Source organism: Lepus europaeus, chromosome 11 (assembly GCF_033115175.1).
Source record: "Lepus europaeus isolate LE1 chromosome 11, mLepTim1.pri, whole genome shotgun sequence".
NCBI classification, from domain to species: domain Eukaryota; kingdom Metazoa; phylum Chordata; class Mammalia; order Lagomorpha; family Leporidae; genus Lepus; species Lepus europaeus.
Window position 1 is genome coordinate 29,913,270 of NC_084837.1, and position 72,089 is coordinate 29,985,358.

Genomic DNA, 72,089 nt, shown 5'->3' on the forward strand with positions numbered 1-72,089 from the left:
TAGGCATTGGCCTGCGCCATGGCTCAACAGGCTAATTCTCCGCCTAGTGGCGCCGGCACACTAGGTTCTAGTCCCGGTCGGGGCGCCTGATTCTGTCCCGGTTGCCCCTCTTCCAGGCCAGCTCTCTGCTATGGCCCGGGAAGGCAGTGGAGGATGGCCCAAGTGCTTGGGCCCTGCACCCCATGGGAGACAGGAGAAGCACCTGGCTCCTGCCTTCGGATCAGCGCAGTGCGCCGACTGCAGCACGCCGGCCGCGCCAGCCATTGGAGGGTGAACCAACAGCAAAGAAAGACCTTTCTCTCTGTCTCTCTCTCACTGTCCACTCTGTCTGTCAAAAATAAAATAAAAAATTTAAAAAAAAGAATATTAGGCATTAAAACATTGATTCCAACTGAAAGGAATTTAGAAAATTGCATGGAACACATGAACATATTTTGGTACTTGACAAGGTAATTTTAGAGAAAACTCATACTGGAAGAACAGCCACTCTCTTGACATAATAAACAAAAGATGGGCCGGTGCCGTGGCTCACTTGGCTAATCCTCTGCCTGCAGCGCCAGCACTCCGGGTTCTAGTCCCGGTTGTGGCACCAGATTCTCTCCTGGTTGCTCTTCTTCCAGTCAAGCTCTCTGCTGTGGCCCGGGAAGGTAGTGGAGGATGGCCCAAGTGCTTGGGCCCTGCACCCGCATGGGAGACCGGGAGGAAGCACCTGGCTCCTGGCTTCAGATCTGTGCAGCGCACCAGCCGTAGCAGCCATTTAGGGTTGAAGCAATGGAAGGAAGACCTTTTCTCTGCTCTCTCACTCACTGTCTAACTCTGCCTGTCTAAATAAATAAATAAGTAAACAAAAGAAGATCATTAGTCCCTTAGAAAAGTACAGTTGGAGATTGATAACAATGATATGGATGGTATTCAAAGTTTCCACATTTAATAGATGCAAGTTACTATCACTCATTTGTGTGTTGGGGAGGGTAAGTCTTATTTATTTCATCATAAAACTTCAAGCTAAAAATATGTCTTCGATGGTCATAAATATATGTAAAGCAATAAATATATCCATCCTTCCTAAAAATTATAGTCAGAATCCTGACATCATTCTCAGTGATTACTTCGTAAGCAGGTTATATGCCACTGCACTGGAAAGTACTTTGGAAATATGTATTAGAGCCTCAAATGCTCATAAGTTTTGACCCATTAATTTTACTTCATGGTAAAAGATGCAGATATTTTAAAACAGTTAGAAAAGTATGGTTTCTTAATCCATTAAAATGTATTGGGTAGTGTGGAACATGGTATCAATCAGCACTATCTGTATTTTTTTAAGATTTTATTTATTTATTTGACAGGTAGAGTTACAGATAGTGAGAGAGAGAGACAAAGGTCTTCCTTCTATTGGTTCACTCCCCAAATGGCCACAATGGCCAGAGCTGCACTGATCCAAAGCCAGGAGCCAGGTGCTTCTTCCTGGTCTCCCATGTGAGTACGTGGGCCTAAGCACTTGGGCCATCCTCCACTGCCCTCCAGGGTCATAGCAGAGAGATGGACTGGAAGAGGAGCAACTGGGACAAGAACCCGGCCCATATGGGATGTTGGCACCGCAGGCGGAAGATTAACCCAGTGTGCCACGGCGCAGCCCCAGCACTATCAGTATTAGAGGAGATTATTATAAAGCATTGTCAGAGCAAAATAAGTCAGTACATTCAGAGTATAATATACTAGTAAGTACAACTCTCTGGAAAATCAGATGGAAAAAAGAAGACAGACTTCAGAAAATGTACATTGGTAAAAGCTTGTATAGAAGAGTCATCAGGGCCAGCACTGTGGCACAATAGGTTAATCCTGAGACTGCAGCACGGACACCCCATATGGGCACCAGTTCTATTCCCAGCTGTTCCACTTCTGATCCAGCTCTTTGCTATGGCCTGGGAAAGCAGTGGAAGATGGCCTAAGTCCTTGCGCCCCTGCACCCACATGGGAGACCCAGAAGAAGCTCCTGGCTCTTGAGTTTAGATCAACCCAGCTCCAGCCATTGCGGCCATTTGGGGAGTGAAGCAGCAAATGGAAGACCTTACTCTCTGTCTCTCCATCTCACTGTCTGTAACTCTACCTCTCAAAAAAACTAATAAAATCTTAAAAAAAAAAAAAGTAAAAGTCATCAAGACCTCTGCAGATGTTTAATCTAATAGTGCTGAGGTATCAGGAAAAAATTGAATACACACTTTTCCTGTTGTGCTATACCTAAGTCCTCTTCTTTGTGCTACCTGTTCTTTGAGAAAAAATATGAAAATAAAGTAATTGTGAACTAGAAGTAGAGCAACATGTTCTATTTCTAGTTGGGGAATAGTTTTCCATCTTAGGGAATGTCCTGGGAGGAACTCACAGAATTAATGAATTGAAAAAGTACTAAAAGACAAAGGGAATGAAAGTGGGGTTTTTCCTAACAAGGTCTCTACTGTGAATGGATATTTGGGACTGCCCTAGGTATGGCAGACCATTGTTCCTGTTGCTGACTTTGGCCATAATCTGTATTAATAAACAAAAGAGTTTTGTGCATTCATAAAGCATATTCTACCTATCTGCATCATTACCAGAAAGACACTTTCAGCCAGAATAAAGCAAAGCTCATTTTCCTGGCAGCTGGGCAAATTGGTTTGGGATTGGATCGATTGAAGCAGCCTCCTGTTTAAATTGCTGATCCTATTACTTATCAATACCCAGAAGGGTTGACTACTCTCAAAGTGGAACCAACAGAATATCATATGCAAGCATTAAAAATGTCCAAGAAGAATTTACAATAAAACTGGAAGATGTTTATTTTTAAAGAAGTACACATTTATATATTCAATAGCATTTCATAAATATTAAAAATTATGAATAGAGAAAAATATTAATAGTAGTTATGTTTTGGTAGTAGCAATATAAAGGATTTTTGTTTTCTTAGTGTATATTAGAAAATTTTTCTATAAGGAGCACATATTACTTTTAAAATTGCGAGTATGGAGAGTTTCTGGGGCTCAGAGGTAAGTAGGTAATAGCAAGTAAGCAGTTCCCTTCAACAAGGTTCATTTCTTTCTAACCATGCTTCATTACTGTTATTAAAAGACCAAATTAATCGAGGCATACAACAGAAAAAAACAATTAACAAGTTGGTAAATTGTGCTTCTGCTTATACTTCAATCCCCAAACGCCTAATCAACCCTATTAAAGGTAGCTTTTTTGTTAAAAGTAAGCAAAAAGCTAATATGCAAATTTTATTACTGTTCTTCCATGATAAAAAAAATGCTTCCTGTACCATAGGAAATGAAGCTGAAGTCCTTCCTAGTTCTCTTATCTGTATTTTCTCAGTGTAAACCTTGCATTTCAAATAGAATCCATGACATATGAGCACTCTAAAATTTCATTCAGAACATGAAACGATGTTGTCACCAGCCCTTTCCTATGTCCCACTGTCCACCCAGTCAATAAAAAAAACCAAAGGATAATCAAGCATTGACCTAAGTGACTAGAATGTTCTCCAGATTCTACCTCTAATGACTTGAAGAATACTTTTGTGATTTATATGTCCCTCAAGGATACAGTACCAAGAGATGTTTTAGAAAATAAGAAGTCAAAGATCCAGTTCACTTTTTATTTGAACCAGTGTTTTACAAGTAGGAACCATAGTGCATATTCTACTAACATGTCACTCCCCACATTACTAAATTTTAAAATTAACCTATATGTCTATCTCTTGATCTGGGCTATTCATTATCTGATTTCTTTTGCAACATCTTATAAATCATCTAATTAAAATAGCTTTCTGATACCATCAAATTGTCTCACTAGGTTCCTGAATTTATTGTAAAAACAGTTGTCACATATAAGTCCTGAAAAACTCCTTTTGCAGGGTCTAAGAACTTTCTTGATGAACTATTTCTCTTTGTGATCAAATCAAGACTTTTTTAGGAGCCATAGTATTGGTGAAGTCAAAGTTACTTTTTTAAAAAATTATGATTATTTACTAAAAACCCTCGAATCCTGTATCACATCCTTAGAATGATAGAATGTCAAAAAATTGTACAATATAAAAGATACCATGTTGATCTACAGAACTGGAATAAGACAGCTTCTGAGACACAATAAAATATGAATAAGAAGAAACTTAAATGTCTTCAGTTATGTCTAAAATTCTATAGAACCTATAATTGGGATTTAACATTATTTCTTAAAACAACTAAACATACCACATTTAGATAGTTTTGTGAAATAGTATCTTTACTGTTTCTTTGAAAAAAAAAAGTATTTCCAATAACAATTCCCTATAGCACTGCATAGTTTGTCCATATTCAGTTATCTAATTTAGCACCAAATCTTCCCTTGCTACTTTATGCTATTTCCTGGAGATAAAATGAAAATCTTGGAAGCTTTTACCCAACGTTGCAGATTTCAACATTCAGTAAGTCTCAGGAAGAGGAAATATAACGGAATAACTATCAGCCCACAGACACTGCAAGAGTGTCATTTTAAAAGAATTATTTGAGAGAAAGAGAAGCATATGGACAGAGAACTTCCATCTGCTGGTTCACATCCCATATGCCTGCAGTGGTGAAGGCTGGACCAGGCTGAAGCCAGGAGCTGGGAGCACAATGTGTGTCTCGAAACACAACCCAAGATGCTCACGTCATGGCAGGGATCCAACTACTTGAACCATCACCTACCACCTCTTAAGGCACACATTAGCAGGAATCGGAATCAGAAGCAGAGTGCAGACTTGCACTCAGGCACTCTGATATGTGATGAGTGCATCCCACCTGGCATTTTAACAACCAAGTCAAATACCCACCCAAGGGGTATCACATTTCATCAAGACCATACTTCCTTCATGTTCTTAGAACCTGGAAACCCTCATAGAAAATTAACCTTAAAGTGTTCTGCATTTCTTTCACATTTTTCTAGTTCACTGAGATTTTTCTTTTATCTCTGTTAATAAACCTGTCTTAAAGCTTTCCTTACTGGAAGACAACCATTGATTTAGGCAAAATAAAAGTATCAACTAATTTATGGGAAAGAATTTAGACTTTGCTTTACCCCAAGAAATTTTATTATCCTGTAAAACATTATCAAAGGCTTTAAAAGGACCTAAATCTACCTAATAATAAAGGATTATGTACTGGTACATTGTGGGAACCTTGTTTATCCCACAAATAAAACTATTTTGTGTGCTTTTGTTTCCCAGAATCTTATTAATTCATCTTGCACAGGAACATCTAACATAGTCTCTCCTGTTTTTTCTTTATAATTCATAATTATACTGTATAATGCCATTCAAATATCAATATCTGATATCTATCACATTTTGAAGTCTAAGGGAAATTTCAAAATATAAATATGGTCCCAGGAAATACCAAGAATATATATTCTCTCTTTCTTCTGTTGATCACTGTACTGTGCTACACAAGACAAAATATACTACATGTCCTCTGCCCTCAAGGAGCTTATATTATCACTCACACTTAAGGAGAAAAGACACACAAAAAAAGCTCTAAAGTTGATACTGTGGTCTATTATTTTGTAACTTGAGGAACAAAATGAGTCTATTAAATATCAGAGTATATATACTAGTTAGCTTTTTGTTATTATTAAGAAATACTTGTGGCAGACTATGAAGAAAAGGGGCTTATTTGACTCATGATTCTGGAAGTGCAAGGTATAAGACTTCATGTGATGATGGCCTTCTTTTTGGCAGAATCCCATGGTGGCACAAAGCTTCACACAGCAAGAGACAGGGAACATGCTTGTGTATGTGTGGTTTCTCTCTCTCTCTCCTCTTGTAAAACCATTAGTATTAACCATGGAGGCTCCACTCTAATGACCTTATCTAATCCTAATCACTTCCCAATGTCCTTATCTCTAAACACTATAGACAATTTAAGTTTCCATGCTCTTAACACCATTAACATATGACTTTGGAGATTAAACTGTTCTGTGAACTCAAGGGAACAAACCCATATTCAAACACAACAATCCATAAAGCAAGTTTCAAGAAAACATATGTACCAGGGGCCATCGCTGTGGTGCAGCAGGTTAAAGCCCTGGTCTGAAGCACTGGCATCCCATATGGGCTCTGGGTTCTAGTCCCGGCTGCTCCTCTTCCAATCCAGCTCTCTACTATAGCCTGGGAAAGCAGTAGAAGAGGGCCCAAGTCCTTGGGACCCTGCACCCAGGTGGGAGACCCTGAAGAAGCTCCTGGATCCTGGCTTCAGATTGGCGCAGCTCCGGCTGTTGTGGCCAGTTGGGGAGTAAACCAGCAGATGGAAGACCTCTCTCTCTGTCTCTACCTCTCTCTGTAACTCTGTCTTTCAAATAAATAAAATATATATAAAAAAAAAGAAAGAAAGAAAAACAGATGTGCCTCAGGATAGCTAATATGTGGATACGGTGGCTAAAAACAAAGGAACCAGTCTCAGAGAGGACCAATGTTGTATTTGTAGATGAGTGTGATTTCTCTACTCAGAACCAGATATACTGGGGAGCAAGTATTGGAGTTCCTTGAAACAGATAATACACAAATAGAAAGCATAGTACTCCCAATACAATACTATACATCAAATTACCCTAAAACACAGTGGCTTAAAACAACCGTTTTATTATGCTCATGGATTTGGAGTCAGAAATTTAGAAAGGATAAAGCAGTAATGGCTCATATCTTCTCCACAATGGCATGGGCCTCAGCTAGGAAGACTTGAAGGCTATAAATTGGGGTTATCTAAATGCTCATTCACTCACCTATATGAAAACTGGCATAACTTAAAGATAAGGACTGCTGATCAAAACACCTGCATATGACCTCTCCATATATACAGGTTTGTTACCTCACAACATGGCTGCCCCTGGTTAGTTAGAGCTCCAAATAGGAGTGTCTTAGGGAACAAAGCAAAAGCTACATTGTTTATTGACTCAATCATAGCATCACTTCCATCATTCTCTGTTGGTCACAGAAGCCACCCAGACTCAAGGGATGGTGTCATAGATGCCATCTCCGAGGGGAGAAGTGACAAAGAATTTTGAGGCCATATTTTATTAGCAACACATTTTCTGAATGAATATTTCCTTCCACATTTAAAATACGTCACAATTTCACAAATACCTGTGAATCTCATGAAAGAAGTAGAAACTTAGTGTCTGGGATGACCGTATGTTTCAGTTGTCCCAGGAAGAGTTCCGGTTTGTACGTGTTGTATCAATGTAATTATTACAGGTCCTCTTTCATGCTCAAATGTATCCTGTTGAATAAGTTACATATTCATTCTATTTGCTATTATGTTGTCCTAATTGAAAGACTCAACACAAAGTGAACTTCACATCTTCACTTCTCTCCTAAATAATTCACCTTAATCTAAATTATCCAAATTAATCAATTATATTAAATCTTCCAAACACATTTGCTTTTTGAACAACATTCCAATTACTTTCTAGTGTTTAAAGGTACCAATCAGTAGTGGATGGTAAGAATGTGGCAGTCCCAGGAGCACATGATTTCAAAGCTGTCTCCCCTAATTTAGGAAACAAAGCAGTAACAGGGTAGAATATAAATCTTTTATTTGTTTCTGTAAGGAATCACTATCTTCAATGTTCATCTTTGTAGCATTCTCAGAGTTGCAAAGTGGCAGCCTCTCCATGCTTACACAAATCTATTAAGTATCGAAACACCCAAAGCCGTAACACCTAAATCACATATTATACAGCTCAAAAGGAGATTATACTACTTCCCCTTGGTGAGTGGGCAGGTCAAGGAAGAGTCAACGATTTCTTTAAAAATAGTCTCTTACAGATAATAATATTCTATTTTGTGTGTGTGTGTGTGTATATATATATATATATATATAATATAAATTACATTTTCTTTGTTCATTCACCTGATAATGGACATCTTGTTTGTTACCATATTTTGGCTTTTGTGAACAGTGCTGCTATAAATATGGTGGTTCAGGTTTCTCTTTGATATAATGTGTTCATGTCTTTTAGGTCAAACTTTGTTTTAAATCTATCAAGCAAATTGCTAAGAATTATAAACTACTATAGTTTTAATGATCTATGACTATTTTAAAACTTACTCTAAATGTTGAGCATATTTGCATTTGACTTTTGTTTGTACCCCTTGTCTATATTGCTGCTGAAGTATGATCTTGTTAGTTTTTATTTATTGAACTCTGTTTACTGGAACATTAAACCTTTGACTATAATGTAAATTTAAGATGTATTATCTCAAAAATTTAAAAGAAGAAAATTATAAATAGTCGCTTAAAAGACTAAAATTTGGCATGGGCATTTGGCACAACAGGTAAGACTCCATTTGAGACACCTGCATCCCATATCAGAGTACCTGAGTTCAAGTCCCAGCTTCACTCCCAATTCTAGAAATTTCAGTTTCCTGGCCGGCGCCGTGGCTTAACAGGCTAATCCTCTGCCTTGCGGCGCCATCACACCGGGTTCTAGTCCCGGTTGGGGCGCCAGATTCTATCCTGGTTGCCCCTCTTCCAAGCCAGCTCTCTGCTATGGCCCAGGAAGGCAGTGGAGGATGGCCCAAGTCCTTGGGCCCTGCACCCGCATGGGAGACCAGGAGAAGCACCTGGCTCCTGGCTTCGGATCAGCGCTATGTGCCGGTCGTAGCAGCCATTGGAGGGTGAACCAACGGCAAAAAGGAAGACCTTTCTCTCTGTCTCTCTCTCTCACTATCCACTCTGCCTGTCAAAAAAAAAATAAAGAAAGAAAGAAATTTCAGTTTCCTACTAGTGACTATCCTGAGAAGCAGTAGATGATGGCTCAAGTAACTGGATCTTTGCAGTCCATGTGGGAGACCCAGATTGTGTTCCTACTTCTAACCAGCCCAGCCATAGCTACTGCAGACAGGTGGGAAGTACACCAGCTGATGGGAGAACTCTCTCCCTCCGTCTTCCACAAAAAAATAAATAACAATTGTTTTAAAAAGACTGAATTTTTATTGTAATTTTTTAAAGCATGGGACTTGTTTCTCCAAATAGATACCTTATCCCTCTTGGATACTGATTGTACAAGCTAGACTACTTGCTAACACTGAATTCCAGGTATTTATCAGTCAATTAGCACTCTCTCTTAGATGTAATGCCATTTTGCTCCAATTTCTAACAGTTTGCTATCAATGAAATATTGTCATCAAAGAAGAGAAATGAAAGAAACTTGCTTTGCATTTAACTAGGAAATATTTATCATATTAATTCTGAATGTTTAATGTCAAGCCATAAAATTTTTGTCTTGCCAGCATATAAGGCCTTCTCTCCTTTTCTGTGTCTGCACTGCTAGAACTAGTTTTCCACAGAATGTCCACTTAGGGATTTTCCATGAACAAGTTACCCATTATTCTTCTAAAAGATTAAATTCACCAGATTCACAGTTTATGTTGGGAGTTTGAGAAAGAATATACGGGCCCCACCTTTCTTAGTCTGACTAGTCCAAATAAGTTAATTTCTGTGCCAGGTTGTGCAGGTTTAAATAGTAAAGAATGGGTCCAAAAACTCATCCATTGTTTAAATTCCCAAATGTACTACATCCCACATTATAACTCTCATTTCATCCTTAAAACTTTCCAGTTATGGTTCAATGCTTGGAGTCCCCAGTCCACCCCCAGATTCAGTAACTTGCAAGGCAGACTCATAGGACTCACAGTTATGATGTACTACAGCAAAGGATGCAAGGTAAAATCGGCAAAAGGAAAAGATGTATGGGGCAACAGAAAGACATTTTCAAGAGCTTTGTCCCTGTGGTAGCTTAATTTCTCTAGCACTGATTGTGACATATGAGAGATCTTCAAAGAGTTCATGGAAAATACATATTATAAAATGAATCTTTTATTTCCACCTTTCTGCAAACCTTTGGAAGGACTCTTGTATGTGAAATATTGACCACTAATAAATCTTATTAGAGCCTCAGTACCCAAGGTTTTTACTACAGACAGATTATACAGGCATCTCTGTCTGGCATATACCAAAATTCCAGGCTCTCCCAATAAAAGAAGGTGTTCAGAATTAGCCATGCTACTTTAGAAACAGTCTTGGCACAATAAACATCCTTGTCAATCAGGGAGTAGTGAAAACATTTCTGCCACCTAACTGCCCAAATGCCAGCAAATGGCTAATCTTGTAACCAGGATTTTCTAAAAATAGTCATAGCAAGCTATGTTAGCTTTTCTTACAGGGTCCCTGCCAAAAGAGATCTTAGATAAATTTGACTTGAATGTTTTTCCTGTCCCATGTCCCCTCCATGATTTAGCTCTTCTAACTCTTTGCAAAATCCTTGTGGCCTTTTCTTAAGATCTTCAGCTTGATTTTTCTTATCTTTTTTAAGATTTATTTATTTATTGGAAAGTCAGAGTTACACAGAGAGAGAAGGAGAGGCAAAGAGAGGGAAAGAGAAAGGTTTTCCAGGGCCGGCGCCATGGCTCACTTGGCTAATCCTCTACCTGTGGTGCAGGAATCCCATATGGGCGCTGGGTTCTAGTCCCGGTTGCTCCTCTTCCAGTCCACCTCTCTGCTGTGGCCCAGGAAGACAGTGGAGGGTGGCCCAAGTGCTTGGGCCCTGCACCCGCATGGGAGACCAGGAGGAGGCTCCTAGCTCCTGGCTCCAGATCAGCGCAGTGCACCGGCTGTGGTGGCCATTTGGGGGGTGAACCAACGGAAGGAAGACCTTTCTCTCTGTCTCTCCCTCTCACTGTCTGTAACTCTTCCTATCAAATAAATAAAATTTAAAAAATCTTTAAAAAAAGAGAGAGAGAGAGAGAAAGGTCTTCCATCTGCTGACTCACTCCTCAATTGTCTGCAATGGCCAGAGCTGTGATAACACAAAGCCAGGAGCCAGGAGCCTCCTCCAGGTCTCCCATGCTGGTGCAGGGGCCCAAGGAATTCTGCCATCCTCCACTGCTTTCCCAGGCCATAGCAGAGAGCTGGAGAGGAAATGGAGCATCCAGGACACAAACTGGCACCCATATGGGATGCCGGCACTGCAAGTGGTGGTTTAGTCCTTAGCTGGATCTTTCAGTTGTTTTCTTACTTCAGCTGCCTGCTCTCACCTATCTGATAATCAAAAACAAACTTGTGCTCCTTCTGATACCAATATTTAAGGTATAATGATGCCAGAGAGCCAATATAAAAGACCCTACCCACATTTGTGAGTCATGTTCATTTCCACTAGGTTGCTCTTTCCACTTTCTGCTCATACTTCTAGAATTATGTTTTTAATTAAAACAGAAACACCAGATCAGACAAAATGATTTTAAGATTCAAACCATGACCAAGCTATCCCTATCAGGGAAACAAAAGAACAGCATATATATTGATTTACTAATGCAATTCTCTAAAAAATATTTCTAAAACAAAGTGGTTGATTTGGCACCTATTTTGTGTTACTTAACAGGCCCTTATGTAATCTCCTTTCCTTATAAGTTCTGGTCAGCCATCCAGAAGGTGAGCAAAGATTGGAACATTTTAATATACTCTCCATAAAATTATTCTTCAGGGAATTTCCTACACACTCCTAAATTTGAAAGCAAAAAAAAAAAAAAAATGATCCTTTTGTAGAGCTCAGCACCTGCAGGAAAAAAACCTCTGGAGAAGGTTGTCTGCCCCTCGGGAGTCCCATTTGGCACCGTAATTTTGTCCCAGTCTAACATTCAGGAATAATGCAGTCATGTCTCTCAAAATCCCATCCTTACAATGTTACATCTTTGAAACACATCTCTGATTTCTCCCATTTCCATGAAACTCAAGTTGCACTTTAGAAATCATTTCTCTCATAGATCATTTTTAATTCAATTTAAATTAAGTAAATGCTCATTTGAGTAGCTAAAGTTCTCTTAAGAACACTTAAATTAACGATAATTATTTAAACATTCATATACACAAATGCAGTTCTCCTGATTTATCCTCCAATCAACATAATTCAAAATACTTCCATGGAGAGAGAGTTAATTCGTGTATTTTACAGGAGAAAAGGATTATTTTAAAAGACAATAAAATGAATAAAAATGACTTCTGAATTTACCACTCCATTCCATACAGTCACAAGGTAATCTAAGAAGCCTGGGGTAAAGTTTAAAAGCCCCAAACTCCTACTAAATTAAAAATAAGAATATAAAGTCTCTTGGTAAAGCCTAATGAATACTTCACTAAAGCCCTCAGATTTCCTTTTGAACTCTGTCTACACAATGTCAGAGCTTTACTGTTTTAATTTGTAGTCAATAACCATGAAGAATATCTATACAAGGTGTGAACATTTTGTAAACTTTAGATAGTGACACAGTCATCAGATTAATATTTCCCAAAAAGTCTAGAGTTAACAAATCTTCATGATCCTCTCAGGTTTTCATTAGCCTTATCAGCATCTTGTCTTAAAATGATAGACTTGTCTTACCTTTGCTAATAGAACATATCCCTTGAAGGCCAACTCATCCCTGTGGCTATCACAGCATCTAGCATGGTATCTTGCATAGTATAAGTGTCAAATCAGTACTAATTGAATTAACAGAAAAAAATCATGTGCTATTCACTCTCCACTAAGCAGATCTTTATGTTAAACCCTAACTACAGTATACAAATCAATGGTCTTTCAATGCAGTAAAATAAGGAAGGGGAAAACTGAGACAAGTCTTAAAGATTCATGTGAAACTCAAGGTAGGTATATGTAGGAGAGGAAGAAATCAGTAAAACAAAATGGTCATCTAGAATAAAAGGTAGTAAGAGGACTAGCAGCTGAGACCTGAAAAGCAAGTTGACTCCAAATAATACATAGGTGAATATATTTCTTTTCCTTTTTAATGAAAGTAACCATTACTATCAAGAAAAGGTTTACTTATAAGCTTCCTGAGTTAGCAGCAATTCATAAATTTGGCACACCTAGGATTTATAACAGATGATGAATGATGTTTGATTAGAGTGGGAAATAGGAAGCCAAGAGTAAAAACATTTGCAATTCATTCATAAGATACAAAATATAAGCTTGATATTTCTCATTAATCTGTCTTTCCCTCTTTCAGAAAAGTGGGCATTTCCTTCTTATACAGCAACTCTTCTTGTAAAATTGAAACAATGCGCATGGGATGGAAAGGTACTTTATCCTGCAAAGCACTGCATCTCATCCAGTTACAGCAAGTACATGGCAGCATCATTTAAAACACACTGACAGTGAGATAAAGCACAAAATAGAAAGTGGATTTTCTACCATCAGGTACTTATGTGGAATAAGGCAAGATCATGCTCCCCTCCTCCCAAATCCTATAGAATACAATGGATATATTGGCACAAAATAAATAACAGATATTATTCTTAACAAGTGACCAATAAAGAGGTAAACCCATGGAATTGCCCTGAAAAGACAAAATGGTGGGATATACTAGGAGAAGTCCTAGAAGATCAAGTCCACTTGTTGGCAAACATACTGTGGCCACCAAATGATTTTCAATGTATACCTCTTCATTTCTCTCTAGAATGCTCTCTAAAATATCTACTACTTTGTAAATCTGCTCAAACGCATATTGAAAGTCTTAACATGACTATCCTATATAAAATAACTTCATCCATTACCTACACCCTAATTTTATCATCATTTGGAAGGTCTCTCTCTCTCTCTCTCTCTCTGTCCCATCCTTTCTCTCTCTCACTCTCTCTCAGTCTCAGAAGCTACGTAAGAAGAATTTTTAGTGCTAGCATCCCAGGATCTAGAACATTGCTGAATATAGAATGTGCTTGATAAATTATTTTTATCTCTGTAAATATTTATTATGTTTCAAAATAACATAACAAAAATGTACTTATTATTTTTTGTTTTGCTTTTTCAACTTTCATTTAATAACTATAAATTTCCAAAGTACAACTTTTGAATTATAGCAGCTTTTCCCCCATAACCTCCCTCCCACCCACAACCATCCTGTCTCCCACTCCCTCTCCCATCCCATTTTTCATCAAGATTCATTTTCAATTATCTTTATATACAGAAGATCAACTTAGTATATACTAAGTAAAGATTTCAACAGACTGCACCTACACAGACACACAAAGTATAGAGTACTGTTTGAGTAGTAGTTTTACCATTAATTTGCATAGTAAAACACATTACAGACATAGATCCTACATGGGGAGTAGGTGCAGTGACTCCCAATGCTGATTTAACAAATTGACACTCTTATTTATGACATCAGTAATCACCCGAGGCTCTTGTCATGAGCTGCCAAGGCTATGGAAGCCTCTTGAGTTCATCAACTCCGATCTTATTTAGACAAGGCCATAGTCAAAGTGGAAGTTCGATCCTCCCTTCAGAGAAATCTACCTCCTTCTTCGATGGCCTATTCTTTCCACTGGGATCTCACTCACAGAGATCTTTCATTTAGGTCATTTATTTCCCCACAGTGTCTTGGCTTTCCATGCCTGCAAAACTCTCATGGGCTTTTTTTTTATCCCTTAGTCATTAAATAGTACCCCTCCTTGTCTCTCTTAACAGTTTTTGTGTTAAAGTTTATTTTTTCTGATACTAAGATGGCTACGCCAGCTCTTTTGTGGTTTCTTTTGGCATGGAATATATTTTTCCAATCTTTCACTTTCAGTCTGCATGCCTCTTTGTTGGAAAGATGTGTTTATTGTAAGCAGCAAATAGATGAGTCTTGTTTTTTTTTTTTTTTTAATTTTTTTTTAAGGGAAAGGGTTTATTGGGGAACACCCCACAGACCAGAGTGAAGGGGCAGCGAAGGTAAAAGAGAAGGAGACTGGCTGCTGTCTCCTGGGTGGGGAGCCGAGTATATTCCTGTAGCAGCATTTGGTTGACTGCCTGGTTGTTGAATGCCTTTGTTTGTTCCATTATAACTTGCTGTAAACACTTACATACTGTAGTGTAAAATACAGGGTTGAGAATAGTAACCAATGATCCCAAGAGCAGCATTCACCATTTCATAGAGGAGAGGAAATGGGGGGGGGGGGTCCTCTGGACCCTTGTGGGGGACAGTTTGATGGATTTGACTTAAAGCTGGTTCCAGCCAAGACTGGGAGAAAAGCCACTCAACTTTTGCAGGTAGAGGGGTTTGTCTGTAGAGAAATTCTGAACAATAATACAACATTAAGTGGGAAGAGGACCATAAGTACACACAGGTTGGGAGTAGAGCCATTTGTGGTAGAGTAGAGGTTATGGTTACAAAGGAATGAGGCCCAAGTGGGCTAGATAGAGGACAGAGTTGTTAGAGAACCCAAGAAAGATGCTATCTAAGCTACAACTAAGTTTTCTGATTGAGAGGCAAATAGAACCTGACAGAAGGGGCTTGATAATAGTCAGGTGGGCTTTGAGGCCTTGTAAATTATGAGGCCCAGACTCATCTATCTCTTCATATAGCCTACATCCTAAGGGAGGTGTGAACTTCCTGGGGGAAGGCACCCTGTTGACTTCCATTACCTAGCTGGCCTGGGAGAAGAGCTGGCCAGGTAAAGGCAGGTGGCATCTCTAACAGGAAATTTACAGCTCTGCCTGCAGTGTTGCTGAACCTACTTGGCCATTTCCTCAGTTGCAGTGGTCACTTTGGAAGCTGGGCTGAGTGAAGGGCTTTTCAGCTTAGAGCCAATAAGATCTGTGGCTCTGACCTGGGTGTCCTTCGATTCCAGGGCAGGTCCATTTCCAGTGATCCAACTCTTGGCTGGCAGAGCTGCCAGGGCTCTTCACAAGCTGACTTCTGCTGAAGCCCAGGCTTGCCACATTGAAAGCCACTGCAGTGGACTGGCCTGTTGGGTCTCCTTGAGGGCTGATCACTGTGCAGAGTAGCCTTTAAAAGGCCTGCCACCTATCTCTACATTTCTGATGCCTAGCTTTCTTTTCCTCCTGGTTTGTGTTAAAGCAGACGAGAGGATGCAAGTCAAGGGGGTGCTGAAGTCCCATCTCTAATCCTTGGTGGCCTAAACTACAAGTCTATAGTCACAGGCATGTTCTGTAGTAGTTTTTCTAAGGTAGACAATGCTCATGAGAAAAACTATATTTTCACTTTAAAACTTTCTTTCCCTTTGGTCTGAAAGGGAGGTCTTTTCTTTCCTGTTTACCTCACTGGTGGCGAAGTAAATCTAGCTAAGAAATTATAATTTAAGCTCTTATTTTGGCTATGCTATTACAGAAAAATGTTAGCCATCTCTTTTATAAGATCTAAAATCAAATTTTGCATCTTGGAGAGTCCTTCATAATAGAATTAGTTCCCGACCTTGAAGAGAATAGAGAGAGAACAAGTTGGGCTTAGAATAGAGAAATAAGGGTCGGCGCCGTGGCTCAACAGGCCAATCCTCCGCCTTGCGGCACCGGCACACTGGGTTCTAGTCCCGGTTGGGACGCCGGATTCTATCCTGGCTGCCCCTCTTCCAGGCCAGCTCTCCGCTATGGGCCGGGAAGGCAGTGGAGAATGGCCCAAGTGCCCGGGCCCTGCACCCGCATGGGAGACCAGGCTTTTTAATCCATTCAGCCAGTCTGTGTCTTCTAACTGGAGAGTTGAGGCCATTAACGTTCAATGTGACTATTGATAAGTAGTAACTTTGCCCTGCCATTTTCCCAAAGATATTTTTTAATATATGCTTTGAACTTCCTGTGATCTTTTACTGTGAGGCTTTCTTCCTTTACCTTCTTTCATATCGATGGCTGTGTTTCTGTGTTTCTGTGTGTAGCAAATCTTTAAGCATCTTTTGCAGGGCTGGAAGAGTGTTGACAAATTCTTTCAATTTCTGTTTGCTATGAAAGGTCTTTATGTCACCTTCATTCACAAATGAGTGTTTTGCAGGATACAATATTCTGGGATGGTAGTTTTTCTCTCTTAGTACTTGGGCTATATCTCACCATTCCCTCCTAGCCTCTAGGATTTCTGATGAGAAGTCTGCTGTGAGTCTAATTGGAGATCCTCTGAGAGTAATCTGACGTTTCTCTCTTGCACATTTTAGAATCTTTATGTTTCACTGTGTTGAGTTTGATTACAATGTGTCATGGTGAGGATCTCTTCTGGTCATGTTTATTGGGAGTTCTATGTGCTTCCTGTACGTGGATGTCTGTTTCTTTCTCCAAACCCGGAAAGTTTTCTGCTGGTATCTCACTAAAAAGGTCTTCTAATCCTTTCTCTCTATATGCCTTCAAGAACTCCTAGAATCTGAATGTTGAGTTTTTTAATAGTATCCTGTAGATTCCCAACAATATTTTTTAGATTTCTAATTTCCTCTTCTTTTCTTTGATTTGACTGTACACTTTCCTGTGCTCTGTCTTCTAAGTCCAATATTCTCTCTTCTGCCTCACTGATTCTGTTTTTAAGGCTCTCAAATGTGTTTTTTATTTGTTCTATTGAATTATTCATTTCATTTTTATTTCACTTCAATATCTCAATTTCTTTTTTTTAAGCTTTTATTTAATGAATATAAATTTCCAAAGTACAGCTTATGGATTACAATGCCACCCCCCCGATAACTTCCCTCCCACCCGCAACCCTCCCCTTTCCCGCTCACTCTCCCCTTCCATTCCCATCAAGATTCATTTTCAATTCTCTTTATATACAGAAGATCAGTTTAGTATATATAAAGTAAAGATTTCAACAGTTTTCCCCCACATAAAAACACAAAGTGAAAAATACTGGTTGAGTGCTAGTTATAGCATTAAATCACAATGTACAGCACATTAATGACAGAGATCCTACATGATATTTTTTTAAAAAGTTGATTAATTTTCTATGTAATTTCCAATTTAACACCAAGTTTTTTTTTTATTTTCAATTATCTTTATATACAGAAGATCGCTTCAGTATATACTAAGTAAAGATTTCATCAGTTTGCACCCACACAGAAACACAAAGTGTAAAAATACTGTTTCAGTACTAGCTATATCATTACTTCACCTTTGACAACCCATTAAGGACAGATCCCACATGAGATGTAAGTACACAGTGACTCTTGATGTTGATTTAACAATTTAACACTCTTGTTTATGGCATCAGTAATCTCCCTAGGCTCTAGTCATGAGTTGCCAAGGCTATGGAAGCCTTAGGGTTCACCAACTTCGATCTTATTCCGACAGGGTCATAGTCAAAGTGGAAGATCTCTCCTCCCTTCAGAGAAAGGTACCTCCTACTTTGATGGCCCCAGTCTTTCCACTGTGATCACACTCGCTGAGATCTTTCATTTAGGTCTTCTTCTTTTTTTTCCAGAGTGTCTTGGCTTTCCATGCCTAAAATACTCTCATAGGCTCTTCAATATCTCAATTTCATGTTCTACTAAATTCCTCATTTATTTTGATTCCTCCTTATGATTTCATTTTCACGAGAGAGATTTTCTGTCATGTCCTGCATGGTTTTCAGTAGTTCATGCATTTGTTTTTGATAACTTCTAAATGTTCTTAACATAAATTTTTAAGTTCTGTTTCTTGCATTTCTTCTATCTCATCATCTTCATAATCTTATATTGTAGTGTCATGTTCTTTTGGGAGCATCATGATGTATTCCTTGTTCTTGTTTCCTTGGTTTCTATGTTTGTTGTTCGGCATTGTGGAGATATTCTTTGGTCTCTTCCTCTCCCTCTCCCTCTCCCTCCTCCTCTCCCTCTCCCTCTCCTTCCCCTTCTTCTTCTTCTTCTGTGGTGGCTTTCCTCACTATACTATGACCCTAGATTAAGTGGACTGTCTGCTTTTGGTGAATCTCTAGAGGCTTGTGGTTGGTGTGGCCAGAGAGCTCTGTTCAGTTCTTCTGGGTTAAGGGTGTGTCAAAGGTGACACACCCAGGTTTGGCATGGTAAATCTTTCTCTCTCTCTCTCTTTTTTTTTTTTTATTCAGAAGGGAAGTAATTCTGCTCACCTGAGCTCTTCTCCTCAATTGCGATCAGGCCTGAGTGCTAGCCCCAGTGGGTATAATATTCATGTTCCGTCCCAAGGACCACACAAAGGATCTGTGCAGTCCTCAGTGTAAGTCACATTCCCCTGCAATGTCTCTCACCAGGTAGCCAAGGCAGCCTGAACTTGTGGCATCTTCCAATGAGACTACTCACGACTCAGCCATACCATGAGTTCTCCCACACACTCTCAGTTGTGTTTTTTTTTTTTTCCACAGTCCAGGTTCACAAGCTCCACACATTCACTACATCTTAGTGTCCTGTTATTACTCCCCACCAGAGTCAGGTTTTTCTGCTTGGTTGAGGGTGGGCACAGCCCCCAGCTGGAGCAGCTGTTACATATGTCCAAAATTGTGCCTGCTCTATTGTGTCACTCACCTTTGTAAGGTGAGTGCAGAGACAGAATTGTGTCTGTACCATCCTTTTTTTTTTTTTCTCTCCTCTAGTTAGGCTGCTATACTTTCCCCCACGGGACTTCAAGCCTCGTTCCCTCTAGACTCCTTCTGTCCCTTTTCTGCCAGTGTCTTGGATTACTACAATTTTGCCTCACCTCTCTTTCCAGTGCTGGTGCAGAGGAGACTTTCGGTAGCTTGGCTCCGAATCTGTGGGCACTCGTGCCCTCCATGTAGATCCACCATGTCCCTCTAATTCCGGAAGGGTTACCTCTGCCGTTTTGTTCTCTAACTCTTCCCTGAGACTACACTATCTCCACTTTTATTAAACTATCTTTTCCTGGACTATCAGTGAGCTCCCTCCCTATTCCACCATCTTGGAAGTGACCATACAACTACTTATTATTTTTAAGGTAACTAATGTATAGATAAATTAACTGACAAATTATATGAGAAATTCATATATAAGATAAATAGAAAACTATGAAAAGGTTTTTAAATGTTTATTTATTCATTTTTATTTATTATAAAGGCAAAGTGACAGAGACAAATCTTCCATCTGCTGTTCACTCCTCAAATGCCCACAACAACCATGGTTGGACCAGGCTATAGCCAAGAGGCCAGGAACTCCATCTAGGTCTCCTATGTCAAGTGGCAAAAACTCAAGTACTTGTGCCATTTTATGCTGCCTCCAAGTCACATTAGCAGGTTGCTGGATTGGAAGCAAAAGGGGGATTCAATCCCCGGCACCTCTATATGGGATGCAGGTTATCTCAATGGCAGTTAAACACACAGTTCCAAAATATTCACTGAATAAAAGGTTTTATCTTTATTTATTTTCTTAGTAACATCACAACTTCTATAACTGATAAATGCCTTGTGTGTCAAGCACTTTTTTCCCCAAAGTTCTTGTTTACCCTTCTGGAAAGTATAATAACATGCTCTTGTCTAAGAAATCACTGGATAACTAGTCTTTTCATCCTACCAAAGCACAGAACATAACTTCAGCATCTTTATATTATAAAAGAAATCAATGAACACTTAAGAAGAAAATCAGCTGTATTTAAAAAGTTCTGACATTCGGAGCAATATAATTACCATATTATATTTTCTTAAAAAAAGTTCTTTTTCAGCTTGTCATGAGATTTGTCTTACACATTTGATGCTTTCTTTTTTTTTTTTTTTTTTTTTTCAGAATATTTCCAATATTCCTGTATACTTTGTTGGTGTGGTACTCCAAACCCTCAAAACATACTGTTCTTTAACACTCTAGGAAACACTCCGTAAGACATTTCAAATCACAGATCTGGCAGATGCTGTCCAAAATATTGTCTGAGAGCTCCTGTCCTGTTGCTCTCTTTTTAAAGTTTTTTTTAATTAAAAAAAACTTAGTTGACATATAGTAATATATTCATTTATGAGAAACAGATGACATTTCAATACATGGATACTGTGTAATTATCAGATCAGAGTAACTGGCATATCTATCACCAAAGAAATTTATCATTTCTATGTGATGGGAACATTCAAAATCCGCTCTACTAGCTATTTTGAAATAGCTGATTAACTTTGTCAAACATAGTTATCCTACTGTTCCATAGAACATTAGAAGTTATTCCTCTAAACAACTGTGCCTGTACCCATTAACCAGCCTCTCTACATGGGATATTTTCTTTCTTTAAAAAAAAAAAAAACACTCCACTAACCTAACCTGGGCAAAGAGCTAAACTAAACATTTGAATGGTAATAGTAAAGTCTTCAAATGGGGTGATAAAATGGCAAATTACTTGAACTCATCTAAACTAATGTTCTCTCCTGCTGACAATTTCTCTCTGACATTTTTCAATAAACGTCTTTATTTGTAGTGTTATTAAAAGAGCCATTTTAAAGACTACTTTTCTCATGAAATGAGCATTTAGAAAACTGAACAAAGTCCATTTTGTGAACCTTCATTTATAAATTTTCCATAAATCTTCCATAAATTTCCCATAAATTATTTATAATGATGTTTCTTTTCACCTCTTTTTTCAAAGAAATCAATCTGAAAATTTGTATTTACTCAAGTTCTTTCACTGTTCCTGACAATCTGTTTCATTAGTCTTCATTGTCTTCACATCATCTTGTTTATTTATGATCTCTACAGCTTAAAAATATTCCTTTTTCTCAGTCATCACATTACCATCTGCATCAGCATTTTAAAATCAACATGAAACCCAGTATGGGGCTTGATGAGGATTCTAAGCAAGAAAAGATACCCAGTATAGGAAATTGGCTTTCTAAAGCCAAAATCTGTAGGACACACACATAAAAAGTTGATTTAAGACTCCTGCCTGTGTATCCACCATATCCTTTTCAATTTCTTGTTTAAAATTTTACACTCTATTTGCTAATGTCACATGAGATTCTTCCTTCATGGTCTAGTGAAAAAATGACATGAACCACGGCTTCAGAAGAAACAATTCCCTATCACTCCAGTCAACGTTCTTTTGTGCTGACAATGAGGTACTCTTTTAGTGGCAACAAGCAGCTCCAGTTCCTGCTGTCAAAGGCCCAGGGCCAAGCAAAGTGTCCACAGGACTCTCTTCAGATCCAGGAACTCCCATCTTTGCCAAAGTGCTACAGTACCATTACCTCCTAAGACATTAATAAATAACTTCTAATTAGTGAATTAATTCTTGCTTTTGGAATTATAAATAACATTCCAAGAAGTTGTTTCTCCTGTATGTAATAAGGTAGAAGGAGAGGTATTTCAATAAAGAGAAAAATATGGTCACTTCTCTCTAGAACAAAGTTATTCTACATTCATTATCTCCTGGCCTCTTTGTTCTACATGTCATTTCATTCATTTCATACAGCATCTAATGTGTGAATGGCACCTATGACATGAAGTGCCGTTCTTTTTTTTTTTTTTTTTTTTTTTTTTTTTGACAGGCAGAGTTAGACAGTGAGAGAGAGAGAGAGACAGAGAGAAAGGTCTTCCTTTTTCCGTTGGTTCACCCCCTAAGTGGCCACTACGGCCAGCGTGCTGCACCGATCCAAAGCCAGGAGCATGGTGCTTCCTCCTGGTCTCCCATGCGGGTGCAGGGCCCAAGGACCTGGGCCATCCTCCACTGAACTCCCGGGCCACAGCAGAGAGCTGGACTGTAAGAGGAGCAACTGGGACAGAATCCGGCGCCCCAACTGGGACTAGAACCCGGGGTGCCAGCGCCACAGGTGGAGGATTAGCCTAGTGAGCCACAGCACCGGCCATGAATCGCCTTTCATAAACACTCTGATTTAATGCTATCTCTTCCAAGATTTACATTGGTCCTCAATCAAATCACAAATGTCACTGCCCATTCTCTGGTTGCTAACAAATGCAAACAGAGAAGTCAAACAGTTTCACAAAATTATAAAGCAGGCCTATTTATCTTTAGTATTTCTCTACTTCCTCTATCAGGATACTTTTCCTCATCTATCATAATAACATGATCAACAAAGCTTACCTTGGTTATCTAAGACAGGTCAACATCTTAACCAAGCCTGATCAGGTTTCACAGAAGTCACCTATGCCCATAACATCAATAAATATTATACTCCATGAATTTTAGCATTCTTAAAATTACACCAGGAAGGAGTATATATAGCTCACCCTCCCCACGCAGTTCGCATAATACTGAGCCTGTCACAAAAAGATCTTTTCTCATTAAGCTTATCCAAGTACAGCACAAGTTTTCTGACTAAACCTGTTACTTAGAGTACTATAAAACAAGGATATATGAAATTATATTACCAACTTCTGATTAACCTCCATGCTGGTGATTCGCAACAACCATCATATTTCTCTAAGAGGAGATAATAATTTTTAAACGCTTATGACTGCTACTTTTATGCTGCAGTCTGTCTTGCAAATGAAACTTTCAACTTCAGTGAAACATTGTACATCATCTTTGACAATGCATAAACAATTCCATTTCAAATAGTCAAATATTAGAGAAGTAACATCAAATTGTAAGTTATCTAGAGCAAACACATGGACTCAATTCTCTTTGCAATTAATTTTTCCAATACAATTTTTAAATGCTAAGTAAATTCTTTAATATGATGAGGCAGTTTCCATTAAAACAAAATACTGAGCTAGCTGCAGTGGGAAAAAAACATAGGCATCCAACTTACAGAGGAAGAACGCTTTGCCCTAACATTTAACGATTATTGAGAAAATAAAAGCTCTTATACACACTAAGAAAAGAGTTTGTGTTTTGGTAAAGTTTTCCTATGCATTATAAACAAAGAAATAGAAAATGTTAAGGTGAAAGATAGTGGAGGAGTGGTTTAAACTATTGGGTATGGAACGGTATTAAAATTCATTTCTATATCATATGTTCTCCCTGATCAATGGCAACTAAACAAGCATCTAAAATGATACCCGTTGAAGTGAAATGGACACTATGAGAGACAATGACATGATCAGCCCTTGTCTAGACTGTTGAGGAACAACTTACTATTTTATTCCTTTTAGTATTTTTATTGTTGTTGTTGTTGCTCTGTTTGTTCTACTTAATACCACTGGTTGAACTCTGTAATCAATACACAATCATTCTTAAGCATTTAAAATTAACAGAAAAGTGATCTTTGTTAAACATAGGAGTGGGAATAAGAGCGGGAGGAGATATATAGGTTGGCACATGCTCACTCGGACTTACCTCCAATGGTGGAACTAGAAATGTGCAGGGATTTCAAATTTGAGGTACCAATGCTAGCGCACTTGGTAAAGTGATAAGTATAAGTACACAAACGATCAAAAACATAGGGTAAGTGTCAAAGAGATTTTACAAATAAGACCAGTGTAAGCAAATAATGAAGGATAGAATTAAAAGGGAGAGAATGATCCTGCGGGGGAAGCAGGGCACACAGCAGACTCATAGAATGGCAAACGCCCCAAACAGCATTCTGGCCTCAGAATCAATCCTAGGGGCATTCGGATCTGGCTAAAAGGCCCATGAGAGTCTCACAGGCATGGAAAGCCATGACACAGTAGCAAAAACAATCTAAATTAAAGATCCTGGTGAACAAGACCCCAACGGAAGGAACAGGCCATCAAGGAGGGAGGCGCCTTTCTCTGAAGGGAGGAAGGAACCTCCATTGTGATATGGCCTTGACTAAACAAGTTCAGAGTTGGTGAACTCAAGGGGCTTCCATAGCCTAGATAGCTCATGGCAAGAGCCTCAGGTGATTGCTGACGTCATAAATAAGAGTGCCAATTGTTAAATCAACAACGGGAGTCACTTGGTACATGCTCCCCACATAGGATCTCTGTCTTTAATGTGTTTTACTATGAAACTTAAAAACAACACTACTAGTCGAACAATACCCTATACCTTGTGTGGTTGTGTGAGTGCAGCCTGTTGAAATCCTTGCTTAGTATATGCTAATTTGATCTTCTGTATATGAAGGTAATTGAAAATGAAACTAGATGAAGGGCGGGATGGGAGAGGGAGTAGGAGAGGGCAGGGCTGCGGGAGGGAGAGAGGGAGGTGGGGGGGGGGAAGCTACAACAATACAAAAGTTGCACTTTGTAAATTCACATTTATTAAATAAAAAAAAGACTTACACAAACATAAAAAAATTCATTTCTAGGGGCCAATGCTGTGGCATAGCTGGTATAGCCTACAGTGCCAGCATCTCATATGGGTGCCAGTTGGAGTCCCCACTGCCCTACTTCCAATCCAGCTCCCTGCTACATGCCTGGGAAAGCAGCAGAAGATGGCCCAAGTCCTTGGGATCCTGCACCCATGTGGGAAACCCTAAAGAAACTCCTGTCTCCTGGCTCCTGGCTTCGGATTGGTCCAGCTCCAGCTGTTGTGGCCATTTGGGGAGTGAACCAGTGGATGGAAGATCTCTCTCTCTCTCTCTGTGCCTCTGCCTCTCTGTAACTCTGCCTTTCAAATAAACAAATAAATCTTTTAAAAAACTCTTTTCTAAAAGAACTGATTCTTGAAAGCATTAAAAATGGATAAGTTAGAAGCCCAAAATGTAAACTATAATTTTTAATAGCTGAGTTGCTTTACAAAAATACTGTATCCCAATAGATTAAGCTATAGATATTGAACATTGTTGCATAAAGTGTCACAAATCACCAAAAGAATAGAAAGGCAGAAAGAGATCCACTCAGTTAGCTCATTTGATAAACAAGGATATTTTAATTTCATTTGATAGTTTTGATAGTTAACCTCTGGAAGACTTAAAAGTTAGGGATCAAATCTGCATAGTTTTCTTTCCATAATAATGAATAAATTTAGTACCTGATTTATAAATACTTTCAATGCTGCTTTTCTTTTAGTATACAGTAATATGTCATAATAATGAAGTTTGTACATACTGTTCATGAATATTCTAGCTATGAGGACTAAAGGTGCCCTAATATATTCCTGCTTCATATAAAAGAATCCTAAAGAACTTTTTGTAATTCCTTCATTCCATCTACTCAATAAATAGTAATGGGTACCAGACTAGGTTCTGATCTTAGCTCTGCTACTTAGTAGCTACATATCATGACTCAAGTTACTTCTCTGTATTTCAGGTTCTTCATTTGCAAAGTAGGTGTATTAATATTATCTACTTAATAAGGTTGTTTACCACAACTAACCCTTCAAAGCACAGATGGCATTGTATACCAACAAGCCTCGGGAAATTCCAGGGATGAGGGGCCAGGGCTATGGCATAGGTTAAGCTTCCACCTATGGATGCTAGCATACCATATAGATGCCAGTTCAAGTTCTGTCTGCTCCATTTTCAAACCAGCACCCTGCTAATGGTGTGGGAAAGCAGTGGAAAACGGCCAAAGTGCTGGGCACCTGCACCTATGTGGGAGGCCTGGAAGATGCTTCTGGTTCCTGGCTTTGGATGGAGCTCTGGCTATTACGACCATATGGGGAATGAACTAGTGGTGGATGGAAGATCTCTCTCTCTCTCTGTCTCTTCCTCTGTCTGTCTGAAACTCTGCCTCTCAAATTAAAAAAATAAATCTTTAAAAAAAAAGAAAGATCCATGAACTCACTCAAAAAGCAAAATATGGTACCAGAAATCAATCATTTAGGAACTGAAATTTCCAAATGCTCATTTAGACAAAGATTTTAAAATAGTTCTTTTAAAGCTCATTGAAATTTAAGGCACCACAGAGATGTGATTCAATATTATAACAGAGAGATTTGCTAGAAAGGTATATTAAACAAAAAGTAATTAAACAAAAATGAGAATGTTTCATTTGAAAAGTACACTAAGTGAAATTTAAAATGTGATAGAAAGCATCATTAGAAAGCAAAGATAAAACAGAAAAAAGTTAATGGGTTTGAAGAGAGACTATTGGAAAATACACAGCTGGCAGAGAAAAAAAGAAAAAAAGAATCAAAGGAAATGAAAAAAAATTACAGGAAATATGGGATAGCATGAAAAGAACAAATATTTGAGTTGTTGGGCTTCAAAAGAGATTGGAGAATACCAAAAGGGTATAATGCATATTAGAAGAGAGAATGACAGAAAGAAAACTCTTCCAGCCAAGAGGGAGATACAATTATACAAGTACAGAAAAGTCAAAGGTCACCAGTCAGATTCAACTCAACCAAATCTACCCCCAACACATATTATAATCGAGTTCTCCAAAATTAAAAATAAAGAGATGATTTTCAAACTTACAAGAGAAAAACAAGTATCACATACAGGGGTCTGAATTCTCCTGACTGCAGATTTCTCAACAGAAACATTATAGGCCAGCGGGGTTGGATTTAGATTTTTACAATCCTGAAGGGAAAAAATTGTCAATAATACTTTACCCAGCAAATCTATCCTTCAGACATTCTCAAAAAAAATGGAGAGAATTTACCACCACTAGACCTGCCTTACAAAATATGCAAAAGAAAGTCCTTCAAACTAAAAGAAAGAGAAATTAACAAGTAAAAAGGAAATAACAGAATATAGAAAACTCACTAGTTAAAGTAACTAAACAAATTCAGAATGTTCTAATACTGTAAAGATGATGTGTAAATCTTTATATCTTTATTGTGAAGACTTTAAAAATTATAATTACTGAATTAAACTGTTAACAGGCAATACTAAAGAGGCTAAGTGTAACATCAAAAATTCAAAATGTGGGGGGGAATGGAACACAAATTCAGTGCTTTGTTAGGATTTTCTCTCTTTGCTTTTTATATTTTTCTTTCTGTATCTGTATAATCAATATTGCTATAATTTCAAGAAAGCTTGTTATAGCCAAAAGAAGTTTTTTTGTAAGACTCAAAGTAACCACAAAGTAACCAAAAAACAAAATCTATACATAAGACATGAATCAAAGTACACCAATAGAGAAAACCACTTATACACAAATGGAGATTGTAAGAGAAGGAAAAGGAAAATAAGGAACTAACAATAAAATACAAAACAAATCTCAAAATAGTGACAGTAAGACTTTATCTATCAATAATTTCCTTAAATGTCAATGGACTAAATTCTCCAATTAAAAGACATAGAGTGACCAAATGGATTAAAAAACAGAATCTAACTGTATGCTGCTTCTAAGAAACTCACTTCATTTCTAATGATATACATAGACTGAAACTAAAAGGATAGAACATGATAGTCCATGAGAACAGAACCCAAAAGAAAGCAGGAGTAAACACATATCTATCTTCTATCAGTTAAGACAGATGTTAAATCAAAAGCAGTAAAAAGCAACCAATAAGATCATTATGTAATGATAAAGGGTTCAATCCAGAAAAAGGAAATAACTGCTGTAAATATATATGTATCAAATATTTCAGTACCCAAATACATAAAGCAAATATTAATAGACCCAAGTGGAGAGATAGACTCCAATAATAGTAGGAGACCTTAACACCCCAGTGTCAGATCATTTAGACAGAAAATCAACAATGAAAAAACAGAATTTAAAAAAAAATGCACTCTAGATCAATTAGACTTCAGATATCTAAGAGCTTTCCACCCAATAGCTGCTACTTTCAAGGACAGATTGATCATGTGGTAGATCACAAAAGAAGTCTCAACAAATTTAAAAGAATAGAAATCACATCAAGTATCTTTTTTAGGGGGTTGTCACTGTGTCATAGTTGGCTCCTAGTTTTGGATCAGTGCAGCTCTGGCCATTGTGGTCACTCTGCCTCTCTTACAAATAAGCAAATCTAAAAAAAAAAGCCTTCCATAAAAGAAAAGCTTGAAACAGTTTGCTTCATTGCTGAATTCTACCAAACTTTTAAGGAAGAATAAAAACCAATTTTTCTTAAATTATTTCAAAAAATTGAAGAGGAAGGAATCTTTCCAAGTTAATTATATGAGGCCAGTATTGCCTTGATACCAAAATGAGACAAAGACAAAACAAAAAAATAAAATACAGGCCGATATATTTTATAAAAATAGATGCAAAAATCCTCAACAAAATGTTATCAAATATAATCATATAATCCAACAGCATATTGAAAAGATTAATCACCATGCTCAAGTCGGATTCATCCTAGGGATGCAATGATGATTCAGATATTCAAGTCACTAAATATGAATAACATCAACAGAATGAAGGGCAAAAATCATATGATCATCTCAATGTATACAGAAAAGAACTTTGATAAAATTCAACAAAAACTGAACAAATCCTCTTTTCCCAACCTCTTCCTAACAAGAACTGAACAAATTAGGTATAGAAGGAACATACCCCAACATAATAAAAGCTATATATAACAAGTCAATAGCTAATATAATGTTGAATAGGGAAAAGCTGAAGTTTTTCTCTCTTCTGGCACAAGACAAGGATGCCCACTTTCATCACTTTTATTCAACACAGCTCTGGAAATCCTAACTAGGGAAATAAGGCAACATAAAAAAAATGGTATCCAAATTGCAAAAGAGTAAATCAAATTGTCACTGTTGGCAGATAATATGCTCTTATATATTGTAAATCCCAAAGACTCAACCAAAAAGTTATTATAACTAATAAATTCAGCAAACTTGCAGAATAAAAAGTCAATGTACAAAATTAGTAGCATTGCTATAGTCCAATAGTGAATTATCTAAAAAAGAAATCAAGGAAGCAATCCCATTTCTAATAGCTACAAAAAAAAAAATCCCCTGGAATAAATTTAACCAAAGAGGTCATTATGTTAAGTGAAATAAGCCAAGCACACAAAGACAAATAGCACATGATATCACTCAGATGTGGAGTCTAAAAAAATTGGTGGATCTCAGAGAAGTTAAAAATATATCAGAGCCAGTGTTGTGGCTCAGCAAGTTGAGCTGCTATCTTCATTGCCAACATCAGTAATGTGTACTGGTTCAAGTCCCAGATGCTCCACTTCTGATCCAGCTCTCTGCTAATAATCCTGGGAAAGCAGCAGAAGATGACCCAAGTACTCCAGCCCCTGCCACCCAAGTGGAAGACCCAGATGGAATTCCAAGCTCCTGGCTTTGGCCTAGACCAGCCCCAGTCATTGCAGCCATTGGGAATTGAACTAGCAGGTAGATCGATCGATCGCGCTCTCTCTCTCTCTCTCTCTCTGTCTCTTTTGAATAAATAAATAAATAAATCTTTTTTTAGAAAATGTGAATTTATTTATTTTTTTGACAGGCAGAGTTAGACAGTGAGAGAGAGACAGAGAGAAAGTTCTTCCTCCCGTTGGTTCACCCCACAAATGGCCGCTACAACCGGCGCATTGCACCTATCCGAAGCCAGGAGCCAGGTACTTCCTCCCAGTCTCCCACGCAACTGCAGGGCCCAAGCACTTGGGCCATCCTCCACTGCCTTCCTGGGCCACAGCAGAGATCTGGACTGGAAGTGGAGCAACCAGGACAGAATCCAGCACCCCAACCGGGACTAGAACCCATGGTGCCAGTGACACAGGCAGAGGATTAGCCAAGTGAGCTGTGGCACTGGCCTATGATAATTTTAATGCATTTTATGTTTTTCTATGAAAAAACTAGAAGACAGGATTTTGGATGTTTTCATATAAAGAAATGTGAAATGCTTAAAAGGATAAGTAATGAACCACCACATATGCAATTTAAAATAAAATAAGAATCTGATCCAGACATAGAAGTTGTCTAGAGTAAATGAGACCTGAAATGAGTAGGAGTTAATTAGATATTTGTTTGTTTGTTTTTTATTTTATATTTGTTGGATAGAGGAGGAAGGAGCAACGTATCCTGGTATCTGAGTATCTTTTTGGATGTGGTGGCTCAAGTACTTGAGCTGTCATCAGCTGCCTGTTAGGGTTAATATTAGCAAGAAACTGAAAACAGGAGTGGAGCTACAATTAAAACCCTGGGACTCAGGAATCCCAAGCAGCATTTTAATGATTAGGGCAAATGTCTGCCCCTAGGTGTTGCTTTATAAGGAGAGAAAACGAAATCCTTCCAGGATGAAAACAATCATGTACAGTGACTCTATAGTAAGCAGCTTCAATAAAAATAAGTAATAAAACACATCACAGCAAGAAGGTAATTATTAATTCCAAGGAGAAAAGTAATATCTCTGTTTAGCTGTATATAGTTACAAAATCTAAACACTGAATACATGTCTAACCAAAGGTTATGTAAATATGATAGGAAAATAAAGGAAGATAAATGGTTGTTAGGGGAGGAGTGGTTGAGGTATATGTAAGTGAGCTAAAACTTCATCTTTCATAATAGGAATTCAGAAGCTAATGTGTACAATGAAAAATTTTATAAATAGCAGTTTATGAATGTCATTTAGAAACTTGAAAACACCAGAAGAAATAGCTAAAAGAATTAAAAGTCTTGGATAGGGGAACAGAATTAGATAAGAGTAGGAATGGGCATCAACTATTATTTTCACTGTTAGATTGTAGTGTTACTTTATTTTTAAGCTGTGTACATGCATAACTATGGCAGTCATGGCAGTGTACCACTAACATCTTCTTCAAGAGAACCTGCTGTGGAGTTGACAGCCCCTAGCTGCTGCTCCCACAAGTACAGTTGGGTTCACATGTCAACTGGTCCTGGCTTCAAATGTGAGTTATCTGATGGGCAATTTGACAAAGGACTTCCCCTTGATTTGGCTGAAATGTCATCAGAACTGTACTGAGCTCTGATCTTAGGCTCCTATTGACAGTATTTAACAATAGCCACTGAATGCAAATGGTCTCAACTCAGAAGACACAGACTAGCTGAATGAATTAAAAAAGAAAACCTATCTATCTTTTGCCTTCAGGAATCACATCTCACCAGCAAATATGCACGCAGACTGAAAGTGAAAGGATGGAAAAAGATATTCCAAGCTAACAGAAACCAAAAAAGAGCTGGTGTGGCCATCCTAATATCAGACAAAATAGACTTTAACACAAAAGCTATTAAAAGAGATGAAGAAGGACATTATATAATGATTAAAGGATCAATCCAACTCGAAGACATTACTATTACAAATGTATATGCACCTAATTACAGGGTGCCTGGCTACTTGAAAGAATTACTAAAGGATTTAAAGGGAGATAAAGACCCAAATACAATAGTAACAGGGGACTTCAATAATCCACTTTCACCAATGGGCAGATCAACCAGACAGAAAACCAACAAGGAAACAAAAGAGATAATTGACACTATGAACTCAATAAACCTAGTAGATTTCTACAGAGCCTTCCACCCCACAGCCATAGAGTACACGTATTTCTCCCCGGTACATGGAACTTACTCTAGGATTGACCATATGCTAAGCCATAAAGGGAGCCTCAGCAAATTCAGAAAATTTGAAATTATACCATGCATCTTCTCAGATCACAATGCAATGAAACTCGAAATCAACAACTCAAGAATCTCTGCATCATATGGAAACACATGACGAATGAACAACATGATTATGAATGAACAGTGGGCCATAGAAGAAATCAAAAGAGAAATAAAAAAATTTCTAGGAACAAAGGAAAATAGCAATACAACATATCAAAACTTGCGGAATACAGTAAAAGCAGTGCTGAGAGGAAAGTTTATAGCAATTGGTGCCTACATCAAGAAACTGGAAAGGTACCAAATAAATGACCTCTCTATGCACCACAAGGATCTAGAAAAACAGCAGCAAACCAAACCCAAATCCAGCAGAAGAAAAGAAATACTAAAGATTAGAGAAGAAATCAACAGAATTGAAACAAAAAAAAAACAATACAAAAGATCAGCAAAACCAAGAGCTGGTTCTTTGAAAAAATAAACAAAATAGACCCACCATTGGCCCAACTACCCAAAAAAAGGAGAGAGAAGACTCAAATCAGTAAAATTAAAGATAGTAATGGAAATGTAACAACAGACACAACAGAAATAAAAAGAATCATCAGAAACCACTACAAAGAGCGGTATGCCAACAAATTGGGAAACCTAAAAGAAATGGATAGATTCCTGGACACATACAACCTCTGAAACTGAGCCATGAAGACCTAGAAAATCTAAACAGATCCATAACCATGAAAAAATTGAATCAGTAATAAACGCGCTACTGAAAAAGAAGAGCACAGGACCAGATGGCTTCACTGCTAAATTCTACCAGACATTAAAAGAACAACTAATCCCAGTTCTTCTCAAATCATTCAAAACAATTGAAAGGGAGGGATCCTCACAAATTCTTTCTATGAAGCCAGCATCAGCTTAATTCCTAAACCCAGAAAAGATGCAACAGAGAAAGAAAACTATAGACCTAGCTCCCTGATGAACATAGATGCAAAAATACTCAACAAAATCATGGCCAAGTGAATCCAACTACAAATCAGAAAGATCATTCACCCAGACCAAGTGGGACTTAACCCTGGTATGCAGGGATGGTTCAACATTTGAAAATCAATCAATGTGATACATCACGTTAACAAATTGAGAAACAAAAATCATATGATTATCTCAATATATGCAGAGAAAGCTTTTGATAAAATACAACAACCTTTCATGATGAAAACTCTAAGCAAATTGGGTTTAGAAGGAACATTCCTCAACACAGTTAAGGCAATTTAGGACAAACCCATGGCCAGCATTATATTGAATGGGGAAAAGTTGGAGGCATTTCCATTGAAAACTGGCACCAGACAAGGATGCCCACTCTCACCATTGCTATTCAATATAGTCCTAGAAGTTTTAGCCAGAGCCATTAGGCAAGAAAAAGAAATTAAAGGGATACAAATGGGAAAGGAGGAAGTCAAACTATACCTATTTGCAGATGATATGACTCTTTATTTAGGGGATTCAAAATATTCCTCTAAGGGACTATTAGAACTCAGAAGAGTTTGGTAAAGTAGCAGGATACAAAGTCAATGCACAGAAATCAATAGCCTTTGTATACACATGGCCGAGAAAGAACTTCTAAGATCAATCCCATTAACAATAGCCACAAAATCAACCAAGTACCTTGGGATAAATTTAACCAAGGTTGTCAAAGATCTCTATGACAACAATTACAAAATATTAAAGAAAGAAATAGAAGAAGACACACAAAAAAGGAAAAATCTGCCATGTTCATGGATTGGAGGAATTAATATCATCAAAATGTCCATTTTTCCTAAAGCAATTTACAGGTTCAATGTCATACCAATCAAAATACCAAAGACATTCTTCTCAAATCTGGAAAAAATGATGTTGAAACTCATATGGAGGAACAAGAGACCATGAATAGGTAAAGCAATCCTATACAATAAAAACAAAACCAGAGGCATCACAATTCCAGACTTCAAGACATACTACAGGGTAGTTATAATCAAAAAAGCCTGGTACTGGTACAAAAGCAAATGGATAGACCAATGAAACAGAATAGAAACACCAGAAATTAATCCAAACATCTATAATCAACTCATATTTGACAAAGGAGCTAAAAGCAACTCCTGGAACAGGGACAGCCTCTTCAACAAATGGTAGTCAAATCCAAAATGAACAATTGGGATTACCTCAAATTAAGAAGTTTCTTTACAGCAAAAGAAACAGTCAGGAAAGTAAAGGGGCAACTGACAGAATAGTTGAAATTATTTGCAAATTACACAACTGATAAAGGATTAGCAATCAGAATCTATAAAATGATCAAGAAACTCCACAGCAACAAAACAAACAACCCAATATAAAGATGGGCCAAGGACCTTAACAGACATTTTTCAAAAGAGGAAATCAAATGGCCAACAGATACATGAAAAAATGCTCAGGATCTCTAGCCATAAGGGAAATGCAAATCAAAACCATAATGAGGTTTTACCTCACCCCAGTTAGAGTGGCCCTCATACAGAAATCAACAAACAACAAATGCTGGAGAGGATGTTGGGAAAAGGGCACCCTAACCCATTATTGGTGGGAATGTAATAAAGCCACTGTAGAAAACAGTATGGCGATACCTCAAAAACCTGAATATAGACCTACTATATGACCCAGCCATTTCATTACTGGGAATTTACCCAAGGGAAATAAAATCAGTAAACAAAAGAACTATCTGCACCCCCATGTTTATCGCAGCTCAATTCACAATAGCTAAGACATGGAAGCAACCTAAAATTCCATCAACTGAAGACTGGATAAAAACAATTGTGGGATATGTACACTATGGAATGCTACACAGAAGTAAAAAGAGATGAAATCGGGTCCTTTGCAACAAAATGGAGCAAGCTGGAAAACCTCATACTTAGTGAAATAACCCAGTCCCAAAGAGACAAACACCATATGTTCTCCCTGATTTGGGAGAAATAATAGTGCAGCTAAAATGAGATCTATAGGAGCAAAATAGTCACTTTTAGGACCAATGTCCTCAAGAATTCTTGACCTGGTTGTCAAGAGACAGTTAACCACTGTTACTTTTTACTGTGTATATCATTTTTGTTTTGTTTTGTTGGTTGTTTTTTTTTTCCTGTTTTCTTTCTCTCTCTCTCTCATCTCTCTACTTCACACTATATGCTCAACTCTCTATGTAACACAGAGTTAATTATATGTATTTAAATCAATTGGAAAAAGATCCCAGTTAAAAAAAAAGGGAGGGAGGCCAGCTCTCTGAACTGCCTGAGAGTGCAGTGGAGGATGGCCCAAGTGTTGGCCCTGAACCCCATGGGAGACCAGGATAAGCACCTGGCTCCTGCCTTGGGATCAGCGCGGTGTGCCGGCCGCAGCACACCAGTCACGGCAGCCATTGGAGGGTGAACCAATGGCAAAGGAAGACCTTTCTCTCTGCCTCTCTCTCTCTCACTGTCCACTCTGCCTGTCAAAAATAAAAAAAAAATTAATTAAAAAAAAAACAAGGGAGGGAATAAGAGATGGAGAAGGTAGTCTAAAACTGTAAAACAGTATAGTTCTGCATACAGGCATATATACTTACCTCTCAGGGTACAGCCTAAGAACTAATCATAGGGCTCCAACCCCATAAGAATCAGTGGTATAAACACCATCTTCACTGTTACAATGATCATATTAAATGTTAAAGGCAACAGATAGTCCATTATAAGTTTAAAAGGAAGGAAGGACCAACATGGGAAGCAGTCCACACAGCAGACTCCTAGAATGACTTTCCCAGTAAATAACACTCTAACCTCAGTATCAACCCATAAGGCTTCCTGGTCAGGCTGAAAAGCCTGCAAGAGCATCTCAGGCGTGGAAAGACAAGACTGTGGGAAAAAATCCTACACAGAGAATCTCTGTGAGACCTCAGAGGAAAGGAAGGGTCATCAAAGAAGGAGACACTCTTCTCTGAAGTGAGAGGAGAACATCCTCTTTGCTTATGGCCATGTCCAAATACTGACAGAGTCTATGGTCACAAAAAGCCTCCATAGCCCTGCCAGCCCACAATAAGAGCCTCAGATGATCACTGGCATCATAAAAAAAAGAGTGTTAATTGTTAAAGGAACAGTAGTCACTGTGCACTTGTTCCCCACGTAGGACCTCTGTCCCTATTGAATTGTGATATGAGAATCAACTGCAAATTATCTCCCCAAACTGTACTCTATATGTTGTGTGTGGGCGTGGGGGCAAATTGTTGAAATCTATGATTAGCATAGAGTTGGTCCTCTGTATATAAAGTCATACTAAAAATTATCCATAATGAAGAAGGAGATGGAAGAGGGAATGGGAGGTGGGATGGGAGCAGGGTGGTGAGCATGGGGGAAAGAACCACTGTATTCTTAAAGTTGTATCTATGTAAAAATACATTCATTAAATTAAAAAAAGATATATGTATAGAGTGGCATTGTGTTTGTCCTACCAATTCCATTTACAGATACCTAAACTAAGGAAATAAACAGGAAAAAAAAAGAAGACCTAAATGAAAGATCTTTGCAAGTGAGATCCCAGTGGAAAGAACGGGGCCATCAAAGAAGGAGGTACCTTTCTCTGAAGGGAGGAGAGAACTTCCACTTTGACTATGACCCTATCGGAATAAGATCAAAGTCAGCGAACTCTAAAGGCTTCCATAGCCCTGGCAACTCATGACTAGAGCCTAGGGAGATTACTGATGCCATAAACAAGAGTGTCAAATTGTTAAATCAACAAAGGAGTCACTGTGTACTTACGTCTCATGTGGGATCTGTCCTTAATGTGTTGTCTAATGTGCAGCGATGCTATAACTAGCACTGAAACAGTATTTTTACACTTTGTGTTTCTGCGTGGGTACAAACTGATGAGATCTTTACTTAGTATATACTGAATTGATCTTCTGTATATAGAGATAATTGAAAATGAAAAAAAAAAACCTGGTGTTAAATTGGAAATTGCATAGAAAATTAATTAATTTTTAAAAAATATTATGTAGGATCTCTGTCTTTAATGTGCTGTACACTGTTAGTTAATGCTATAACTAGTTCTCAAACAGTATTTTTTCACTTTGTGTTGCTATGTGGGGGAAAACTGTTGAAATCTTTATTTAATATATACTAAACTGATCTTCTGTATATAAAGAGAATTGAAAATGAATCTTGATGTGAATGGAAGGGGAGAGGGAGCGGGAGAGGGGAGGGTTGCGGGTGGGAGGGAAGTTATGGGGGCAGGGGAAGCCATTGTAATCCATAAGCTGTACTTTGGAAACTTATATTCATTAAATAAAAGTTAAAAAAAAAGAGGCATCAGCACATGAAAAAAAAAGAAATACAGCAAGATTTATGAATAAATACATTTATTATTAATCTATTATAATCTAAACACCAGTAGAAACCATTGAAATAAACACATGCAAAAGTAGATAGATTAAAATATTCAAAATATGAGTGAAATATATTTCACAAGCTTTAGAAAATATTTGAAATTTTTCTATTAATTTAATAAAATACTAAGTGAAAAAAGTCATGTGTATATGTTCTAATTTTACAAAGTGCTTGTTTTATAAATTTCATGGTATGGAAAACAATGTCAAATTGCATATTGTTTGTATTTATGTATATATGAGAGAAGGAAAGGAAGAAATAGAGAAAGAGAGAAAGAGAATGTCTCAAATGTGAAATGTTAACAGAACATATATTTGAGTTGCAAGATTATGGATCATCTTGCTTTCCTTAAATTAAGAAAATAAAAAAATCAGAATAGTATGAAAATGTGATAATGCCATTAGCCAAAAGTTTACCATTTAATATATACAGAAAGAGAATTTCAAAAAACTAGTTCTCCACAGCAAATCTGTCACATAGAAAACCACACAGGATAAGAAGCTGGCAGGCAGTTATCAAAAGCATCAAAATACCATAATTGAGAACTGCAATTTATCATGATTGAGAGAAGAAAGGATGAGAGAAAAGAGAAATTAAAGTAGAAAATAAGAGATTTAAGACAGTAGATTAGAGTGGTAAACATGCATTCCTTCCAAATTCTACTTCTACACTTAGAAAGGCAATTTATAATCCTTACTATATAGCATCAAAGTTACTTTAAATTTCTGTTTGACAGCTGAATAGACAGTTTTCATCACAGCTAACCAGTGAGTGCATAGAGTACTGTTTTATTGAAATAAATAGCAACCATTACAGATAATGTTCTCCAACTTTTTGTTTCTATCAAATCAGAGACAAATTGAAGATACTACAAGCAAGGAATTAAAGACAAAGAAAGAGTCAGGTTGAATGGAGGCCTTCAAAACTCAGCTTGAAAGAGCTGCTTTCTATGATCTACTTGTGCAGGAATTCTCCAGATTCTTCTCTGATCTATCTTCCATTTTCTAACTGATCATCTTCAAATAGGTTATGGCATTAAAGCAGCCATCTGGGATGCAAATCTGGAAATAGTACTTTAAAAACTCTGGTGTAATGTTTTAAATGTGTTTTTTTTTTTTTGCAAAGTATTCCTTGTATAATGATGCATTCTACATGTCAACTGCCATAGGCTTCTAAAATTCTTTCTCATTTAGTTATCATAACCTTATCTGAGGCAGAAGTTATTTATCCTGATTTAACAGACAAGGACATCAAGGCCTAGGGAGATAAAGAAATGCTCACAATCACAGAAAAGAAACTGAAAAATTTGGAATGAGAACCCTGCTGATCTGAGTCCAGACCTTCACTCTTTACTAGATTCTTTATATCTTAATCTCATTCAAGGGAGTGGACTACACTACGTAAATGTCAAAGTAGTATTGTATGAATCTGGCCTCCTAATGTTTACCCTTATATAGGCAGGGTCTAGGGATGCTTCTTCTGAGATTTTGATACAGAAAGATTGTGGCTTTCACTTTTGCCATTCTGAGGAGTTAGTAGAAGATATGAATTTACTCACGGAAGCTGGAGTAGAGCCAAAATTTTCTATGTTGGAGAAAAGAAAAAGATTGAGAAGCTTGAAAGGGACAAAACGAGAAGCAATGAAAGAAGAGAAAATGCGCTACAAGGCAAAGAAAAGAAATTTGAAGAGGCATTAGCAATGGAGATTTTTCTAGAGAAATGTTGAGCATTCTAATTCTCCCATCCTTTCTTACCAAATGACAACTGAATTCTCTTTCTTCAGTAGTTTTCTTATGAGAGTAGTTCCTTTAGTGGATGCCTCTAAGAAGCAGACAAGGGAAAAGCTGACAAAAAAGGTTAAAAATAAAGAGCTAAAAAATACTTAACTATATAACATATAACCTTGCCCTCAAATTTCCTCATCAATAAAATGGAGAGAAAAATGTTACCTATCAAGATCCAAGATGGCTGAATAGAGAGGCCCTGCCCTCGCCTCCACCACAGAGAAGAACCAGAGTCATAAAGGAAGTCTGAACCACTATGGGAATAAAAATACACCCAAGAGATTGACTGAGGGAAAACTTCAGGAAAAAAGTGACAGGAACACTAAACAACACAGACTTGAAAAGCTAGCATAGAAAGAGAAAAAAGTACACACCACAGCTCCATTCTTGCTCCCCAGCTAGGGGAGCTCCATTTTGCAAGGAAAAGGTAAGCAGAAAGATCCAAGACTTGCACCGTCACTGCAGATGAGTAGTCCTGATTATAGAATTCCACAGTCCCCAGCGTCTGTAAATCCAGTCCAGAAAGATGGCTGGGTTTTAGAGATTGCTTTGCTTCAAAATAGGAACCTACATTGCCTTCTTATCAAAGTCCCAGACCCAAGTTGCGGCAGCACAGCTGCTGATAAACTTTGTTCTGTATTAGGTACTGAAGTTGCCACCAGAAGCTCCCAAAGCCAGGGCACTTCAGAGAACAGACAGCAAGCCTCTGTGAATCCTGAGCTGTGGGACTGCTCAGCACAAGCTCCAGACTCATTCTATAAGACCTAGCGACATTCCCTGTGTTTCTTGGGGCTCTGCACCAACAGAAGCCAGTACACAATTCCAGATGACCAGGCTTGAGGGAGTCCCCTTCCTCAGGGTGCTGGGTGGCCAGACCACAAGTTCCAGTGTCACACATGCATGCCATGAGGGAACTGGGAGCATTCTCATCAAGTTCTGCAGCAGTTCCCTCAGATCTGGAATAATACAAGGACATTCATTTTCAATACTCTTTTTCAATATACAGTTAGAAGTACTATTAAAAGCAATTGGGGAAGAAAAAGAAAGAACATCAAAATTGGAAAGAAGATAGTCCAATTATCCATATTTGCATATGACATGATTTTTTACATAGAAAAAATCAAACATTTCACCAAAAAGCTACTAGTACTGATAAACCAATTCAATAAAGTTATAGCATACAACATCAACATACAAAAAAGTAGCATTTTTATATACCAGTAATCATCTTGCTGAAAGGGAAATCAAGGCAGAAATCCCATTCATAATAGCTACAAAACTTCAATATTTAGGAGTAAATGTAATCAAAGAAATCTACAAATCTCTACAATGATATTTTTAAAACACTGATAAAAATCATTAAGGGGACACAAAAATTAGACAGATATTCCTTATTCATAGATTAAAAGTATTAATATCATTAAAAGATACATACAACCTAAACAAGTCTATTAATCTATCACAATCTCTTGTAAAATGCCAATGATATTCTCTATATAATTAGAAAAACACTTTTCTATAATTCTGGTATGGCCTTACTGCTGGCAGAGTAACAGATGACATGGGCATCATATGGCAAGCGACAGGGAGTGCACTTGTGTGTCTGCCTCTTCTAAGTTTATTCCCTCTTCTTATTAAGCCATCAGAAATCACTCAAGTAGGCTGTACTTTAATGAATTTATCTATTCCCAATCAATTCTGGAAGATCCCTTCTGTAAACACTATGGTCAGATTAAGTTTCCACCCTCTATTTCACAATGGGAATCAAATTGCAATACATGCAACCTTGGGGTGCATATAAACCACAGCAATTGTTGTGAAAATTAAATGAGTAAATACTGTGAAGAGGTTGTAATAATGCCTACCAAATAGTGAGAACTTCTGTTATTATTATTAAAAATAGAAATTACTCACTCCCTGATTCCCAAAATATATGTTAAACAAATAGTTAAAGAACACTGATGTAAAGGGGACCTCAATTTTTAGTCCACTCAAAATGCATATACTCTCTCTATAACCCCAAGGCAGCTCTCAATTGTGCCAGCACTTTCCTTTCTTCTCCCTCCTTGCTGAACCTCCCTACTTGGCATCTTCAGCTAAATTGCCTTCCACTGTTAAAAAGCACATTCAGATTTGTTCTCTTAAATGACCTGTTTTTCTTAACCCTTCACATTTCTTTGCACAAGTCTCATTCAGGAATTCTGAGTTCCATTTTTGAACAGCTGCTCTTTGGTGTATTGTCAGTATATTTTGGAGAGATTTTTCCCTTTCATGACCCAAAACTCCTATGACTCATCTTGAACCAGAGCAAAAGGGACAGTCCAATAATACACACCTCTTCTTTGTTATAAAAATTCTAATGTATTCACCTAATCCCTCAGATTTTTGCTTGATAGTTTCCTATTGTTAGAATTTTTATATTTAGCCCTTTAGGTTGTAATCTTTCATCCATAGGTTGCAATAGCAGGGTAGATAAATCCCAAGTCAAAATACATTACACAAAGAAAAGAGATAAGATAGTTTGAGAAAAGATACAGCTTAAACTAAAATAATTAAAAATAAAAGTAATCTGAATTATTTATTGGCAATAGTGTTATCTGACTGTATAGTGTGCTTCTTAATGAGTCATACTTTTAACATTTTAATACCAAGGGTATTTATTCTGAACTTTACTCTTTGAACCATTTAAAAAGTTCTTGTTGAACTTTGAACGACAAAAATAATCCTCTGTGCTCTCAGAAGAGGAGTGTTTCCATTTAGGGAATAAAGAAAAGCTGTATTCTTCTGCTTATTTTCCATCTTGATTCTCTCTTACCCCACCCCCATACTTGCCCTTAAGAATTGTTAATTGGTTTAATCACATCCCTGAATGCTTTCTGGTTATGTGAAAGGACATCACACTTCAATCATTTTTATATCTTTACTTTCTTTCCAAGCTACTGGATTTGTAAATGGAGCCTGGCCCACCTACAATCTGGCCAGTATACTCTCTATTCTTTGTTCCCTCAAGCACCTGACTAGTTATTGTTTCAGGTTTGGCAGCTGACTTGGGTTAAGATGGAACTTAGGGCTGGAAAGATAAACTGTGTTTGAATCTCAAGGATAAACCACATGCACATCTTGCCAGGCATTTGCTCAACTAAAACTGTACAGTTTTTCCCATGTACTGATGTCCCTTTTGTGTATATTTTAGAGGCAAAGGAAGCCCTTTCTCTCTGTCTCTCTCTCTCTCACTGTCCACTCTGCCTGTCCAAAAAAAAAAAAAAAAAGAAAGAAAGAAAGAAATTAGACATACATGGTCAACATGACCAAGCTATTTGCCAAAAAAAGTAGGGTTATAACCCAACAAATAAACTTTACTGCTTGGAAATCCCTGAAAATCAATATCTGAAACAACATCCTATTCACTTGGGCAGACAGCTCACTTATCAAGCAACAGTTTACTTATGAACTCCCCCTTCAAAGCCTACACTATGCTCTTTCCATCAATCCAAGGCTATTATATCATAAAATCTGACCAGTCAACCTGCCTACCATCTCTGAGGCCCATCTTAAAGTCATCTAGGCAACCTCTATAAAACTGACTTCAAATAATTGAAAAGAACTTGTCATAAGCATTGAGTTAGCGGCAAAACAGATTTTGCTGAACAGTTATTTTTTTCCTTTGGTTTGTTAGCATCGTTAAATGTACAACTGATTAGAATAAAAATATTTCAGTATAAAGTTTTAGGTAAACTAGTTAAAGTTATTTAGTCTGTTAAATATACAATATTTGGGGGCCAGCATTCTGGCTCAGTGGGTTATACCACTGCCTATGATGTTGGAAGCCCATTTCGGTTCAAATTCAAATCCCAGCTATAAGTTTCCAATCCAACTCCCTGCTAATGTGCCTGGGAAAGCAATGGAAGATGATGGCCCAAATATTTCAGCCTCCACACCCACATGAGAGATGTGGAATAAGTTCCTCGCTCCTGGCTTCAGCTTGGCCCAGCCCCAGCCATTGAAGCTATTTAGGGAGTGTATCAGCAGATAGAAGATCTCTCTCTCTCTCTTTCTCTTCCCTCGCTCTCTCTGTAACTCTGTCTTCCAAATAAATAAATAAATAAAAAGAGACTCTAGTTATCACAAGTGTGTTAATATTTTGTTGATTTGACAGGAAAAGAAAATAAAACCTATTTCTCATTGCCTAATATTTATAATCTCAAAATGTATTTTTGCATAATTTTTCATCTTTGAAGAACTCTATTTTCAAATTAGTTTATCTTTCAAGATTTCACGCTACAAATTTTCTAATGCTACTATAAATAGAATTTTTTAAGTTAGTATTTGATTATCATATACTTTCAAAAGAAGATTTTTAACACAATTGAAAAATGTCTGATCACCTAGTGTACTATGTTCAGCCTTCCAAAAGTGAGAATCATTACCATGGAATAGCAGTAAAAGGGGGATGCCTGGGAGGTGGTGATTATTTTGTTATCCCTGAGGTGTCTTCTATTCATATAAACATACTATAAAAAATATCAGAATTAAATCATCCTGACCTTCTCATTTAAGGAGTGTCCACAATGAATTTATCTGTTATTCACGCTGTCATGTTGCGATTTTCCCCTAAGTATACAATATAGACGGTTATTCTGAACTCAGTAACAACCAGACTGAAGTAACCCATTAAAACACCTGACAAATCTACTGCTAGGAAAATCTACTTTAAATATAGATAAATATTAAAATTTCCCTTCAGGGGCTGGTGCTGTGTGCTGTGGTGCAGCAGGTAAAAGCCTCAGCCTGCAGCACATCATTCCATATGGTTGCCAGTTCAAGTCCCAGCTGCTCCATAGAGGAATCAGGGGTTTCTTCCAGGTCTCCCATGCGAGTGCTGGGCCCAAGCCCCTGGGCCATCTTCTACTGCTCTCCCAAGTGATAGCAGAGAGCTGGATAGGAAGATAAGCAGCCTGGACTAGAATAGGCATCCATATGGCATGCCTGCACTGCAGGCAGAAGATTAACCTACTGCACCATAGCACCATAGCACCAGCCCCTAAAGTGTCTAATTCTAATAGTTACAAATTAATAAAAATTATCATTTATTCCAGGCCTAAAAGTCTATAAATACCCATCTTTAATTTTGCCTATTTTGAGCATTGCCAAATTTCTGTCAAGGTGGTAGCTTTCCTACCACAGTGAGCTTGTTTGTCGGGGCCAGCGCTGTGGCGCAGCAGGTTAGAGCCCTGGCTTGAAGCGCCAGCATCCCATATGGGCATCAGTTCTAGTCCTGGCTGCTCCACTTCCAATCCAGCTCTCTGCTATCACCTGGGTGAGCAGTAGAAGATGGCCCAAGTCCTTGGGCCCCTACACCTACATGGGAGACCCGGAGGAAGCTCCTGGCTCCTGGCTTCGAACCGGCACAGCCCTAGCCATTGCCGTCAATTGGGGAGTGAACCAGCAGATGGAAGACCTCTCTCTCTGTCTTTACCTCTCTCCGTAACTCTGTCTGTCATACAAATAAAATATATATTTTAAAAGGGGGGGAGGCTTGTTTGTAGTTGTTTAAGAAGCATTTTGAATATACATAATTTGTATTCAAATTTACTGTAATCTTTTATTATATCATTTTTATTGTTATTATTTTTATTCATGAGTAACTTTAAAAAGTTAATGAAATCTAATCTTTTGAAGAGAACTGATTAAACAAATTCACCATGAATTATTCAGCTCACTAGGATACTTTCCCTTATTGACCTAATAAGAAAATGGGTACTTATGACATTCATGTTGAGGTGGAGTGAAAGCAATGAGGTCCAATTCCGAACTTGATATTTTAGCAGCTATTCTATTCCATATAAGACACATCACTATATTTTAATACATCCAAACCCCTTGAAAGACTCTCAAGGCTCTGACTCATCAGAACCAAGATTCTTGGGGCTGGTGCTGTAGCAGCGAATAAGACCATTGCCTGCAGTGTCGGCGTCCCATATGGGCACTGGTTCAAATCCTGGCTGCTCCACTTCCAGTCCAGCTCTCTGATATGGCCTGGGAAAGCATTAGAAGATGGCCCATATGCTTGGGTCCCTGCGCCCACACAGGAGACGCGATAGAAGCTTCTGGCTCCTGATTTCGGATTGGCTCAGCTCCAGCCATTGTGGCCATCTAGGGAGTGAACCAGCAGATGGAAGACCTCTCTCTCTCTCTTTCTCTCTCTCTCTCTCTCTCTCTCTCTGCCTATGCCTCTCTGTAATTCTACCTTTCAAATAAATAAAAATAACTCTTAAAAAAAATGAAAAAAGAAAGAATCGAGATTTTCACAAATGCCCAAGCCTGTGAGACTTCCTGGCATCAGAACTTCAAAGATATCTCTTGGCCATCCCTTTCAGACTTTCACTTACAATATAAAAATTAACTTAGGTAACTAAAATGCATATTTGTAAACAAAGATATTAAGTTCCTGGGATATACTTTTAATTATTTAAATGTAATCATAATTTTTAAGGCAATAGCAATTTATCAAAGAGCAAAATGAGCTTATCCAAAAAAATCAAGGTTCTGAGAACAATGCAAATATTTATTAAGTATATCTATAACATACATTAATTTTGAACTAATAATTCTATTTCTAAGGGTCTTACATGAGAAAAAAATGTAAAATTTTATAAGATGTATTTACAAATTACATCTATAAAATATGCAACTTTTAGAATAGAAAGAAATTTCAAACTGTTAACTAACAGTGGTTATCTATGAAGCATAATGTTTCCCTCAATAATTTTCTATAGTTTACAAGTTCCCCTTTGCCTTGCATTTATTAATTTTATAATCAGAATATGTAAGCTGGGAGAGGGGAGATTCCAAATAAATGAAACCACACATTCAGGGCCAAAAGTTCCTTTCTTCCCACTTCCTATCCTGTCTATTAATTATTAGTCTTGGCACTTTGATAATGTTAAACTTAAATTGTAAAACATAAACAGAATCTCCAGACAAATTTTCCAAAAAATCATAAATCATAGATTTGGCAGGCACATCCTGTCTTACAGGGCAGGTCCATATCATGCCAAATGTGGAATGCTTTCTCAATACATGTGCTAAGCCATGCTGAGTATGTTCAGCATTGTATATTTCAAGCCTGTATATTTCAGTTACATAAGCTATCTTTTTTATGTTTTAGAAAAGTACAAAAATGCAATATGGCTACTATTAACAAAGCAATGCTGTGAATTCAGTGAAAGCTTTATTATCCTCACTTACTACATTATTCTTGAGATCAAAGTTTGTTATCATCTTGCTCAATAACTTCCATTTAAAATTTTCTCTGCATCCAAATGAAAGGAAATATTGAGGTGCATGATGTGATTCTGAAGATCTAAGACTCCAAATACTTTGAGACTTCAGAAGTGCAGCTATACAAAACCACAGAGGACTACAAAGCAGGATGAAATATTAGCCACGGCCCTTGTGTAGATACAGCCAAAGGAGTGCATTTGGCTTGACGTACTCAATTATTTATTACTGTTGAACTCATCTCCAACGTGAGTACTGTAGTACCTCTGGAAAAGATTTTAGAAACTTATGTATGTGTCAAGTATAAGAGAAAGAGAGAGAGAGAGACTGAATTAACATACAGACTGAGTCTATCATCATCAATAATACCATAAAAGCATAGTGTAAAATATTTCCAAATCCTCTCTGGTTAGTAAGAAAGCTCAGGGTCTGATCTCATAAGTTCCTAAGGTCCTGATTTACTATCATTGTTTTCAACATTTTGGTCACTTGTTCATAATAAAGTTGAAATCATCATGGTCCTTTTCCATTTAGATATAGTTCTATTTCAATGCTTCCTAGTTCAGGAAACAAAACATTGTGTTGGGTGTATGGCTTTGTAATAGGAAAGCAAATGTAGAGGATATGGCAATAAAATATTTCTGATACATCAAACCTTGCTACTGGTAGAAAAAAAGCTACTACTTTTCCACAGTTATCTTAATAATGAAATATCTAACCACTGAAGGGGGTTAATATCATAACTACTTCTTTAGGAATATATGCTTTACTGATGCTAATAAGACTTGACATCCACTTTATTTTTCTTCATTGGTACTTTATGTTACCTAATTTTGGGACATTACATCAATAACTTAACATCTTCTAGATTCATTGGGGGAAAAAGCAAATCAAAAGGAATAAGAAATCGGCTTTTGTGCTCACTTCCGCAGCACTTATACTAAAATTGGAATGCACAGAACACGAGCAAGGCCCCTGCACAAGGATGACATGCAAATTCGTAAAGTGTTCCATATTTTTAAAAAAATAGAAAAAAAAAAGAAATTGGCTTTGATTTCCCCAAGATGATTCTATTAAAGTATCTTTTATCAAGAGAACTTTACTAAGTATCCATAAACAGCTTTGCTCATTTAGTCACATCCATTCATCACATAATTATGGAACATCTGTTATGTTCATGGCCTTATTGTAGGCCCTAGAGATGCAAGAATGAAGAAGAGAGGGGGCCAGTCCTGTGTCATAGCAGGTAAAGCAGCCACCTGCAGTGCTGGCCACCCATATGGGCGCTGGTTCAAGTCTTGGCTGCTCACTTCTGATCCAGCTCCCTGCAGTTGTGCCTCGAAAAGCAGTGGAAGATGATCCAAGTTCTTGGATCCCTGCCACCCAGATGGGAAACCTTGAAGAAGCTCCTGGCTTCCAATCAGCCCAGCTCCAGTTGTTGCGGTCATTTGGAGAACAAACCAGTGGATGGAAGACTGATCTCTCTCTCTCTCTCTCGCTCTCGCTCTCGCTCTCTCGCTCACTCTCTCTTTTCAAATAAAATTAGTAAATCTTAAAAAAAATAAAGAAGAGAGATTCAGATTATACAGCTGTGAATAGTATCTTCGGCTACATTTTAAAATTTTAAGATTATGGGGCTGACGCTGTAGCGTAGCAGGTAAAGTCACTGCCTGCAGTGCCAGCATCCCATATAGGTGCCAGTTCGAGTACCAGCTGCTCCACTTCCCATCTAGCTCTCTGCTATGGCCTGGGAAGGCAGTAGAAGATGGCCCAAGTCCTTGGGACCCTGTCCCTGGAAGAAGCTCCTGGCTCCTGGTTTCAGAATGGCGGTGCAGCTCTAGCCGCTGCAGCCATTTGGGGAGTGAACCAGCGGATTGAAGACCTCTCTCTCTCTCTCTACCTCTGCCTCTCTGTAACTCTGCCTTTCAAATAAATAATCTTTTAAAAATTTTTAAGAGTATTACAATGATTTTTAAAAATTACTTAGATTTTGTAATGATTCTATTAAACTAATTAAGACTTTAAAACATCCAGAAGATAATGGGACAGACATTGTGGTTCAGTGGGTTAAGCCACCACTTATAATATCAGCATCTGATATCTAAGTGGCAGTTTGGGTCCCAGCTACTCTACTTCTGACTTGGCTTCTTGCTAACACATCTGAGAAAGCAATAGAAGATGGTCCAACTACTTAGGTCCCTCCCAACCACTGCAGGAGACAGAGATAAAGTTTCTGACTCCTGGCTTCAGCCTGGTCCAGACCTGGCTGTTTTTGGCCATTTGAAGCAAACCAGCATATGGAAGATCGATTGATCTCTCTCTCTCTCTCTCTCTCTCTCTCTCTCTCTGTCGTGCACATGCGCATGTGCACACTCTAACTCTAACTTTCAAATAAATAAATCTTTACCAAAAAAATTCTGAAGATAAAAAAAATTGCTTCCTATTAATACAAAAAATGATTTATTTCCTATCACTGCATGTTAACTCCAAAGAGAATTTTTTAATAAGTTATTTTTCTAATATTAAGGAATAAAGTCTACTCCAGATAAGTAGCCATAAATAAAACTATTCAAAGTAGTGTTGTAAGTATTAGATGCCAACAAAGAAGTCATGATTTTTTGTCACTTTGTAGACAAGATTGTCTACATATTAGTCCCCTAAACCATTGACAACAAAGGTAATTTATTTCCAAATCAACACCTTCCCTTCCATGCCCCAGAATAGAAAACAATTGCTAAAATCATAGGAACAAAAACAAACATTAATTTGCAAAATGCTGTTTATTAGATTCACAGCTGGAAAGCTAATAAACTTCGGAAAGATATTTTCCACTCTAGTCCAACTCAAATGATAAGAGTCTACATCTTCATTTAACAGAAAATAAGTCTCAAAGACAGAGATTAATTTCTAAATCCTTGCCATTCATCATCAAGGGCAAATTAGGTAGCTGCTTGCTTCTTATACCATTTCAATAATTCATAAGATTCTCCTGCAAAGGTTGCATCAGTTAAATCTCTAAGAGTAAAGTGTCTTAATAGCTGAATCCACCATGTGAGGTAGTTCAAATAACTGACTTTGACATTTCATGAACTAAGCAATACCTAATCTGAATGGGATGAAACCTCTCTCTCTCTCTTTTTTTTTTTTTTTTTTTTGCAGAGTGATAAGGCTTTATTGGGGATGGGGCATTCGTCAGAACAGAAGGGACAGACAGTGCCCAGTCACTCGGAGTGGGGGAGAGCAAGGTTACATGGTTGAATGGAGAGAATACACCCGGGCAGCCCAGGCAGGCAGCTCAGCTGAGAGCAGAGGGCTGAGCGCCAAACCTCTTGCAACTATCAAATTCAGTTCTGGCCAAAACTGAGAAGGACCTTCTGCTTTTGGAGTCTTCTCATAACCTTGTCTTTGACCTTTATTCACCTCCGCACTCACCTTTTCTCAGCTGCCTGGAGCCTGAACCATCCCTCTTCATGTCCAGAGACTGCACTACAGAGTTAATTCCTGTTCCCCTCATTGTATTGAGGACTCACATTATCAGAAAAGAGGCTGTTTGAACTGATTTCCACTAAAATGTGACTAATAGGGTGTTTACTCTCTCAGGGGTATTGGCCATTGAGAGCAAATAGAAAAGAAACAGAAAAAGTTGTTAATGCTAAATAGCCAGTATTGTACTGTGGTAATTCTGGATTGTAACAAAGCAAAATAAAAAATTTCAAGAAATTTGTGTAGGGCAAAAAATATTGGACTGAAATACTGCTCAGGTAAGATCTCATTCCAACCAGTTGGTCTTGTTCCAAGTTAGTAAGCTAATCAGTCCCTCTATTTCTTTGGCACCCTAAAATTATCTGTTTCGTTACTCACCTATTGTAAAGTACTTCTTTTACCCACTTAATTCTCAAACGCTTTTCCAATGTATATTCTGTTCTAGACATTTTGGAGCCCCAAAGGTGCATTGGTGAAAGAACAATCAGCCTGCCCTCATGGAACCTACATTCTAGTGGTGAAAACCATGCAGTATGGAAGTAAAGAAATAAGTAAACATGATAATTTCATATTGTACAAAACCTATGGGGAAATTAAAAAGGTGTTGAAATAGATTGTGCCAAGCAGAGGCTCAAAACACAGCAAGTTGAGAGAAAAAGCAGTTTCTTGAGAAAAAGCAAGTTCTCTCTGAAAAGCTAACTTGACCTGAGATCTAAAGGGTGAGAATGAGCCATCCAGGCAAACTGCTAGGGGAAAGCATTTCAGGCAGAATGAATGGCATGTGAAAAGATCCTATATGAGCTTGGAAAGACAGGCAGGAGCCAGACCCAGGGGATCTGGATTTTCTGTTCTGCACCAGTGGAAAGTCATGGTAAAATTTATCAAGATGGCAGGGTCTGGGGCTGGGACAGGATGGGTGGGAGAGGAGGGCTGTCAATTTCTCTCACATCCCACATGTAATTTATCAGTCATTTCTATCTTCAAAAATGTATATTCTAAATCCTACTATTTCTTATCACCTCCATTTTTGAGGCAGTGTATGCCCACATTATCTCTCTCCTATGCTACTATAGCTGTCTTTTAATATTTAATTCTTTCATGTACTTTCAGCACCTGCAGACTAGTCTTCACACAACAGAAAACGTGATGTTTTGAAGGCAAACGTCGAATCATATCATCGCCTACTTAAAACTCTCAAACAGAATCCCATTGCAAAAAAAAAAAAAAAAGAATCCAATTGCAAACAGAATAAAATTCAACTTTCTTATCATGATCTATGAGACCATGATAACATGATCCCTGCTCATCCCTATCTGAGTTTCCTCTGGCTCCTTTATTCCTAGAAACATTCAAAACTTTCATATCTCAGAACTTTTCCATTGGCTACTTCCGACTTCTACCCCTTGATCTTCAAAATCATTACTCAGTTGCTTTCTCTTCATTCAGCTCTCAACCTAAATGTCATGTCCACAGAGAGTCCTTTCCTGATCACTTAAACTTCAATCCTGTCAGTCTAAAACTATAATCTCAAGATCTTTTTGTAATCTTAATTATTGAGAACTCCAAAGAGCATTATTTGTGTGGACTATATCAATATATAATTAAGAAATTAAAGTGAGATATTTTGAAATTACATGTTTTTGAGTCATTTTAAAATAATATTTAACCATACAGGTCCAAAATAATAAGACATTTTGTGGGAAAAAAAAACCCACCCAAAAACATTGCTACAATTAGAGGTTTTTGGTGCATCTGCTATTAGAATGAAGACCACTCCCCAACAATTAGACTGTTCAAATTCCATAAAATGTCAACATCAATCTTAGGAGGCACACAAAGGAACCCTGTGGAGGCATTTCAATCATATCAAAGTAGAACTCAGCCTCCTGGAAGGAAAAAGAAGAGGCTCCATGTTGACAAATGGTGGTAAAATTGAAAGGGACTGGCAACTGTTTACACTATCCATATTCATGTACAGATTATGATCAAGAAGGTTACACTGGGCTTCTGTTTCAAGACGAGATATATGTCTGCTCACTTACCCATCAATGTGGTTATTCAGGAGAATGGGTCTCTTGTTTAAATCTGAAATTTCTTAGGAGAAAGGAACATCCAGACATTTCAGATGAGGCCAGGTATTGCTTCCTCAGTATTTCTCTCAAGCCCAAAAAGATGAATTCATCCTTGAAGGAAATGACATTGAACTTGTTTCAAATTCAGCTGCTTTGATTTAGAAGGTAACAATAGTTAAAAACACGGATATCAAAAAATTTGGGGACGATATCTGTCTCTGAAAAAAGAGCAGTTCAGCAGGCTGATGAATATGATTTAAAAGTTGTCCAACTACCGAAACAAGAACCAGATTCTAAGTCTAACTTGTGTTACTTTAATAATGCAATAAAATATTTATTGATTTCAAAAAAGTTATAATTTGATGAGAAAGAAATTTTGCTTTTTTATTACAGGATAGAATTCCTATAGATAACAATAATGTACTGTGTTTTTTAAGCCAGAAGAGAGGATTTTGAAGGTTTTCTCCACAAAGAGAAGACAAATATTTGAGGAGACAGATAACTTGACCCTGATTTGAAATACATTTATATATGTATCAAGGTATCACCTGATACCATAACTACAGGTATATATGAGAAAGTTGATGGAAAATGCAATTAGAAGATAAGTTTAAATTGATGTAGAAAAATTCAAAATCCATACACATAGAAGGTCTTGAAAAATTTCATAAAAAATGCATATTATAAAAAATTATACATTGGGCCGGCGCCACGGCTCACTAGGCTAATCCTCCGCCTTGCGGCGCCAGCACACCGGGTTCTAGTCCGGGTCGGGTCACCGATCCTGTCCCGGTTGCCCCTCTTCCAGGCCAGCTCTCTGCTGTGGCCCGGGAGTGCAGTGTAGGATGGCCTAAGTCCTTGGGCCCTGCACCCCATGGGAGACCAGGATAAGCACCTGGCTCTTCCCATAGGATCAGCGCGATGCGACGGCTGCAGCACGCCTACCGCGGCGGCCATTGGAGGGTGAACCAACGGCAAAAGGAAGACCTTTCTCTCTGTCTCTCTCTCACTGTCCACTCTGCCTGTCAAAAATTTTTAAAAAAAATTAAAAAATAAAAAAAAAATATACATTGGGGCCAGTGCTGTGGCATAGCAGGTAAAGCCACCACCTGCAGTGCGGCATCCCATTTGGGTGCCAGTTCGACTTCCGGCTGCTCCATTTCTGATCCAGCTCTCTGCTATGTTCTTGGAAAGCAGTAGAAGATGGCCCAAGTCCTTGGGTCACTGCACCTGCAGGGGATCCAGAAGAAACTTCTGGCTCCTGGCTTCAGATAGGCCCAGCTCTGGCCATTGCGGTCACTTGGGGAGTGAACCAGCAGATGGAAGACCTCACTCTCTCTCTCTGCCTCTGCCCCTCTATAACTCTGCCTTTCAAATATATAAATCTTTAAAAAATATATATAGACAAAAAATTTTAGCAAAATAAGTTTATCTTTTAAACCCATTATTACAAAACTTTTCAATTACTTTTAATACAAATTTTATACAAAAAAATGAAAAGGCATAATTAATTAATTTTAAAAACGTGCAAATATTGGCACCTTTCTTACGTTTTTGAGAATGTCTTTAATGTCTGGCTTAAGAGTCAGCTAGATTGTCATACTTGCTTCTGCTGTCAATCTAATGAAAAAAATTTTTAGTTAATGTTTGTGAATAAAATTCAGCCTCACATGATATTCTGGGAAAAGGAGTACTCTAAAAGCTTTCCCAGATAATTGTACATATTCCTAGGTACTTTGATAAAATGGAACAAGTAGAAGTTCCTTAAAGGTTAATTGCTTTATGGAATCTGAAACCACATCAAGAAGCCTCTCTGTTACACTGAAACTTACTGGTCTATCTTGCACTTTCAATTTGATATTTTAACATCATTGGAAAAATTCTAGTTCACTGAGTTACCCAAATCTAAATGTTGAAATATTTTATTATACAATCGACTCCCTTATTTGGGGAGAGGGGAATACATTCAATGGATGCCAAAAACAGCAAATAGCAATGAAGCCATATATATATATATATAATATATATATATATGAAAATATATATATAAATGCTTCAAAAAGTTTGTGAGAAAAAAAAATGGTATTAGAAAGCAAGCTTACTCTGTTGACAAAAAATTTGAAGCCAGTGAATACAAAAGAGCAAAAAAAGTTCATGCAAAATGCGTATCACAAAAAAACAATGTAAGGATTTCAAATTTTTGCAATATGATAAACATTTTCCTTTTTAAAAATTTTTATTAATATAAGAAGAACAGTTTTATGCATTCCATAGGTATAATTCCAAGAAGACAACCATTTTTCCTTTACCCCTCTGCTCACTCCCAATCCTCCTCACTCCCTCCCCTCTGATTCTTAAACATGTAGTTGTTTCAACTCAAGGATCTTCAATATGCTATTTGCACAATATTCATTATATAACTTTGGTCACTTGAATACCTTTTTTAAAAAAATTTTTTAAGATTTATTTATTTATTTGAAAGGCATTGTTACAGAGAAGTAGAGGCAGAGAGGAGAGGTCTTCCATCCACTGGTTCACTCCCCAGATGGCCAAAATGGCTGGAGCTGGGCTGATGCAAAGCCAGGAGCCAGGATTTCTTCTCGGTCTCCCATGTGGATGTGGGGGCTCAAGCACTTGGGCCATCTTCTACTGCTTTCTCAGGCCATAACAGAGAGCTGAATCGGAAGTGGAGCAGCCAAGACTCAAACTGGCACCCATATGGAACACCGGCATTGTAGGCAGTGACTTTACCTGCTACCCCACAGCACTGGCCCCACACCTAAATATCTTTAAAATGGAATTATAACAGTTTGCAAATCACCAGTTTACCATGTAGATTAATAATTCATAATTATAATTAATGTTGCCAATTTAATATATACTAAATAATATTAGATAATTATATAACATATTAAATAATTAATTATATTATTACTATATTAGCTTTATAATTTTCCTTTTTTAAGTCCTTTTTTTCACAGATTTTTGAAGTTCTCTTACCTTGTTTCTTCTTATACATAAATATCACCAAGTTTAATTTTTTAATTAAGCACAGTAAGAGATAAACAACAAAAACTAATAATAAAATAGAGTAATTTTAACAATATACCATAATAAAAGTCACTTAAGACTTAAGAATTTTTTATTTCTGGAACTTTCTATTTAATATTTTCAGACCATGGTTGACGCCAAGTAACTGAAATTGTAAAAAGCAAAACAGTAGATAAGGGGGAACTATTGTATGATAGCAAAAACTCATATTTTTTAATAAGACCACCAATCACTCCATAAAAAGTCTTTAAGTACTGGAAAACTGTCAAGCTTGTGATAGTATATAAAAGCTTTCATAAGACTGTAATTTTTTTTTAATGAGAGCTCAAATTTTAGCATTGGCAACAAAAACTGTCAATATTCCCTTGCTAGAGATAGAAACATTTTGCCTACAGTTGAGAAAATGTCTGCCAAATATTTATTTTTCCTTTATCTGAGAAGATGTTTTCATTTTTTCCAGTTAATTTGCAAATAACTGTTGTCTATATGCACATTGCAATTTAAGGCCAGCAGATTTGACCATCATTAAGCCCACTGCACTTTCCTCAAGAAGATGAAGTGGTCTAATCATAGTTGCCAAGGTAATCAGTGCTGGCCTTGTCCCAGGGCAGCTTTGTAGGTTTAACTCAGATTGCCCTCTGCAAAGGAGATGACCAACATTTCAGTTGTATGTCTTCCTGGATGGGCAGTGTCTGCTATATGTTCCTTGTAAGCATCAAAAGACTCCAGAGGAATTTGGACATATTTCATATCCCACTTGTGTAGCAAAAATTCAAGTGACAACCAAAGCAGCCACTTGCAGTGCCAGCATCCCATATGGGCACAGGTTTGAGTCCCAGCTGCTCTACTTCTGATCCAGCTCTCTGCTATGGCCTGGGAAAGCAGTTGAAGATGGTCCAAATCCTTGGGCCCCTGCACCCAGGTGGGAGACCTGGAAGAAGCTCCTGGCTCCTGGCTTCGGATGGGCGCAGCTCCGGCCATTGCAGCAAATTGGGGAGTGAACCAGCAGATGGAAAACTTTCTCTCTGTCTGTCTGTCTCTCTCTCTCTTTTTGCCTTTCCTTCTCTCTGTAACTGTTTCAAACAAATAAATAAATCTTAAAAAAAAAATAAATTCCAGCACAAGATAGAATTTTTTTTTTAAAAAAAAAGCACATTAGATGCCAGAATAATATAGTTTTTCAAATATATTTGAAAAAAAAAAAAGGCTAGTTGAGCTCACAACTCAAATAACTGTATAAGTGTTTTCCTTAGAACAACCATCACACTTTGGTATGCAGCAGAACTTTCATTATGAGTATCTTCCCTTTTGTTATAAGAATACTTAAAATACACACACTGAAGACTCAGTATTTAATAAAATTAATAAAATATGCTATTTCATCAGTGATGGAAAACTGGCTTTTTTTCCTGATGGTGTTCAGCACTGAACTTACTAGAACATTGCAAACCACTGCCTTGAAATGTGCTTAGACACAGCAGTTTCATTCATCATCACTAATGCACTACTATCATTGAAAATAACAAAAGAGGGAAAACAAATTATATCTTAGTATAATTATGAAAATAGTCTTAACCTCATTAGCTAGCCCCCTAAAAGTTATCAAGAATCTCCATGGGTTCATGGACAGCACTTTTACAATCACTACACCTGACTATGGAACTATAGGAACGTTTTTGAGAAAAAATATACATTTATAAAGACATTATTGAGTCAATAATAAAATATTTAGATAACAGTGTGGATATTATACATTATTATATTATTGTTAATTTTATTATATGTAAAGACTACATTTCAGTTATGAGAGTAACTGTCTTTATTCTCAGAAGTATGTAGAGAAAAAAATGGCCTGATGTCCATAATTTATTTTCAGATGGTATGGAAAAAATTTATGTACATATATCTGTATTGGGGGAGTAGGAAAGGAGCAAGGGAGGAAGGAAGGGAAGGAGAGATGGAAAACTGAATGGAAGGCAGACAGATGGGGAAAAAGAAAAAAACACATTTGCTCCTCAACTTACAATGGGATTGCATCTTGATAAACTCATTTTCATTTGAAAAACGCATTTAATACACCTAACCTACCAATCATCATAATGCAACCTAGCCTACCTTAAACATGCTTAGAACACCTATACAAGCCTACAGATGGGCATGCAAGACAGTGTGCTACTACATATTGCTGTCCTGGGGAAATACCAAAGTTCAAAATCTGAAGTTTGGTTTCCACTGAATTGTGTCACTTTTGGACCACAATAAAATTAAAGAATCATAAGTCAAACCATCATAAATCAGGGATCATCTGTATAGCAGACACTACAATTGCTGCATCTAGTTGGAGGTTTTATGGGTACCACTCTTTCTTTAAGATTTTCCGTAATATAAAATTAGGGGAAAAATATCAAGTCCTTGGTTAGTTTGTAGCATCCATTAGACACTAAAAGTTCTGATTCTCCTCACCAAAGGCTGTAAATTATGAATCCCGACACAGAAAAATATAGTGCCTGCTTGATCATTATCATTATTGTTGCCATTATTATTTCTAAATGTTAATCTTTTGTTCTATTCAGAATGTATGATATATTTCAAACTTAAAATATAAAACATTTAAAAAGTAATGCCCAAAATGGACACTTTTAAGTATGTCCAAAACTAAGAGTCAGAGGGATCACACAAACAAGACTAGTGTCTGCTAATACTAACTGATAGAATAAGAAAGGGAAAGAAAGATCCAACATAGGAAGTGGGATACACAGCAGACTCGTAGAATGGCAGATGTCCTAAACAGCACTCTGGTCTCAGAATCAGCCCTTCAGGCATTCGGATCTGGCTGAAGAGCCCATGAGAGTGTTTTAGGCATGGAAAGCCAAGACACCCTGGCAAAAAAAAAAAAAGACCTAAATGAAAGATCTATGTGAGTGAGATCCCAGAGGAAAGAACGGGGCCATCAAAGAAGGAGGTGCCTTTCTCTGAAGGGAGGAGAGAACTTCCACTTTGACTATGACCTTGTCTGAATAAGATCGAAGTCAGTGAACTCAAAAGGCTTCAGCCTTGGCAATTTATGACTAGAACCTAGGGAGATTACTGATGCCATAAACAAGAGTGTCAAATTGTTAAGTCAACAACAGGAGTAACTGTGCACTTACTCCTCATGTAGGATCTCTGTCCTTAATGTGTTGTCCAATGTAAAGTAATGCTATAACTAGTACTGAAACAGTATTTTACACTTTATGTTCTGTGTGGGTGGGTGCAAACTGATGAAATCTTTACTTAATATATACTAAACTGATCTTCTGTATATAAAGATATTTGAAAATGAATCTTGATGTGAATGGAATGGGAGAGGGAGCAGGAGATGGGAGGGGTGTGAGTGGGAGGGAAGTTATGGGGGCAGGGGGAGCCATTGTAATCCATAAACTGTACTTTGGAAATTTATATTTACTAAATAAAAGTTTTAAAAAAAGTAATGCAAACAAAAACAAAAAAATATAAAGATCACAAAGAGCAAATGAGTCCTTGAAGTTAAAATAAAATTTCTAGTGATTACCATATACATTAGTTCAAAAAGTATTACAAATGAAAGAAGTTTGATTAAATATGATAATGTGTACTCTGTAAGACATTGGCAAAGACTTCTTGGAAAATACCCCAGAAGCACAGGTAATCAAGGCCAAAATTGACAAATGGGTTTAAATCAAGCTGTACTGCAAAAGAAACACTCAGCAAAGTGAAGAGGCAACTGGCAGAATGGAAGAAAATATTTACAAACTACACAACTGATAAAGGGTTAATATCCAGAATCTATGAAAGCTCAAGAAATTCAACAACAAAACAAACAACCAAGTTAAGAAATGGGCAAATAACTTAAACATACATTTTTCAAGAGAGGAAATTCAAGTGGCCAATAGACACTTGAAAAAATGCTCAGGATCATTAGCCATCAGGGAAATGCAAATCAGAGGTTTCACCTCACTCCAGTTAGAATGGCTCTCATACAAAAATCAATAAACAACTAATGCTGGCAAAGATGGAGAAAAAGATTCACTAATTCATTGTTGGTGGGAATATAAACTGGTGCAGCCACTGTGGAAGACTGTGGACATACCTCAGAAATCTGAATATAGAACTACTTTATGATCCAGCCATGCCACTGCTGGGAATTTACCCAAACCAAAAGAAATCAACATAAGAAAAAAGTTATCCATACTCCCCATGTTTATTGCAACTCAATTCACAACAGCTAAGATTCAGTTCACAATAGCTAAGATATGGAATCAATCCAAATGTCCATCAACTGTTAAATGGATAAAGAAATTATGGCACATATACACTATGGAGTACTACTCAGCTGTAAAAAAAAAAAATGAAATCCTGTCTTTTGCAACAAAATGTACATAACTTGAAACCATCAGTGAGATAAGTCAGTCCCCAAACGACAGGTACCATATATTTTCCCTGATCTGAGGTAACCAATACCTAAATTGTAATGTATTGAAGTGAAATGGACATTTTGAGAGTCAATGACTGTCAACAGCCCTTGTAAAATTTAAAATTTAAAACTCAAAACATACATCTCAAAACAATGATGACAATGATACTGAAAGTTGCATGAAGAGTTTGAACAAAATAATTTTATAAAATCAGGAAAAATAATATTTTAAAACAAGTGATTTCAAACTTGTATATAACAAAATTAATATTTTTAAAAAATAGACTTCAGAAAATTTCATCTGGATCCATGAAAATTTATATATTCACACTTCTGTCTGAAATTATCATGTGTTTATGCATCTATACTAAGGCCTTGTCAGCTAAATCCTGAGATCTACCTACATAATTTAGTGAAAAACCCCTGAAAAGGGTACAAATCAAGTAAGCTGGGGTATCTATATGATTAACAAGATTAATGTCTGCTAATACTAACTGATTAAAAAAAAGGGGGGGGGGAAGGATCCAACATGGGAAGCAGGATACACAGCAGACTCATAGAATGACAGATGTCCTAAATAGCACTCTGGCCTCAGAATCAGCCCTTAAGGCATCCGGATCTGGCTCAAGAGCCCGTGAGAGTATTTTAGGCATGGAAAGCCAAGACACGCTGGGGAAAAAAAAAAAAAAAAAAGATGAAGAAGAAGACCTAAATGAAGGATCTCAGCGAGTGTGATCCCAGTGGAAAGAACGGGGCCATCAAAGTAGGAGGTAACTTTCTCTGAAGGGAGGAGAGAACTTCCACTTTGACTATGGCCTTGTCGGAATAGGATCGAAGTTGGCGAACCCTAAAGGCTTCCATAGCCTCGGCAACTCATGGCTAGAGCCTAGGGAGATTACTGATGCCATAAACAAGAGTGTTAAATTGTTAAATCAACATCAGGAGTCACTGTGTACTTGCGTCACATATGGGATCTGTCCTTAATAGGTTGTCAAAGGTGAAGTAATGATATAGCTAGTACTGAAACAGTATTTTTACACTTTGTGGTTCTGTGTGGGTGCAAACTGATGAAAGCTTTGCTTAGTATATACTGAAGCGATCTTCTGTATATAAAGATAATTGAAAATGAAAAAAAAAAAAAACCTTGGTTTTAAATTGGAAATTACATAGAAAAATAATCTTTTTTTTAAAAAAAAATATCTCGCAGAATCTCGATCATTAATGTGATGTACACTGTTACTTAATGCTATAACTAGTACTCCAACAGTATTTTTTCACTTTGTGTTGCTATGGAGGACAAACTGTTGAAATCTATATATATATATATATACTAAACTGATTTTCTATATATAAAGAGAATTGAAAATGAATCTTGATGGGAATGGAAGGGGAGAGCGAGTGGGAGGGGGGAGGGTTGGGGGTGGGGGGGAAGTTGTGGGGGGAGGAGCCTTTGTAATCCATGAGCTGTACTTTGGAAACTTATATTCACTAAATAAAAAAATAAATAAATAAAATAAAAGTAGAATCATGGGCCGGTGCCACGGCTCAACAGGCTAATCCTCTGCCTTGCAGCACCGGCACACCGGGTTCTATTCCCGGTCGGGGCGCCGGATTCTGTCCCGGTTGCTCCTCTTCCAGGCCAGCTCTCTGCTGTGGCCAGGGAGTGCAGTGGAGGATGGCCCAAGTGCTTTGGCCCTGCACCCCATAGGAGACCAGGAGAAACACCTGGCTCCTGGCTACAGATCAGCGCAGTGCGCCAGCCGCAGCGTGCCGGCCGTGGCAGCCACTGGAGGGTGAACCAATGGCAAAGGAAGACCTTTCTCTCTGTCTCTTTCTCTCACTGTCCACTCTGCCTGTCAAAAAAAAAAAGTAGAATCAAAAGACAAGTTTAAAATGGTCCAAAAATTTTCGAAATGCATGCATACCTTTCTCATAATATGTATTTACCATGAACTTTTTCAAGCCTCTTCATACAGATTCCTAAGCAATCATAATTTCTCAATGATTATGGAGCATGATGCTATGGTAAATATCCCTTACTTTCATTCCAATGGTCTTTATAATTGTGTTTATAACATCAAAGAGAAGAAAGGAAAAGAAAACTTTTCAAATCATAACAATCCACTGAATAATATTTAAATGCATGAGATTCTGGCATTTCAGCCATGTATATACCATGACCCCTGCTTTGATGGTAGGCTCTCAAATAATCACAATTCAAGACAGGATGGGACAGTGTCCTGTAAGGGAATTTGCATGCTAAAAAAAATTCCAAAGACAAGATCACTTTCAACCTCATCAAGCAAAAGCATTTAAAGGAGGCTGCATTGTATGAGCCATGGTAGAAAGGATCAGAATTCCAGGACACTAAAATAGCCATAGAAAAGAACTTTCAGCAGAAAAGAAACAAAACCCAATCCACTTACTAGAATGCAACTTTCCATATCAAGCCCTATGCTGTGGACTAACAGAAAGAACTGTCTTACCCTTTTCCAAAGTTACATGAAGTGCCAAAGCATCGATCATTCTAGGTGTGGTGATTAGTGTAAAGTAGTCCAGTCCACACAAGTGGTTGTTAATGTGACACACAGTACCTCTGATGATACGGCCCCTTTAATTTTTATGGCTTTCTGCCATTTCCATGCACAATTTTAGGAGAGTAATTTTATATGATGCTGCAGAGTTTCCACTTTCTCTCTAGGGACCTGCAAGTACTTTAATGTCACTGGCACTGTGTGGGCCCCTGGTCTCTCTCTTCCTGGAACCCACAGGCCTTTATCACTTTCCTGTTCCTACACTAAGGAAATTTCTTTCTAAACTTGAATATGGTATGTGGCCTTGCTCCCTTCCAGGCTTCAGCACTCATTCTATTCTCATAAATTCCTCTTCACACAAAGATTTGGAATTATGAAACAGAAAATTCAGACACATGTACAACATGTGTCTATATCTTGTACTGTTACATCCCTCCACTGAGGCAAAGAGGCCAAAATTGACTGGTTGAGTAGGAAGAAGGAAAGTTGGGCAGAGCTGGCACCTTCTAATCTAGCTCCCTACTAATGAACCTGGGAAACCAATGGAAGATGGCCCCCAAAAAAGAAGGGGGGGCAGCATTGTGTCATTATGGATTAAGCCACTGTCAGCATATGGGTCCTGGTTCAAGTCCTGGCTGCTCTGCTTCCTATCCAGCTCCCTGCTAATGCACCTGGGAGAGCAATGGAAGATAGTCCAAGTGCTTGGGCCCCTAATCCTACGTGGGAGATCCAGATGAAGCTCCTGGAACCTGGTTTTAGCCTGGCATTGGCCTGGCCTAGCCCTGGCCATTGTGGCCATTTGGGGAGTAAACCAGAAGATGGAAGATTTCTCTCTCTCTCTCTCTTCTTCTCCTTCTTCTCTCTCTGAAACTAGTCTTCCAAATAAATAAAAATAAATGTTTTTTAAAAAGGAAAATGGGGAGGTGGGGTGGACACAATGAGGGAAAACATGGAAGACTGTTTAAAACACTATTCCAGCTATAACATTTAAAAAGGTATTTTGGTCAAGTCTTTGTACCACAGTACAATTAAAATTCAACTATATATCAAGAAACTTTCCCTAAAGGATTAACCTGAAATACTCTCTTCACCTGTACAGATACCATGGAATTCCACAGTACTCGTCCATCTGAAAACAGAGACAGGAATTGCTCACAGACTGAAGTTATGTTTTACTTTTACAAATATTGAAGGGAGCTCAATAAATCATTAAGTCACATTCTTTAGGAAGACTAAACATCAATTTTCTCTAAGAACCTGGGCTATATTAGTATTAAATCATTTACTCATGGAGGTCCTAAAAGTAGGATCCCACGACGGTCCCTGAGCAAATTCAACAGGAGAGAAATCCCCCAAATTGGACCAGCTTTATGTAGATAATGTACTGTTATTGCCACCTAGTGGTAGCATTGAAAAAATCCTGGGGATTAGGTCTGGCAGAGAAACAGGAGCAGTAACTGAGTTCCTGAGGATAGCACCCAGTACATTCCCACAGGTTTCAACCAGGGAAACCTGTTGCTTTCTAGGAAATTCTTTTGCTTAATAGCCTAGAAATAGCACCAAGTATGATTTTCATCTTGTTTAATTGTTAGAATCTATTTCTCCATAAGTATCCTCTGACTTCTTTTACTACTATACAACTTATATTCTTCACTTTAGTTTCATTCTCAAACTTACTCTGTTGTTCCCTTCAGTATTAAAGCTGATCAGTTAGAATCTCCTCCCCCCTCTCAACAACACTAATAGTGTCACAGATGAAGACGGTAGCACAATGGGCACATGTATATAGGACTAAACCTTGAGAAAAAATTTCTAGTTGGCAGGCCTTGGGTATCCCTCTTCCACTTTCCATAAGAATGCGGGGGACTATGGACAATAGATATGAAAGTTTATTCCTGGATGGCAGCCTATCATTCTATCAATGAGGAAACAAATCCCAAAAAAGCTTCCATAGGTCCAGTTCAACATGTCTAATTAGCGACAACTTGTAAACTAGAAGCTAAGCTTCTAAAATTACAGTCTGGTATCCTTTCCATGTAATGCCCCAATGCCAAATTTCCCCCAGCATAAAGAGCAGATTGGCCTAATGGAGTGAGACCAAGATTCAAAGAAAATTCCCATGACTCTTGGCCCAGGTCCCAAATTAAGTTTGCAGAATGGAATAACATTTAATTTGTAATCAACAAAGCTTAACTCCTAATGAAGTTTTCATCATGAGCCAAGGTTTCACAATGTTTTTCATCCCTGCAGTTATTGGACCATTTACTGCCAAATCATATTTGTTATGGTTTTATTAGTTTTATGGTATACTCAGTTACCAGGCATGTTCTCACAAGTATCCCTTCCTGTCCTGGTCCCAACACACCCTATATCGATGTATTCAATAGTTGTCTGGGATATTTTTCACAATAAGTCCTACTTCTTACTTCAGGGGAAAAAATTCTTAAAATGCAACTATTGCCTAATATCTTTTTTAAAAAACTTTTATTTAATGAATATAAATTTCCAAAGTACAGCTTATGGATTACAATGGCTTCCCCCCCACAACTTCCCTCCCACCCGTAACCCTACCCTTTCCCACTCCCTCTCCCCTTCCATTCACATCAAGATTCATTTTCAATTCTCTTTATAAACAGAAGATCAGTTTAGTATATATTAAGTAAAGATTTCAACAGTTTGCACCCACATAGAAACACAAAGTGAAAAATACTGGTTGAGTGCCAGTTATAGCATTAATTCACAATGTACAGCACATTAAGGACAGAGATCCTACATGAGGAGTAAGTGCACAGTGACTCCTGTTGCTGACTTAACAAATTGACACTCTTGTTTATGGCATCAGTAATCCCCCTAGGCTCTTGTCATGAGTTGCCAAGGCTATGGAAGCCTTTTGAGTTCACCAACTCTGATCATATTTAGACGAGATCATAGTCAAAGTGGAAGTTCTCTCCTCCCTTCAGAGAAAGGTACCTCCTTCTTTGATGACCTGTTCTTTCCACTGGGATCTCACTCGCAGAGATCTTTCATTTAGGTATTTTATTTTATTTTATTTTATTTTATTTTATTTTTGCCAGAGTGTCTTGCCTTTCCATGCTTGAAATACTCTCACAGGATTTTTAGCCGGATCCGAATGCCTTAAGGGCTGATTCTGAGGCCAGAGTGCTATTTAGGACATCCGCCATTCTATGAGTCTGCTGTGTATCCCGCTTCCCATGTTAGATCGGTCTCTCACTTTTTGATTCTATTGGTTAGTATTAGCATACACTAGTCTTGTTTATGTGATCCCTTTGAATCTTAGTCCTATCATTATGATCAAATGTGAACTGAAATTGATCACTTGGACTAGTGAGATGACATGCCACCTTGATGGAATTGAATTGGAATCCCCTGGTAAGCTTCTAACTACCGTTTGGGTCAAGTCAGCTTGAGCATGTCCCAAATTGTATATCTCTTTCCTCTCTTATTCCCACTCTTATATTTAACAGGGATCACTTTTCAGTTAAGTTTCAACTCTTAAGAATAACTGTGTATTAATTACAGAATTCAACCAATAGTATTAAGTAGAACAAACAAAAAAAAATTACCTAGAGTGATAACGTATTAAGTTGTTCATCAAGAGTCAGGTCAAGTGCTGATCAAGTCACTGTTTTTCATAGCGTTCATTTCACTTAAACAGGTTTCCTTTTTGGCGCTGGGTTGTTGTCACTGATTGGGGAGAACATATGATATTTGTCCCTTTGGGACTGGCTTATTTCACTCAGCATGATGTTTTCCAGATTCCTCCATCTTGTTGCAAATGACTGGGTTTCATTGTTTTTGACTGCTGTATAGTATTCTATAGAGTACATGTCCCATAATTTCCTTATCCAGTCTACTGTTGATGGGCATTTCGGTTGGTTCCAGGTCTTAGCTATTGTGAATTGGGCTGCAATAAACATTAAGGTGCAGATGGCTTTTTTTATTAACCAAATTAATTTCCTTTGGGTAAATTCCAAGGAGTGGGATGGCTGGGTTGTATGGTAGGGTTATGTTCAGGTTTCTGAGGAATCTCCAGACTGACTTCCATAGTGGCTTAACCAGTTTGCATTCCCACCAACAGTGGGTTAGTGTCCTTTTTTCCCCACATCCTCTCCAGCATCTACTGTTCGTAGATTTCTGAATGTGAGCCATTCTCACCGGGGTGAGGTGAAACCTCATTGTGGTTTTGATTTGCATTTCCCTGATTGCTAGTGATCTTGAACATTTTTTCATGTGCCTCTTGGCCATTTGACATTTTTTTTTAACTTTTATTTAATGTATATAAATTTCCAATGTACAGCTTATGGATTACAATGGCTTCCCCCTCCCATAACTTCCCTCCCACCCACAACCCTCCCCTCTCCTGTTCCCTCTCCCCTTCCATTCACATCAAGATTCATTTTCAATTCTCTTTATATACAGAAGATCAATTTAGTATAAATATTTCAACAGTTTGCACCCACATAGAAACACAAAGTGAAACATACTGTTTGAGTACTAGTTATAGCATTAAATCACAATGTACAGCACATTAAGGACAGAGATCCCACATGAGGAGCAAGTGCACAGTGACTCCTGTTGTTGACCCAACAAATTGACACTCTAGTTTATGGCGCCAGTAACCACCCTAGGCTGTCGTCATGAGTTGCCAAGGCTATGGAAGCCTTCCAAGTTTGCCGACTCTGATCATATTTAGACAAGCTCATAAAAGACAGGGTGAGGATAGTAACCAATGATCCTAAGAGTGGCATTTACCAGGTTTGAACAATTATACAGCATTAAGTGGGGAAGAGGACCATCAGTACACACAGGTTGGGAGTAGAGCCATTGGTGGTAGAGTAGAGGTTATGATTACAAAGGAATGAGGCCCAAGTGCACTAGACAGGGTCTAGAAAAACGGCCAGAGTCATTATTAGATGTGCTAAGAAAGGTGCTGTCTAAGCTACAATTAAGTTTTCTGATTGAGAGGCAAATAGAACCTGATAGAAGGGGCTTGATAATAATCTGGTGGGCTTTAGGCCTTGTAAGTTAAGAGGCCCAGACCTATCTATCTCTTCACATGGGGTATATCCTAAGGGAGGTGTGAACCTCCTAGGGGAAGGCACTCTGTTGACTTTCATTACTTGGCTGGCCTGGGAGGAGAGCTGGCCAGGTAAAGGCAGGGGGCATCTCTAACAAGAAATTTACAGTTCTGCCTGCAATGTTGCTGACCCTACTTGACCATCCCCTCAGCTGCAGTGGTCACTTTGGAAGTTGGGCTGAGTGAAGTGCTTTTCAGCTTAGAGCCAATAAGATCTGTGGCTCTGACCTGGGCATCCTTCGACTCCAGGGCAGGTCCATTTCCAGTGATCCAACTCTTGGCTGGCAGAGCTGCCAGGGCTCTTCACAAGTTGACGTCTGGTGAAGCCCAGGCTTACCACATTGCAAGCCACTGCAGTGGACTGGCCTGTTGGGTCTCCTTGAGGGCAGATCACTGTACAGATCAGGCACTAATAGGCCTGCCACCCATTGCTTCTGATGCCTAGCTTTCTTTTGCTCCTGGTTTGTGTCCAAGCAGACCAGAGGATGCAAGTCAAGGGAGTGCCCAAGTCCCATCTCTAATCTTCGGTGGCCTGAACTACATGTCTATAGTCACAGGCATGTTCTGTAGTAGTTTTGCTAAGGTAGACAATGCCCATGAGGAAAATTATATTCTCACTTTAAAACTTTCTTTGCCTTTGGTCTGAAAGGGAGGTTTTTTCTACTTACTGTATACTTCGCTGATGGCGAAGTGAATCTAGCTATGAGATTATTATTTAAGTTCTTATTTTGGCTATGCTATTACAGAAAAATGTTAGCCATCTGTTTTATAAGGTCTAAAGATTAAATTGTGCGTCCTACAAATTCCTTCATAATAGAATTAGTTTCCTACCTTGAAGAGAATAGAGAAATGAAAGAACAAGTTGGCCTTAGAATAGAGAAATGAGGGAGCAAGTCCTAGATCGCTTGCTGACAATAGCAATATTACATGAATACTTAGCAAACCGTTTCAACCATTAGATAACAACTTAAGAAAACATTTACCAGAAGGTCCAATGCCTTCTATAAATTTTAAGAATCATGTATTTGAAAACACCTCTTAAATATCTAACATGGTGTAGTTTGTTTACCCAGTAAACTTAAGCACAACCATCTAAAATGGTTTTAGTTTCTTTCTACCAACAAATTTAAAACATATGATACACAGATTCAGGTCACACAAATTAAAATGTATCTTTGATTGATTTTAGCAGCTTAAATTTATGGACAATCTTATCTATAAGCCATTTAAAATAAAACTCTTAATAAAATTTCCTATGTGGACATACAATATGTACACACATATAACATAGCATAATAGACCAATATAGCAATTTTAATAATAGCTTTTAAAATCTGTAACTCTTTTTGTAGATTGCCAATTGATTTGAATTGCTTTTTGTTTTTAGATTACTTTAACACATTGCTTTAACAGAGCATCAGAGTTTAATTCTATGTCAAGGAGAAATTGAGCTTCCTGTGATCTTTTGCTGTGAGGTTTCCTTCCTTTACCTACTTTCATGCATATTGGCCATTTGGATTTCCTCTTTTGAAAAATGTCTATTGAGGTCCTTGGCCCATCTCTTAAGTGGGTTGTTTGTTCTGTTGTTGTGGATTTTCTTGATTTCTTTGTAGATTCTGGTTATTAATCCTTTTTCTGCAGCATAGTTTGCAAATATTTTTTCCCATTCTGTCGGTTGCCTCTTCACTTTCCTGTTTCTTTTGCAGTACAGAAACTTCTCAATTTGATGCAATCCCAAATGTTAATTTTGGTTTTGACTGCCTGCACCTCCAGGGTCTTTTCCAGGAAGTCTTCGCTGGTGCCAATATCTTGCAGGTTTTCTCCAATGTTCTCTAATAATTTGATGGTGCCGGGTCATAGATATAGGTCTTTAATCCATGTTGAGTGGATTTTTGTGTAAGGTGTAAGGTATGGGTCTTGCTTCATGATTCTGCATGTGGAAATCCAGTTTCCCCAGCACCATTTGTTGGATAGACTGTCCTTACTCCAGGAATTGGTTTTAGATCCTTGATCAAATATAACTTGGCTGTAGATGTTTGGGTTGATTTCTGGTGTTTTTATTCTGTTCCATTGGTCTATCCACCTGTTTCAGTACCAGTACCATGCTGTTCTGATTACAACTGCCCTGTAGTATGTCCTGAGATCTGGTATTGTGATTCCTCCGGCTTTGTTTATGTTGTACAAGATTGCTTTAGCTATTCAAGGTCTCCTCGTCTCCATATGAATTTCAGCATCATTTTTTCCAGATCTGAGAAGAATGTCTTCAGTATTTTGATTGGTATTGCATTGAATCTATATATTGCTTTTGGGATAATGGATATTTTGATGATGTTGATTCTTCCAATCCATGAGCATGGAAGATTTTTCCATTTTTTGGTATCTTCTTCTATTTCTTTAAGATTTTGTAATTCTCATCATAGAGATATTTAACGTCCTTGGTTAAGTTTATTCCAAGGTATTTGATTGCTTTTGTAGCTATTGTGAATGTGATTGACCTTAGAAGTTCTTCCTCAGCCGTGGCATTGCCTGTGTATACAAAGGCTGTTGATTTTTGTGCATTGATTTTATATCCTGCTACTTTGCCAAACTCTTCTCTGAGTTCCAACAGTCTCTTAGTAGAGTTCTTTGCATCCCTAAATAAAGAATCATATCATCTGCAAAGAGGGATAGTTTGAGTTCTTCCTTCCCAATTTGTATCCCTTTAATTTCTTTTTCTTGCCTAATAGCTCTGGCTAAAACTTCCAGAACTATGTTGAATAGCAATGGTGAGAGTGGGCATCCCTGTCTGGTAACAGATCTCAGTGGAAATGCTTCCAACTTTTCCCCATTCAATAGGATGTTGGCCACGGGTTTTTCATAAATTGCTTTGATTATATTGAGGAATGTTTCTTCTATACCAAATTTGCTTAGAGTTTTCATCATGAAAGGGTGTTGTATTTTATCGAATGTTTTTCTGCGATTATTGAGATGATCATGTGGTTTTTCTTCTGCAGTCTGTTAATGTGGTGTATCACATTGATTGATTTGCACACATTGAAACATCTCTACATACCAGGGTTAAATCCCACTTGGTCTGGGTGGATGATTTTTTTGATATGTTGTATTCTATTGGCGAGAATTTTATTGAGGATTTTTGCGTCTATGTTCATCAGGGATATTGGTCTGTAATTTTCTTTCAATGCTGCATCTTTCTCTGGCTTAGGGATTAAGGTGATGCTGGCTTCAAGGAATGAATTTGGGAGGATTCCCTCTTTTTTTTATTGTTCTTAATAGTTTGAGAAGAATTGGAGTTAGTTCTTCTTTAAATGTCTGGTAGAATTCAGCAGTGAATCCATCTGGTGCTGGACTTTTCTTTGTTGGGAGGGCCTTTATTACTGTTTCAATTTCTGACTCAGTTATGGGTCTATTTAGGTTTTCTATGTCTTCCTGGTTCAACTTAGGTAGGTTGTATGTGTACAGGAATCTATCCATTTCTGATAGATTTCCCTGTTGCTGGCATACAAGTCCTTGTAGTAATTTATGATGATTCTTTTTATTTCCTTGGTGTCTGTTGTTACATTTCCTTTTTCATCTCTGATCCTATTGATTTGGGTCTTTTCTCTTCTTTTTTTAGTTATTTGGGCTAATGGGGTGTCAATTTTATTCATTTTTTCAAAAAACCAGCTCTTCATTTGGCTGATTTTTTGTAATTTTTTTTTATTCAATCCTGTTGATTTCTTCTCTGATTTTAATTATTTCTCTTCTCCTACTATATTTGGGTCTGGTTTGCTGCAGATTTTCTAGATCCTTGAGATGACTTGAAAGCTCATCTATTTGGTGCCTTTCCAATTTCTTGATGTAGGCACCTATTGATATAAACTTTCCTCTCAACACTGCTTTACCGTATCCCATAGGTTTTGGTATGATGTGCTGTTATCCTCATTTACTTCCAGAAACTTTTTGATTTCTTTTTGATTTCTTCTATGACCCAGTGTTCCTTCAGGAGCATGTTGTTCAATCTCCATGTGTTTGCACGTGTTCTAGGGATTCCTGAGTTGCTAATTTCCACCTTCATTCCGCTGTGGTCTGAGAAGCTGCATGGTATGGTTCTGATCCTTTTAAATTTGCTGAGACTTGCTTTATGGCCTAGTATGTGGTCAATCCTAGAGAAGGTCCCATGCACTGCTGAGACTATTGCCTAATATCTTGCAGTTGGCATAATACAAAATCTCTTGTAGGTAGAGAAAGCATCAATACAAGAACAAAATTTGGTTACTATCTTTATATTGTAACGACAAAGCTAAGGCAAAACTCCTATAAACTTATTAATGATATTTATTTTCTCGTACTCATTTTTCATCCTCTGAAATAAGAGTTCTGTAAAGGAAAATAATATTCTTACATACTTTTAAACTAGTTTCTCATAAATGTGAATGGCTTTTTAATGTATAAGAACAATGCTGATTTTAGTATTACATTTTAAATTTAAAATAACAAAAATTATTTTAAAAATCCATGTGGCCTTTTGCTTTTGGTCTCAATTTTTTTCTAATCGATTTCTAATGAAACTTCTTCTTAGATAACTAATACTAACTTTACCACTTCTGCCTCAGGTAAACTTCCCTCATATTTCTCCTATTCTTTATTTTCTGTCTCTAGTAACACAATAGGAAAAAATATATAGTTGAAAAGAAAAATATTGAGTCCTACATTGCAATCACTTAAACCATCTGGAAAATAAATGCTTTTCTCTGCTCTTTGTAACCTTGAGTACATGGCCTTTCACACCAAGGTGAAGGGTAAAAATTTGCAAGTCACATTTTTGTCAGCCATGAAGCTAATGAGGGTGAGCATCCATGCTGATGTAAGTTAATCCACATGGAACTTTCCAATGGGAAAGAGCCAAGAATCATTATTAACTCTCAAATGTAATGGCTAGAGACTTAATAGCTTCACCTCAAGCCATTTTTATTTCTTTGCCTA

General features: G+C 37.7%; 1 non-coding gene and 1 pseudogene across 1 annotated transcript; one reads left to right on the forward strand and one right to left on the reverse strand.

Annotated features, from left to right (window-relative positions):
• Window positions 1–20,323: 20,323 nt before the first annotated feature.
• On the reverse strand, window positions 20,324–50,389 carry LOC133770444 (calcium uptake protein 2, mitochondrial-like; annotated as a pseudogene).
• On the forward strand, window positions 47,374–47,477 carry LOC133770653 (U6 spliceosomal RNA). Its single transcript, XR_009867363.1, has one exon. It is a non-coding gene; the product is annotated as a U6 spliceosomal RNA (small nuclear RNA).
• Window positions 50,390–72,089: the final 21,700 nt, after the last annotated feature.